The sequence below is a fragment of the Pelophylax lessonae genome (assembly GCF_965119305.1).
Source record: "Pelophylax lessonae genome assembly, chromosome: 5".
NCBI lineage: Eukaryota > Metazoa > Chordata > Amphibia > Anura > Ranidae > Pelophylax > Pelophylax lessonae.
Window position 1 is genome coordinate 402,011,987 of NC_138772.1, and position 72,089 is coordinate 402,084,075.

The following is a 72,089-nucleotide window of genomic DNA, read 5'->3' on the forward strand; positions in this document are numbered from 1 at the left end:
GATTGCCCTCCTATAAACAGAAATGGCTAAGGGAGATGTATCAGAGATGTAGAGAAAGTGATTGGGAAGAGCTCCTCTAGATGCAGGGACTCACAGTCTGAGACTCTGAGTTTCAGTTTTAAATATACTAATCTTTCTTTCACATTCAAAGACATTTGTGCTAAACAATGGTATTTAATGTCAAATTAATTTAGCTCCTAATTTTTTTCCCTGCATAACCTTAATGTGTTTTCCTGTAAACCCCAGTCTTTGTGTGATTTATTGACACATGGTGATTCCTCGTAGAGGAATCACAATTCTTTGAGAGATAATGATGGGGTATTCAGGAAGTGTGATTTTTGCTACTACATGAAAGAGGGGTGTGCTGTTTGTCCACAGGGAGGTTCCTCAGGTGCAGGGATTGTGGCACAAGGGTGTGGTCTACATGCTGACCTGTGCCTATGGAGCCTTATACTTGGTCAAAATGATTAGAACACTTGGGTAGCACCTGTATGTTCATGCCCATGACAACACCACCTTTATTCTAAGACCTCCTATAGCCAGACATTTGTTTTTGAACACATTGGGGGAACTGACATGCTAAAATGTTGAGTGGCGGAAAGGATCTATTAGAATTCAAGAGGAAGCAATTTTAACCGATTTGTCCTACAAAAAGAAGGTATCTGTATATACACCCAAAAGTTCTGGGTCCATAGACAACAGAAAAATGCACAGCAAGTGATTAAGTAATAGCAAGAAGTATATTGCAACACGGTAAACAAAAATAAATATACTGTTATTTTTAAGCATTAAGAGAAATATTTTGCAAAGATTAAGCAATAGGAGAAATATGCTCAAGAAACAATAGGTGTTACATAACACAACCCCTTCTGAACTGGGCAATCCTAACTAGGGGGTTAATATGTGTACTGTATAATATTAGCGGTTCAGCAGTCAGTAATATGCTACCATATTTCTTCTACTGGCCAGCTCATTGGGGCCCAAGGTAGTGTTCCTTTTAGAACTGATGCAGGCACTGCCACTGTGTTTCTTGCAGACAAATCTGTTCCTCTATTATCAAGGTGTAGTGCACGAATAGACAGCGGCTTCTCACCACTGTGTCAGCAGGGGGATCTTCTTCTGCTCACTGGCAAAGTGTACCTCGCCAATGTCCTCAGTGTCTGGCTTTTCAATCAGGCAGCAGGCTAAACCAGCATCCAGGGTATCCTCTGATGTTGCTGTCTTTCTTTCAAGGCGTATTCTCTATAACACATATAGGAAAAACAAGGCCTGCGGGCCTAATCTGGCCGGCCGCGCCCTGCAAACTCAGCTTTTTGCCTAGTGTAAAGGTTGCTACTATGTGGCAGCATCCCCTCATACTTGATGGCAAGGAAAACTGAGAAGAATTTTACAGCACATTCTAAAAACTTCATGCATTGCATATTGAAAAAAGCAAAAAAAAATGTATCTGTCTGAAAAGGCTATACACACTCTATAGATTCCAACCTGTATAAACTTTGAGCATGACTTTACTGGTCCTGCATTGTAATTGATGATGTCAGAGAGCTGCTGCAGGTGGTCAAAGAGGAGCAGCTTCAGGGGACCAGTCTGACAGAGAAAAAAGGCGTGCTGAAGTGAGGAATAAAGTTAATAACTCACCGTATTCCTTAACTCCTAGTTAAAATAATCATTAATCCTTACTGTGTGTGTGTGTCTGTGGGGGGGGGGGGGATGGATTAGGTAGGGGGTTCTCACTGCAAAGAGAAATGTTATAGAAATTCAGAGTTGAGCTTTAAAGATAAGACCTGTCTGGTACCCCTGCACTCTTTGGTTCCATTCACTGCCCCTGTGTACAAATCCTTGTAGGTAATACATTCAAATGGGTTTTTTTTATTCAATAGTGGAATAGAACAATAACAGTATCCAACCTGTTAGGCGTGTGGCGTGTAGCGGCCATGTAATGCAAGCTCAGTGCATATGTGTCTGCTTAATCTGGATTTAAAAAATATTTTATTTTATTATTATCTTATTTATTAATGTTTTACTGTGACTTACTGCGTTTAGACACTGCAGTTCAAATCTGCTATTCAACAAGCACCAATTAAGGGGACAATTATTTTTCAGTTTTTCATTCATACGTTACAGTGAGATACACCCTTTGCATACTGTTGTATTCAGCTTATCAATAAAAACCAATTTAGGGGGGAAACAAAAAAAAAATTCAGCCTAGTGTGCATATGGTACGGTGAGATACACCCTTTGCATACTGTTGTTTTATTCCCCTTTGCAATAAAAACCCATTTAGGGGAAAAAATAATTTGCAGCCTAGTCTGCATATGGTACAGTGAGATACACCCTTTGCATACTGTTGTTGTATTCCGCTTTGCAATAAAAACCCATTTAGAGGGAAAAAATTATTTGCAGCCTAGTCTGCATATGGTACAGTGAGATACACCCTTTGCATACTGTTGTTGTATTCCGCTTTGCAATAAAAACCCATTTAGGGGAAAAAATAATTTGCAGCCTAGTCTGCATATGGTACAGTGAGATACACCCTTTGCATACTGTTGTATTCAGCTTATCAATAAAAACCAATTTAGGGGGGAAACAAAAAAAAAATTCAGCCTAGTGTGCATATGGTACGGTGAGATACACCCTTTGCATACTGTTGTTTTATTCCCCTTTGCAATAAAAACCCATTTAGGGGAAAAAATAATTTGCAGCCTAGTCTGCATATGGTACAGTGAGATACACCCTTTGCATACTGTTGTTGTATTCCGCTTTGCAATAAAAACCCATTTAGAGGGAAAAAATTATTTGCAGCCTAGTCTGCATATGGTACAGTGAGATACACCCTTTGCATACTGTTGTTGTATTCCGCTTTGCAATAAAAACCCTTTTTTTTTTTTTAATCAGAAAAAACTTTTATTGAAAAATGGCATAAACCAGAAAAAACACTGTACAGAAGATATAGAAATCAGTGCAGATGTACATACAACCATAAAGGATCACAGAAGACAATGCTGTCCAGTACAGAGAACATAACCGTAAGGGAACAACAATGGCATGCCATATGCAGTATGGAAAAAAAAAATACCCTAAAAGAATTTATAAAAACAAACCAAACACAGTGTGCTGCAATCGTCTCAACTGCCAACAATTCACCACCATCTACATAAGCAATCGGTTTAAGATGAGTTGAGGGGGAGCCACTCCAGGAGAGGCTAACCAGGAACCCCATATGCTCTCGAATTTTAAAGGTGTTTTCCTATGGTAATAGGTGTGTTTCTCACGTGTCAAAATAGAATTAACAGAATGGATCCACTGCGCACCAGTGGGAGGGCTGGAAGACATCCATAATCTAGCAATAAGTTTCTTAGCCAAATATAACAGTCTAAGTAGAGCTACAAATATATGTGGATGATAAAGCATCTCATCCAACCCACCCAGTAGGCACACCAGCGGATCCAATTGAAGTTGAACCTGATATACTCCATTAATAGGGGATATTACAAATCCCCACATTTAGGGGAAATTTAATTGCAGCCTAGTCTGCATATGTTACAGTGAGATACACCCTTTGCATACTGTTGTATTCCGCTTATCAATAAAAACCCATTTAGGGGAAAAAAATGTAATTGCGGCCTAGTGTGCATATGGTACAGTGAGATACACCCTTTTCATACTGTTGTTGTATTCCGCTTTGCAATAAAAACCAATTTAGGGGATAAAAATGTAATTGTGGCCTATTCTGCATATATTACAGTGAGATACACCCTGTGCATACTGTTGTTGTATTCCACTTTGCAATAAAAACCCATTTAGGGGATAAAAATGTAATTGTGGCCTAGTCTGCATATGTTACAGTGAGAAACACCCTGTGCATACTGTTGTTGTATTCCGCTTTGCAATCAAAACCCTTTTAGGGGATAAAAATGTAAATGCGGCCTAGTCTGCATATGTTACAGTGAGATTCACCCTTTGGATACTGCTGTTGTATTCCGCTTATTAATAAAAACCCATTTAGGGGAAGATCCAAAATTCGATAAATATGAGGAGAAGGTCAAATAAGGGACGTGGCCTGGGTGGTGGTGGTGTTGATGGTGGAGCTCCTGTTGCAAGGAGAAGACGTGGTCGATCTGTGCCAGCTACACGCACAGGTGAAACACCATTCTCAGCTGCGAGTAGAACCTGCAGCAGTATTTAGCAGGGCCTAATGCGCCTCTACAAATGTTGAGGCCAGAATAAGTACAGGCGATAGTAGATTGGGTTGCTGACAAGGTCAGAGTTGGCACCTGCAGCCAATGTCCCTCAATCTTTCACCTCACCCCTTGCAAATCAGCCAAGCAGTCTGAGCCCCAAGTCATGCAGCAGTCTCTTCTTCTTTTTGATGACTCTGTTAGCATGGTTTCCCAGGACCATCCACCTAGCCCTGCCCCAGAAATGGAAAAGATTGAGTGCACTGATGCCCAACCACTTATGTCTCAAGATGAGTACATGGGAGGACCATCGCAGCACATGATGATGAAACACACATGCCAACTGCTGTGGAATTCTGAATTGTGGAGACCGACAAGGAGGGCAGGGGTGAAGACTGGGTGGAAGACGATGTGGAGGACGATGAGGTCCTCGACCCCACATGGAATAAACGTCATGCAGGTGACCTGAGTGGTTTGGAGGAAGAGGCGGTGGTCGCACAGAGCCACCAGCACAGCAGAAGAGGGAGCAGGGTATAAAAGCGGAGCGGCCATGCTCTAGACACTACAGCAAGGGACCGAGCACACCAAAGCCAGCTCAAAGGAGTTCCCTAGCATGGCAGTTCTTCAGACAATGTGAGGATGACAGGACACGAGTGGTTTGCACGCTGTGCAATCAGAGCCTGAAGCCAGGAATAAACCTTCTCAACCTTAGCACAACCCACATGACTAGGCATCTAAGTGCAAACATGAGCTGCAGTGGAGTGCACACCTCAAAAAACAAGAAAGGTCTCTGGCTCCTCCTGCTTCCTCTTCTGCATCCACCTCTGTAGTGACAGTGACACCTGCCACCCCGCAAACAGAGGATCCGCCAGCAACACCACCACCTGGGTCACCAACAACCATCTCCACAATGTCCAATGGAAGCGTTCAGCTTTCTATCTCCCAAACACTGGAGCGAAAGAGGAAGTACCCCCCTACCCACCCGCGATCCCTGGCCCTGAATGCCAGCATTTCAAAATTCCTGGCCTTTGAAATGCTGTCATTCCGGCTGTTGGAGATGCAGAGTTTTAATTGCCGTATGGCGGTGGCTGTCCCACAGTACGTCAAGCCCAGCCGCCACTACTTTTCCAGGCAAGCCATCCCTTCCCTGCACAACCAAGTAGGTGACAAAATCAGGTGTGCACTGCGCAACGCCATCTGTGGCAAGGTCCACCTAATTACGGATACGTGGACCAGTAAGCATGGTCAGGGACGTTATATCTCCCTAACAGCACACTGGGTAAATGCAGTGGCGGCTGGGCCTGAGGCGGATAGCAGTTTGGCGCATGTCCTTCCACCAACGAGGATTGCAGGGCTCTTCAGTTTGCCTCCTGTTCCTAACTCCTCCTACTCCGCTTCCTCATCCTCTACCGCCTCCTCTTCCGGTCAGCGTAACACCTTCAACACCAACTTCAGCACAGCCAGGGGTAAACGACAGCAGGCAGTTTTAAAATTTGCCTGTTTGGGGGGAAAAACCACACACCGCGCAGGAGTTGTGGAGGGGCATTCAACAGCAGACCAATGAGTGGTTGCTGCCAGTGAGCCTCAAGCCTGGTGGTGTGCGATAACGGGCGAAATCTCGTAGCAGCTCTTGGCCTAGCCAGTTTGACACACATCCCTTGCCTGGCGTATGTGCTGAATTTTGTGGTGCAGAGGTTCCTTAGAAATTACCCCGATATGTCAGAGCTGTCGCAGAAAGGGCGGGCCGTCTTTGCGCACTTTCGGCGTTCTCACCCTGCTGCTGCTTGGCTGTCAGCCCTGCAGTGTAACTTCAGCCTTCCCACTCACCGCCTCATATGTGACGTACCCACAAGGTGGAGCTCCACCTTGCACATGCTGGATAGACTGTGTGAGCAGCAGCAGGCCATAGTGGAGTTTCAGCTGCAGGACGCATGCGTGAGTCGCTCTGCAGAACAGAACCACTTCACCACCAATAACTGGGCCTCTATGCGAGACCTGTGTGCCTTGTTGCGCTGCTTCGAGTACTCCTCCAACATGGCCAGTGTCGATGACGCCGTTCTCAGCTTAACTATCCCACTTCTATGCCTTCTTGAAAAAACAATTTGGGCGATGATGGAAAAGGATGTGGCACAGGATGAGGAGGAGGAGGAGGAGGAAGTGGTATCATTTCCAAGGCTTTCAGGGCAGTCATTCGCAAGTGGCTCAGAGGGTGGGTTCCTGCACCCACAAACGCCAGGGACACAATTGTCCAGCAGGGGCACAGTTCTGGAGGATGATGAGGATGAGTAGGAGGAGATGGAGTAGGATATGGAACCATGTTCACAGCAGGGTGGCACCCAGGCCAGCTCATGTCCATCACTGGTGCGTGGCTGGGGGGATACGGAGGACACAGAGGATACACCTCCCTCTGGGCAGCCTGGCACACATGAGCAATACATGCTGCAGTGTCTCCGCAACGACCGCTGAGTTTCCCACATTGTAACTTGTGCTGATTACTGGGTGGCCACCCTGCTGGATCCCCGTTACAAGGACAACGTACCTTTCTTAATTCCCTTACTGGAGAGTGATCGGAAGATGCGCGAGTACAATCACACGCTGGTAGACGCGCTGCTGGTGGCATTCCCACCTGACAGCGGGGGCACAGTGGAAGCACAAGGCCAAGGAAGAGGAGGAGGAACAGGTCGCCAATGCAGCCAGGGCACCGCAAGCACCTCAGAAGGCAGGGTTAGCATGGGCGAAATGTGGAAAAGCTTTGTCAGTACGCCACAACAAGCAGTAGCACCACCAGCTGATATGGAACGTCTTAACAGGAGGCAGCATTTCACTAACATGGTGGAGCAGTATGTGTACACACGCCTAGACGTACTGAATGAGAGGTCTGTCTCCTTCAACTTCTGGGTCTCCAAGTTGGGCACATGGCCTGAGCTTGCCCTTTATGCCTTGGAGGTGCTGGCCTGCCCTGCAGCCAGTGTATTATCTGAACGGGTATTTAGCACGGCTGGGGGCGTTATCACAGACAAGCTCAGCCGCCTGTCCAGAGCCAATGTGGACAAGCTCACATTCATTAAAATGAACCAGGCATGGATCCCACAGGACTTGTCCGTACCTTGTGCAGAATAGACATGTATACCGGCCTTACCCAGCCATTGTTGTATTTGATCTTTCTTACTCTTTTGGGGTGTACCCTAATTAAAAAAAAAATGTAATTAAAAACCAAAACTAGTGTTGGCTACCTCGTCCTCCTCCTCCACCGCCACCGCCTCTTCCACCTACACCGCCATATCCACCGCCACCTCAACCTCCTACTCCATATGGGCCTCCTCCTCCTCCTACATCGTTCAAGATTATTCTTTTTTATTTTTATGTTTTTTATGTTATTTTAAGTTATTTTCCTATCCACATTTGTTTGCAGAGCACTTGCCATGCTCTTAAGATGATTTTGCTGCCATTTGCAGCCCTCTAGCCCTTTCCATGTTTGTTTTAGAGCCATTTTAGTGCTCAAAAGTTCGGGTCACTATTGACTTCAATGGGGTTCGGGATCGGGGTAAAGTTCGGGTTAAGGTCACAAACCCGGACTTTTTTTCAAGTTCGGCCGGACCCGCCGAACCCGAACATCCAGGTGTTCGATCAACTCTAATCGTCACATAATCTTGGGGGGAAAAAGGATGGATGATGATGATGTGCAGTCTATGGAAGCAAGGGAGTCCAAGGGAGAAGACAAGAGTGTGGGAGCCACAGTAAAATAAGATGATATGCAGGATCTTCATTCTCTGTTTCTTGCCTAGTAAACCTTATTTGTGGTTTATTCTGTATATTCCCTGCTCTGTCCTTGTTTCACCTTTGTACTTTTGTATAATTGTGTGTCACAACCCCTTAGTAATATTATTACATTAGAATGAGATTAAAATAGTTGAAAGACTGACTCTTTGAGGTATGAAAAATGACTAATGACATGACTGAATACCTCCAGATTTTGACAAGCCCTCCATTTTGATGTGTGGAATAACTGTACCACATTTATATGCATTATTTTTCCAGATTATGTGATTATTCTATGTTAATATTGTAACAAATAAATATGTATACTCAAAATGGTTTTGTAGTTGTAATTTTCTTTTCAATACCACTGTGTAATTGCCATAGAATAAACTAGGGACCATTAAGCCTATCCTGCAGGATAAGTCACTTGCTTGTATCTCATGAGATATTGTCCCTGGTGGAACATTATGTATATATAAACCTATATTACTGAATTTTTCAACCAGAAGATGCTCATGAATTCTGGGTGCCTAATACTGCCTGTTGCCATTCAGCTTTACATTTAAGGTAGGCACAGATGTATCTTATTACAAAACATTTACCATACTTTTGAAATGCATAGTAAGCTACAATATTTCCTACCTTACAGTGACCCTCAGGAATAAGTATTCATAATGCAAGCCTACTCCGGGAATGGCTCCTTGGCTGGACTTTCTATCTTCCATACTCTCAATATCTCCAATGAAAGGCAGGCTTCCTCTGATGATTCCAGAATAATTCAAGCTGTGTTGATGTCCTGCATGATCAGTGTAACAGGAACAGGAAATGCTCTGGTCATTCTTGGTTTTATAATAAATAAAAAACTTAGGACTCCAAGTAACTACTTTCTTTTAAACCTGGCCATTAGCGACTTCTTTACAGGTAAACATTAAATATTGCACATTTACGCTATAGTACAGTTCTTGAGGCTGAGGCTGCCATTCATTTAATTTCATGCACATGGGTCTGCTTCATGATCTTTTCCTTTGACATAAAACAGTTCCTACTATACTACTGAACTGCACAGGAATACATTGTGGTTCCAAATCTTGATTCATAATTAATTCCATACCATTGCTGGAAAGGGAGAAACAAATATCCCTGGCATTCAAAAGGACTATGAGAAGCTGAATAAACAATTCAGCTTGTGAGTTTTCTGACAGAAAGCGGTTGATTTACTAAAATTGGAGAATTCAAAATCTGGTGCAGTTGTGCATGGTAGCCACTCACCTTCTATCGTCAGCTTGTTCAATTAAGCTTTAACAAAAAAAAAAAAATGGAAGGTGATTGGTTTCTATGCACAGCTGCACCATATTTTGTACTCTCCAGTAGTGTTGAGCGAACACGGACTGTATTATTCGTGTTCGTACCGAATAATTGGATTTTTTGTACCCGAACACGGACACGGACACTTTACTGTATGTTCGGGTAAAAATCCGTGTTCGGTCGTTTTATTTCCGGGTTTTGCATGCTTTGGCGCTCTTTTCATGGCGGGCTTTCAACAGCCAATCAACAATCGTTTAACTGGTGTGCCTTAAGCCATCCCAGCCATGCCTGCAAATGTCTCAGTAGCTGTGATTGGCCGTCTGAAGCATGTGACCAAGTCTTTATAAGTTCGAGGCAGCCGCAGCGGCGTCATTATGCTGCTTAGATTCAGGGACAGAGCACACATCAACGTGCTGGCTGCTGATTAGGGAAAGATAGGCAGGAAAAAACCATTTGTGTCCGGATAGAATTGAGGGACAGGTCGGAGTGTTTAGGCAGGGCGAGTTGTAGGCATTTTAGGGATAGAGTCTGCTGAATTATAGGGTCAGTGTCTTCTACAAACTACAATCGATATTGCTGTGTGGGGGGTGGGGTGAATCTGCACTCAATCCTGATCTACGATCTCTTCTCAATCCTGTTAGGGACAGAGTCTGCTGAATTTTAGGGAAACTGTGTTCTACAAACTACAATCGATATTGCTGTGTGGTGTGGGATTGGAGATAGGCAGGTGTCAGTGATCCACATCCATTTTTCTGTGTGTGAGCTGCAGTGAACACAATCTTTTTGGGCTGCAGTGAACACAATCTTTTTGGGCTGCAGTGAACACAATCTTTTTGGGCTGCAGTGAACACAATCTTTTTGGGCTGCAGTGAACACAATCTTTTTGGGCTGCAGTGAACACAATCTTTTTGGGGTGCAGTGAACAAAATCTTTTTGGGGTGCAGTGAACACAATCCTTTTTGGTGTGCAGTGAACACAATCTTTGTGGGGTGCAGTGAACAAAATCCTTTGTGGGGTGCAGTGAACACAATCTTTTTGGGGTGCAGTGAACAAAATCCTTTTTGGGGTGCAGTGAACAACATCCTTTTTGGGGTGCAGTGAACACAATCTTTTTGGGGTGCAGTGAACAAAATCCTTTGTGGGGTGCAGTGAACACAATCTTTTTGGGGTGGAGTGAACAACATCCTTTTTGGGGTGCAGTGAACAAAATCCTTTTTGGGGTGCAGTGAACAAAATCATTTTTGGGGTGCAGTGAACACAATCTTTTTGGGGTGCAGTGAACACAATCTTTGTGGGGTGCAGTGAACACAATCTTTTTGGGGTGGAGTGAACAACATCCTTTTTGGGGTGCAGTGAACAACATCCTTTTTGGGGTGCAGTGAACACAATCTTTTTGGGGTGCAGTGAACACAATCTTTGTGGGGTACAGTGAACAGAATCTTTGTGGGGTGCAGTGAACACAATCTTTGGGGGGTACAGTGAACACAATCTTTCCAAGTTGTTGGGGTTCATCTCATACTTCTGAAGGTTTGAGGGTGCTGCCTGTTCCATACTCCCCCCTACTCCTAGCCTTTTAGGGGTACAAACAATAGTAATTGGGGCCTAGTGTGGTTGTGTACGTGTGATATACATACACTTTTTTTGGATCATATTTTCTATTCCGCTATTTAATCAAAAACCTTTGGGGATCAGTTAAATTGGGGGATAGTCTGTGTTGGTACGTGTGAGAGAGATCCACCTTTCCAAGTTGTTGGGGTTCATCTCATACTTCTGAAGGTTTGAGGGTGCTGCCTGTTCCATACTCCCCCTACTCCTCATCTAGCCTTTTAGGGGTACAAACAATAGTAATTGGGGCCCAGTGTGGTTGTGTACGTGTGATATACATACACTTTTTTGGGATCATATTTTCTATTCCGCTATTTAATCAAAAACCTTTGGGGATCAGTTAAATTGGGGGATAGTCTGTGTCGGTACGTGTGAGAGAGATCCACCTTTCCAAGTTGTTGGGGTTCATCTCATACTTCTGAAGGTTTGAGGGTGCTGCCTGTTCCATACTCCCCCTACTCCTAGCCTTTTAGGGGTACAAACAATAGTAATTGGGGCCTAGTGTGGTTGTGTACGTGTGATATACATACACTTTTTTGGGATCATATTTTCTATTCCGCTATTTAATCAAAAACCTTTGGGGATCAGTTAAATTGGGGGATAGTCTGTGTTGGTACGTGTGAGAGAGATCCACCTTTCCAAGTTGTTGGGGTTCATCTCATACTTCTGAAGGTTTGAGGGTGCTGCCTGTTCCATACTCCCCCCTACTCCTAGCCTTTTAGGGGTACAAACAATAGTAATTGGGGCCTAGTGTGGTTGTGTACGTGTGATATACATACACTTTTTTTGGATCATATTTTCTATTCCGCTATTTAATCAAAAACCTTTGGGGATCAGTTAAATTGGGGGATAGTCTGTGTTGGTACGTGTGAGAGAGATCCACCTTTCCAAGTTGTTGGGGTTCATCTCATACTTCTGAAGGTTTGAGGGTGCTGCCTGTTCCATACTCCCCCTACTCCTCATCTAGCCTTTTAGGGGTACAAACAATAGTAATTGGGGCCCAGTGTGGTTGTGTACGTGTGATATACATACACTTTTTTGGGATCATATTTTCTATTCCGCTATTTAATCAAAAACCTTTGGGGATCAGTTAAATTGGGGGATAGTCTGTGTCGGTACGTGTGAGAGAGATCCACCTTTCCAAGTTGTTGGGGTTCATCTCATACTTCTGAAGGTTTGAGGGTGCTGCCTGTTCCATACCCCCCCTACTCCTCATCTAGCCTTTTAGGGGTACAAACAATAGTAATTGGGGCCTAGTGTGGTTGTGTACGTGTGATATACATACACTTTTTTTGGATCATATTTTCTATTCCGCTATTTAATCAAAAACCTTTGGGGATCAGTTAAATTGGGGGATAGTCTGTGTTGGTACGTGTGAGAGAGATCCACCTTTCCAAGTTGTTGGGGTTCATCTCATACTTCTGAAGGTTTGAGGGTGCTGCCTGTTCCATACTCCCCCTACTCCTCATCTAGCCTTTTAGGGGTACAAACAATAGTAATTGGGGCCCAGTGTGGTTGTGTACGTGTGATATACATACACTTTTTTGGGATCATATTTTCTATTCCGCTATTTAATCAAAAACCTTTGGGGATCAGTTAAATTGGGGGATAGTCTGTGTCGGTACGTGTGAGAGAGATCCACCTTTCCAAGTTGTTGGGGTTCATCTCATACTTCTGAAGGTTTGAGGGTGCTGCCTGTTCCATACCCCCCCTACTCCTCATCTAGCCTTTTAGGGGTACAAACAATAGTAATTGGGGCCTAGTGTGGTTGTGTACGTGCGAGATACATACACTTTTTTTGATCATATTTCCTATTCCGCTATTCAATAAAAACCTTTGAGGATCAATTGAATTGCGGGATAGTCTGTGTCGGTACGTGTGAGAGAGATCCACCTTTCCAAGTTGTTGGGGTTCATCTCATACTTCTGAAGGTTTGAGGGTGCTGACTGTTCCATACTCCCCCTACTCCTCATCTAGCCTTTTAGGGGTACAAACAATAGTAATTGGGGCCCAGTGTGGTTGTGTACGTGTGATATACATACACTTTTTTTGGATCATATTTTCTATTCCGCTATTTAATCAAAAACCTTTGGGGATCAGTTAAATTGGGGGATAGTCTGTGTCGGTACGTGTGAGAGAGATCCACCTTTCCAAGTTGTTGGGGTTCATCTCATACTTCTGAAGGTTTGAGGGTGCTGCCTGTTCCATACCCCCCCTACTCCTCATCTAGCCTTTTAGGGGTACAAACAATAGTAATTGGGGCCTAGTGTGGTTGTGTACGTGCGAGATACATACACTTTTTTTGATCATATTTCCTATTCCGCTATTCAATAAAAACCTTTGAGGATCAATTGAATTGCGGGATAGTCTGTGTCGGTACGTGTGAGAGAGATCCACCTTTCCAAGTTGTTGGGGTTCATCTCATACTTCTGAAGGTTTGAGGGTGCTGCCTGTTCCATACTCCCCCTACTCCTCATCTAGCCTTTTAGGGGTACAAACAATAGTAATTGGGGCCTAGTGTGGTTGTGTACGTGTGATATACATACACTTTTTTTGGATCATATTTTCTATTCCGCTATTTAATCAAAAACCTTTGGGGATCAGTTAAATTGGGGGATAGTCTGTGTTGGTACGTGTGAGAGAGATCCACCTTTCCAAGTTGTTGGGGTTCATCTCATACTTCTGAAGGTTTGAGGGTGCTGCCTGTTCCATACTCCCCCTACTCCTCATCTAGCCTTTTAGGGGTACAAACAATAGTAATTGGGGCCCAGTGTGGTTGTGTACGTGTGATATACATACACTTTTTTGGGATCATATTTTCTATTCCGCTATTTAATCAAAAACCTTTGGGGATCAGTTAAATTGGGGGATAGTCTGTGTCGGTACGTGTGAGAGAGATCCACCTTTCCAAGTTGTTGGGGTTCATCTCATACTTCTGAAGGTTTGAGGGTGCTGCCTGTTCCATACCCCCCCTACTCCTCATCTAGCCTTTTAGGGGTACAAACAATAGTAATTGGGGCCTAGTGTGGTTGTGTACGTGTGATATACATACACTTTTTTTGGATCATATTTTCTATTCCGCTATTTAATCAAAAACCTTTGGGGATCAGTTAAATTGGGGGATAGTCTGTGTTGGTACGTGTGAGAGAGATCCACCTTTCCAAGTTGTTGGGGTTCATCTCATACTTCTGAAGGTTTGAGGGTGCTGCCTGTTCCATACTCCCCCTACTCCTCATCTAGCCTTTTAGGGGTACAAACAATAGTAATTGGGGCCCAGTGTGGTTGTGTACGTGTGATATACATACACTTTTTTGGGATCATATTTTCTATTCCGCTATTTAATCAAAAACCTTTGGGGATCAGTTAAATTGGGGGATAGTCTGTGTCGGTACGTGTGAGAGAGATCCACCTTTCCAAGTTGTTGGGGTTCATCTCATACTTCTGAAGGTTTGAGGGTGCTGCCTGTTCCATACCCCCCCTACTCCTCATCTAGCCTTTTAGGGGTACAAACAATAGTAATTGGGGCCTAGTGTGGTTGTGTACGTGTGATATACATACACTTTTTTTGGATCATATTTTCTATTCCGCTATTTAATCAAAAACCTTTGGGGATCAGTTAAATTGGGGGATAGTCTGTGTCGGTACGTGTGAGAGAGATCCACCTTTCCAAGTTGTTGGGGTTCATCTCATACTTCTGAAGGTTTGAGGGTGCTGCCTGTTCCATACCCCCCCTACTCCTCATCTAGCCTTTTAGGGGTACAAACAATAGTAATTGGGGCCTAGTGTGGTTGTGTACGTGCGAGATACATACACTTTTTTTGATCATATTTCCTATTCCGCTATTCAATAAAAACCTTTGAGGATCAATTGAATTGCGGGATAGTCTGTGTCGGTACGTGTGAGAGAGATCCACCTTTCCAAGTTGTTGGGGTTCATCTCATACTTCTGAAGGTTTGAGGGTGCTGCCTGTTCCATACTCCCCCTACTCCTCATCTAGCCTTTTAGGGGTACAAACAATAGTAATTGGGGCCCAGTGTGGTTGTGTACGTGTGATATACATACACTTTTTTTGGATCATATTTTCTATTCCGCTATTTAATTTAACTGGGCCTCCATGCGAGACCTGTGTGCCTTGTTGCGCTGTTTTGAGTACTCCACCAACATGGCCAGTGGCAATGACGCCGTTCTCAGCTTAACTATCCCACTTCTATGCCTCCTTGAAAAAACAATTCGGGCGATGATGGAAGAGGATGTGGCACAGGATGAGGAGGAGGAGGAGGATGAAGAGGTAACATTTCCAAGGCTTTCAGGGCAGTCATTCGCAAGGGGCTCCGAGGGTGGGTTCCTGCACACGCAAACGCCAGGGACGCAATTGTCCAGCAGGGGCACAGTTCTGGAGGATGAGGAGGATGAGGAGGAGGAGGAGCTGGAGGAGGAGATGGAACCATGTTCACAGCAGGGTGGCACCCAGGCCAGCTCATGGCCATCACTGGTGCGTGGCTGGGGGGATACAGAGGACACGGACGATACACCTCCCACAGAGGACAGCCTTTCGTTGCCTCTGGGCAGCCTGGCACACATGAGCGATTACATGCTGCAGTGTCTCCACAACGACCGCCGAGTTGCCCACATTCTAACTTGTGCTGATTACTGGGTGGCCACGCTGCTGGATCCCCGTTACAAGGACAACGTACCGTCCTTAATTCACTCACTGGAGCGCGATCGCAAGATGCGCGAGTACAAGCGCACGCTGGTAGACGCCATGCTGCTGGCATTCCCATCTGACAGCGGGGCCACAGTGGAAGCACAAGGCAGAGGAGGAGGAGAAGGAGGTCGCCAACGCAACCAGGGCACCGCCAGCACCTCAGAAGGCAGGGTTAGCATGGCCGAAATGTGGAAAAGCTTTGTCAGCACGCCACAACAAACAGCAGCACCAGCAGCTCAGATGGAACGTTTTAGCAGGAGGCAGCATTTTACCAACATGGTGGAGCAGTATGTGTGCACACGCCTACATGTAGTGAATGACGGGTCTGCCCCCTTCAACTTCTGGGTCTCCAAATTGGGCACATGGCTTGAGCTTGCCCTTTACGCCTTGGAGGTGCTGGCGTGCCCTGCAGCCAGTGTATTATCTGAACGGGTATTTAGCACGGCTGGGGGCGTTATAACAGACAAGCGCAGCCGCCTGTCCAGAGACAATGTGGACAAGCTCACGTTCATTAAAATGAACCAGGCATGGATCCCACGGGACTTTTCCGTACCTTATGCAGAATAGCAATGGATACCGACCTTACCCACCCATTGTTCCATTTTTGCTCTTTCTCACTCTTTTGGGGTGTACCCTCATTTAAAATTTTTGAAAAGAAGCAGTGTTGGCTACCTCGTCCTCCTCCTCAGGGCCAGATTAATGTAGGGGCTATTGGAGCTGCAGCTCCAGGCCCCTACCTTTTATATAGGCCCCGGGTTGGCCATATTCACTGTTACCGCTCTTCTGTCACTTGTAAACACAGAAGTCTGGCTTCTATGCTCGCTTCCCCAGGCAGCACCCTCAGAACCTCCCCACACAGCGTGAAGGCCGGACAAGGAGGGACAGTTGGCGATGCATGGATGTGTTTATGGGCTTCAGAGACAGCATCCCATGTTGAATTAGGCATGCATGGCTGCACCCTTCCTCCTCTGGGTGCATGGCAAGGCACGGCCCTTAAGGCCCTTCAAAATCCTCAGCACCAAGCCCATGATGCTGTTAATCCGGCCCTGGTCCTCCTCCACCGCCGCTTCCACCTACACCGCCCATAGGTGTGCGCAGCCTATTGCATTAAGGTGTGCACCCCAAAGTTGAAATACACATGCATGTGTTTGCCAGCAGGGAGAGTAATGTATCGGGGCCATGTACATGTAGGCAAGGAGAAATAGAGCAGAGCAGGTCCCAGGGAGATCTTTCCCATCTCCTCACTGGCAATGCTATGTGCCCTAGGTGATTAGGGTGTGCCCAGGCACACCCAGCACACCCTGTGCGCACGCCTATGTCACCGCCACATCCACCACCACCTCAACCTCCCTCCTACTCCATATGGGCCTCGTCCTTCAGAGATGAAGAAGAACATTGTTTTATTTTTCTGTTTTTTTTTTGTTGTTTTAAGTTATTTCCCTATCCACATTTGTTTGCAGAGCACTTGCCATGCTCTTAATTACGTTTTGCTGCCATTTGCAGCACTCTAGCCCTTTCCTTTGGTGTTTTAGAGCCATTTTAGTGCCTTAAAGTTCGGGTCCCCATTGACTTCAATGGGGTTCGGTGTCCGGGAAAAGTTCGGTAAAAGTCCGGGACACGGACCCGGACTTTTTTTTAAAGTTCGGCCGAACCCGTCGAACACGGACATCTAGGTGTTCGCTCAACCCTACTCTCCAGTTTTAGTAAATCAACCCCAAGGTGTCAATGCAATAGACAGAATATATGTGAAAGAACATAAATTGCATAGTCGTCATCTTCCATAACACACCTATTAGTTTGGATTTGTACTAGAATGATTAAGATACAAGCACCTTGAGAAAAATAGTAATTTCACAGACCTAAATCGAAAATATTATCCTCTTTTCTATAGCAGATAGGCTTGGAGGACTAATTAAAGTTGACAAAATACAGAATAATTGTTATTTATATATATATGTTGAATGACCTAATATATTATAACCTCTTCTGGAGAAGATTCTCAATAATGTTAAGAGTTTATTTAAAGCCAAACATTTTTTTTTTAATTGTATATAGCATGCAAAGGGGCTAGAACTCCTGACAAGTTTTTATTGTGGTCCGTGTCCCTGTTAGGGAGTTTCACCTCTCTATTTATTCTGGTGACCATTGTCACAGGGACTAAGAGTAAGGCGAAATCCAACGTTTTGAGTGGTCAACAGGACAGGAATAGAGTGTAAATTTTCCAATGGAGACATTTATTCTTGTTGACAACTACTGAAGAATATGGAGATGTTTCCTCTGGCTTTCTGTCTACCGGAAAGGAAGTAAAGAGAAATCTACCCAATGGTGGACAGATTGCCAAGTAACAAAAAATTTGGGCTTTAGATACACTTTAAGATTTAGTATAATATATATGATCATTGCATAAGTTATCAAATTTGTCTAGTGCAAACAATAGTTCCACTTCAAAGAGCTGACAACACTGTGCACATTATGGATAAGGTCGATTTGTTTTCTAAAGTAAAATATTGTCTATTTTTATTGAAGGATGGTTGAATGGAAGTTGTTGTTAAAGTTATTAATAAGATGGCAGAAATAGGATTTTTTTTCTGTGTACTTCAGAATGAGTGCACAAAATCTATTGTGAAAGCAGCTCATGCACTATTGGCTACTTTCTGTATGATTGACTTCTGTTCAAAGATGACAGTATCTTGCAGCCTTCTCCTTTCTCCCATAATACTATATTACATGCAGATATCAAGGAAAAAAAGAAAGCTCTGTAAATAAGGGCCGGTTCACACTGTAGCGATGTCAGACACTGCATGTGACTCGCACCGCACTGCTGTGCAAATCACATGAGATGTTTGTGCGATGCAAATTCAGCCATACAAATTGTATGGACCAAACTCGTGCAGGATCCTAGTTTGGACAGCACCAGAATCGGATCACATGGGTGTTCACACCTATGAGATCCGATTCATGTCCGAATTGACAGTTTGCACTGCGATATGCAAACTGATCTGGGGGTGTCATTAACTGTGTATTGACACTCCCAGCGGTTTTCATATTTCAGTATGAACTGCCTGTGAGTCGAGTGCGATGCGGCAGCCTGCAGAGGATTCACAGGGTTCCCGCATCGCACCAATGTGAACCGAGCCTGAAAAGCATTATGAGCTCTGTAAGCAGTGTAAAAGACACTGGATCTGCACACCTGTGGCCAATATAGGTTATCACTCTATTGGATTTCTCTTTTTTATAGGTCTATTAGGTGAATGCAGAAGAGGGTGCCCGAGCATGCAAAGTTGGCGGGAATGCCCAAAACGTACCCCACTAACTCAGCCCACTAGATTTCTCATTTTACTAAAATATCACCCTTGGGTGAACTAACCCTTTAACTGTTTAAATGGTGATAGAGGAGAGCAGAGAAAGCAGAGTGATGACCTTGTCATAGTACTAATACTTCTTCATTGTCCAATCACAGGGTGAGGGGGTAAGATCAGGTTGGTGATCAAACGGTACAGAAAAGGGAGGTCATCGACATTGCTTTGCTAAGTATCAGATGTACCTGAATCATATAACTGACCAAGCCTCATTACAAAAGATTTTTTTTTATTAGGTGAATCAATTTATGTTATATATATATATATATATATATATATATATATATATATATATATATATATATACTGCTCAAAAAAAAATAAAGGAACACTTTGAAAACACATCAGATCTCAATGGGGAAAATATGCTGTATATCTACACTGATATGGAAATGGTACTCGGTAGTTTGTATGGCCCCCACGTGACTGTATGCATGCCTGACAATGTCGGGGCATGCTCCAAATGAAATGATGAAAGGGTGTCCTGGGGAATTTCCTCCCAGATCTTGACCAGGGCATCACTGAGCTCCTGAACAGACTGAGGTGCAACCTGGTGGCGTCGGATGGACTGAAACATAATGTCCCAGAGGTGTTCTATTGCATTTAGGTCAGACGAGCGTGGGGGCCATTCAATGGGATCAATTGATTCATCCTCTAGGAACTTGCTGCATACTCTCACCACATGAACCCAGTGCCCACTGCACCAGCGTAGGATCTGACAATGGGTCCAAGGATTTCATCCCGATACCTAATGACAGTCAGGGTGCCATTGTCTAGCTTGTAGAGGTCTGTGCATCCAACCCACCACCTTACTGGTCATACTGAACAATGTTACAGGCAGCATAACATTCTCCAAGGCTTCTCCAGACCCTTTCACGTCTGGCACATGTGCTCAGGGTGAACCTGCTCTCATCTGTGAAAAGCACAGGGCGCCATTGGCAGACCCACCAATTCTGGTGTTCAATGTCAAATGCCAATTGAGCTCCACAGTGCCGGCAGTGAACACAGGGCCCACTAGAGGATATCGGGCCCTCAGGCCACCTTCATGAATTCTGTTTATGATTATTTGGTCAGACACATTCACACCAGTGGTCTGCTGGAGGTAATTTTGTAGGGCTCTGGCAGTGCTCATCCTGTTCCTCCTTGCACAAAGGAGCAAATACCGGTCCTGCTGATGGGTTAAGCCCCTCCTACGGCCCTGTCCAGTTCTCCTAGAGTAACTGCCTGTCTCCTGGAATCTCCTCCATGCTCCTGGGATTGCTGGGAGAAAAAGCAAATCTTCTGGCAATGGCACGTATTGATGTGCCATCCTGGAGGAGTTGGACTGCCTGTGCAACCACTATAGGGTCCAGGCATCACCTCATGCTACCAGTAGTGACACTGACCCTAGCCAAATGCAAAACTAGGGAAAAGATAAGTAGGGAAAAATGGCCTCCACCTGTAAAACCATTCCTGTTTTGGGGGATGTCTCATTGTTGCCCATCTAGTGCACCTGTTGTTAATTTCATTAACACTAAAGCAGCTGAAACTGATTAACAACCCCCTCTGCTACTTTACTGACCAGATCAATATCCCATGAGTTTAATTGACTTGAAGCTATACTCTGATTAAAAAGTGTTCCTTTAATTTTTTTGAGTACTATATATATATATATATATATATATATATATATATATATATATATATATATATATATATGTATACTGTTTACATAATATACACTATATTACCAAGAACTTTTAATGGCATCCCAGTCTTAGTCCGTTGGGTTCAGTATTGAGTTGGCCCACCCTTTGGAGCTATAACTAACAGCTTTATCTCTTCTGGGAAGGGTGTAAACAAGGTTTAGGAGTGTCTATGGGAATATTTGACTATTCTTCCAGAAACGTATTTGTGAGGTCAGGAACTGATGTTGGACAAGAAGGCCTGGCTCGCAATCTCTGCTCTAATTCATCCCAAAGGTGTTCTATCGGGTTGAAGTCAGGACTCTGTGCAGGCCAGTCAAGTTCTTCCACCCCATACTCGCTCATCCATGTCTTTATGGACTTTTCTTTGTGCACTGGTGCGTAGTCATGTTGGAACAGGAAGGGGCCATCCTCAAACTGTTCTCACAAAGTTGGGAGCATGAAATTGTCCAAAATGTCTTGGTATGCTGACACCTTATGGCCCTTTTCACACGAGCAATGAGATCAGATCCACCTGTCAGTTTTTTAGGCGGATATGATCGGATCCCCTATGCATCCCTATGGGGCAGCGGATGTCAGCGGAGACATGTCCGCTGACACCCGATGCCATCCGGATGGATGGAAACCCTATTTTCCATCCGTCCAGGGGATCGAATCGGATGGGATCGGATGAGAGTGGACAGGCGGTCCGCTCTCATCCGATTCCCCATAGAGATGCATGGGGCTCTGAAATCTCCCTCTCCGCACACAGAGCGGAGAGGGAGCTGTCACCTTCCTGCTCAGCGGGGATCTGTGTTTACGATCCCCTGCTGAGCAGCACGGATCCACCTAGGGAGGTGGGCCATGTGAAAGAACCTAAGAGTTCCCTTCACTGGAACTTAGGGGCCAAGTCCAACCCCTGAAAAGCAATCCTACCACAATCCCCCTTCCACTAAATGATATAGACCAGTGCACAAAGCAAGGTCCATAAAGACATAAATGAGCCCGCCGAACGCTACACATTCAAAACAATGGGGAAGCGCCGCAAACGCCCAATAACCATTTACAATGCACTCGGATATAATGCTTTTGTCTTCAAAAATGGGGTTAAAACAGGCAGAGAGGAAACATCACAATTCTTCCTCACTGCCTGTCAGTAGTCTCTGGACCGCGTTCCAAATGCATGTCTAAATCTACGCTAAAAGGAGGGGTTCAAGAATTGAAGCACTCTAAGGGTACTTTCACACTGCCCCCACTGCAGTGCAATGTATGGCTTCCATACATGTTAACTGCACTTTCCCATAGACTTGTATTATGTCCTGTGGTTTATTTTGTGCACTTTCAGTAACCACAGGACATAATAAAAGTCTTTGGGAAAGTGTAGCTATACCATGGGTACACTGCGGTCAAAGTGCAGCGGATCAGTGTGATGCCACCCTTAAGGCCCCTTTCACACTTGTGCGACTTGTCCTGTGACTTGGGACTGCAAAGTCACATGACAAGTCATACGCCATGATTTCCAATGAGTACCATTCATACCTGTGCAACCTCAAGTCGCAACGACTTCAAAGTAGTCCCTGCACTACTTTGGTCTGACTTTGATGTGTTTTGAGGTCCATAGGCCTCAAGATTACACAAGCATTGCTTGCTTTAGGTTCAGTCAAAACATTGCGGCAAAATCGCGTGAGTTTTAGATCGCACAAGTGTGAAAGGGGCCTTAAGGATAAGTCCAGTCAAAACCGCTAAGCCTGCTCTGTGACACATTCTAAGACTATTCTATCTAACCCTGTAAAGCAAAAATCACTGTAGTTACCTGATCTGGTCCAGTTCTACGCTGAGCTGTCAGCGGTGGCTTCAGCATGGAGGCGGCTGCAGGAGAAGCACTCGACAATGGAAGCCCCATAGTAAGTCTGTGGGTGATGTCACTTCCCATTCATTTCACAGCCGTTGTCGGTCCTCCCCTGCACAGAGGTTCCGTCACTGGAGACCCGATTGGATCGGGTGTAGAAAAGGTAAGTACAGTGCTTTTTGCATTACAGGGTTAGATAGACTAGTCTTAGAATGTGGCAAAGAGCAGGTTTAGCATTAGTTAGATTTTGACTGGACTTATCCTTTAAGGATGAACTTTAGCCAGCCAACTACATACTGTATACACATTAAATTATAAAATGTATGTGTGCAGTTGTAAATATAACTAAATATATATATATATAACTAAATATATATATATATATATACACTATATTACCAAAAGGGTAGGGTAATATAGGATATAGGGTAAACTTTTCTGCAGGCATTAAGGAAAACCACGCACGGGTAGCATGTAAACACCCCCATCTGCTGTTGGAGGGCAGCAAAAATACGGCTCAACCACACATTTTTGCCGCCCACCAACCACACGTCTAAATGAAGCCATAATCGAATTCTATAATCTCTTAATGCTTTCATGTGCTATAGGCAAATATTTAGAATTGTTTACTAATTGAATGTATCACGTTTAGCAGAAAATATAGTACATAATTTAATAGTGGGAATATGTTTTTTTTTTCAAAGGTACTTTCTCTCTCCCACTCTACCTGAAAAATGTCATTATCAACAAAGAATGGGTTCTTGGAAAACATATTTGCAAGCTTTGGCTTACAGTGGATTATACTTTGTGTCAGTGTACAATTTATAACATTGTTCTCATCAGTTGTGACCGTTTTCTGGCTGTCACCAGGGCTGTAAGTTAAATAAAAGTATGTTTTACACAAATATTTTTGTAAATGCAGTAAAGCATGCCAAAAGTATGAATGAACCACATTGCTGGAAAAAACGGGTCAGGCTATTCATTGTTAAAGGTCTGGTGTAGATACATGAAGTCCCTCCCCCCCCCCAGTCTAATTCTTGCCTGTCTTCGATCATCAGAGGAGATATTCCCAAGTAAGCTGCAGAGCTGCTTTGTCAAAATAGGTTTCTTTGCTTCCATTGCTGAGCATATCAAAAACCCAACACCTGATGAGGCAGAGGTAGTTGGGCAAGTGATCTGCAGTCAGATGAGCGACCCTCCACTGTCAGAACCTGTGTGCGGGCAGCTAGGCAGGAGCCTAATATTATGCACCTTTTACAAAAGATCCAACAACTCTGGGGAACTCCTCCCTGATTGCTTCCTGCACAGGAAGACCAACTCCACCTGGATGGCACATCATTACGTGCCATTGCCAGAAGGTTTGCTGTGTCTCCCAGCAAAGTCTCAAGAGTATGGAGGAGATTCCAGGAGACAGTCAGTTACTCTAGGAGAGCTGGACAATGCTGTAGAAGGTCCCATCAGCAGGATCGGTATCTGCTCCTTTGTGCATAGAGAAACAGGATGAGCACTGCCAGAGCCCTACAAAATGATCTCCAGCAGGGATGCACAGACCTCATTAGGCTAGACAATGGCAACCTGACTGTCATTAGGTATCTGGATGAAATACTTGGACCCATTTTGGGACCCTACGCTGCTGCAGTGGGTCTTGGGTTCCTCCTGGTGCACGATAATGCCCGGCCTCATGTAGCAGGAGTATGGAGCCAGTTCCTGAAGGATGAAGGAATTGATACTATTGAATGGCCTGACCTAAATCGAATAGAACACCTCTGGGATATTATGTTTTGGTCCATCTGACACCGCCAGGATGCACCTCAGTCTATTTAGGAGCTCAGTGATGCCTTTGTCCAGATCAGGGAGAAAATATCCCGGGGCACCATGGGTTTTTTTTTTTAACTAAAGCTAGAGAGTGCAAAATCAGTCCCATTTCTGCATAGAAACCAATTAGCTTCCATGTTTTATTACCAAAGCTTAATGCCCGGCCTCATGTGGCGGTGTCCTGCAGAGCTGTTTAGATGTCATGCAGTCTCGCTGGTCTCCGTTGAAAGGCCAGCTAAACGGTGGTGGTTGATCTGTCCAAAATATTTTTTTATATATAATGTTTTTTAATTCCTCTCCATCCCATTATGATGTATAAAATTGTTAGACCTTATCCTTTTGTTCTCTCCGGGTGCTGGACTTGCAACATGCCCCTGTAGCTCATTTACATGTACTTATCTAGCACCTCCACCTAGTGGCCTACTTAAGGTCCAGGCAGATAGCTATATCTATTCTTTGAAAAAGGAGCGCAGTTGACGCAACACTCGCAGTGCGCATGCTTGGAAATGCATCGCAGACCGGTGTCATCACGATCCCACGCCAGCAGCGTCTCAAGCCTCGTTTCGGACAGATCGACCACCACCGTTTAGCCGGCCTTTCAACGGAGACCAGTGAGACTGCATGACATCTAAACCACTCTGCAGGACGCCACCAGCGCCAGGGACTTGACATCCATGAGGATCTATCTTAGATGTGTCAGTTTACATTCACCTCATTGTGAGTTATATATTGCTTTTATCTACAGTAAATTAGAAAACTTAAACTTAAAGGCGCCTCTCTCTTTTATCTTCCAAAAAATATAAAATACAGTCCTTGGTATTCCATTTGTAATAAAAAATAAATAAATGTATAAAAATAAATGTAAAAAGCAAGTTTAGTTATTTTACTGACTAAGCTGTACTTTTATTTCAAGCACAATATTTTTTATATACACTGCATTTTTACGTTCCCAGTGTAACAAAATGACATTCAATTTGTAAAAAATGCACCGCACTGAATTTTTCTTTTAAATTTTTCCAAAATTTTCAGTTTTGTTCTGCAAATGACATGGCTTCAAATTTCCAAAAATGTTACATCTCTAGTTACTGGGGCTACTCTAAACTTCACTGGGAGGGACGGTGTCTATAGGGTGATCACAAGTAACCGTGTTCTGTACTGTTTTGCTGAAGTAGTGATTCTCAGATAGACTTTCGGTTATAGTCTTATAGAGGCCATACTATTAGCCACATGTTCCCCTGATTTATGCCCCATACACACGCATCGTTTAATGGCCGGGAATTTTTGGCCAACGTCAGATCGGCCGATTTTCGAGAACCGACTCTGACTTTTCAGCAGAATAAAATCTGGTGTGCAGGCTATAAAATTTTTGTTGGCCGTCAACACAACGGCCGATTTTCCGTCAGTCAGTACAGATTTCGGCAGACAAAAATCTGATGAGCAAGACTGGGCATGCTCAGAGAAGAAAAAACACACGGAAAGTAAACCAGCACATGACATCACTTCTGAAGTTGATTTTTGTTGGCCGAGAAAATTTGTGTGCAGTCTAGGCACTTTTCAACCAACACAACAACACTGGACAAAAGTCGGCCGATCGGTCGGCCGATAATCGTTGCGTGTGTACGAGGCATAAGATATAGAGACATTGCTATGAAGAGTCTATGTTTGAGCATGTTTTTTGTTATCATGAACCTGTTTTAAATGACTTTGTCTAACTTTGCACCTGTTTAGTAAACTGCAAGTTACAGGTATTCTCTGTCTGATATTTGGGCTGATTACTCATTCTGTTAAAACACTTTAAACTATGCGGAATCATTTATATTGTATTGTGACATATGATTATATATTTAACCAAGCTGGTTTGCAGCTGCTTCTTTTAAAAGGTTCTGCAAATCCTTTGTGTGCCTGTCAGCTGAAATCCAAGGGGTTTAATTACCAAAGTAGGGCCGTTCAGAAGGAAGTAGATGCTGTCTAATTCCAGATTACAGAGGTTGGAACTTCTGGGGGGCTTATAACTGTAACTGTAAACTAGTTTGACTCCTCATGCCAGCCTAAGTAACACTCAGCTGAGAGTCTTATATATTTACCATGAATACAGTTCAAACTACAACAGATGCTAGTTTGACTTAGTATTATGCATATGTCATAAAATCAGGGTCAGCAACTAAAAAAATTAGAACAACTGGCTTCTTCAAAAGTGACATCATTCTCCTATATGATAAATGAGAGGATACATCCATGTGAAGAACACTTTGGCTCCCCACCACACCACCTAACTTTATATACAAGTCCAAATACACACACCAGCCACTTTATTAGGTTTACCTGTTCATTTGCTTGGTAACACAAATTGCTAATCAGCCAATCACATGGCAGCAACTCAATTTATTTAGGCATCTAGATGTGGGGGAGACAACTTTCTGAACCGAGCATCAGATTGGAGAAGAAAGTGGATTTAAGTGACTTTGAACATGGCATGGTTGTTGGTGCCAGACAGTCTGGTCTGAGTATTTCAAAAACTGCTGATCTACTGGAATTTTCACGCACAACCATCTCTCATGTTTACAGAAAATGGTCTGAAAAAGAGAAAAAGAGAAAATATCCAGTGAGTAGTGTTGTGGGGATGATAATGCCTTGTTGATGTCAGAGGACAGAGAAGAATGGGCAGATTAATTTGAGATGATAGAAAAGCAACAGTAACTCAAATACCCACTTGTTACAACCAAGGTATGCAGAATACCATCTCTGAACACACATTTGAACACATTGAAACTTGAAGCAGATAGGCTACAGCAGCATAAGAAGACATTGGGTGCCACTCCTGTCATCTAAGAACAATAAACTGAGGCTGCACTTTGCAGCGGCTCATCAAAATTGGAAAATAGAAGATTGGAAAAACATTGTCTGGTCTGATGAGTCTTGAGTTCAGCTGCAACATTCAGCTGGTAGGGTCAGAATTTGGCGTAAACAACAAGAAAAGGATGGATCCACCCTGCCTTGTATTAGGCTGGTAATGGTGGTGTAATGGTGTGGAAGGTATTTTCTTAGAATTTAAACACACTCACCCTCCAGAAATGGATGTAAACTCTACCCCTATCCACATACTTCAAAATATCTTTTAAGCCATCTATTCTATATACCTCTTTGGGGGTGGTAAATGTGCGGCTACTACCATCTGCATACAAAAATTACCTTTATTGTAGAAAAAATATAAAAACCACATCATACACCACAAGACATCTTAAAAACAAATTCCAGCTAGCCTGCTCCTATTATATTGCTTGTATATGTCAGGCGGTGTAACTATCTTACTGGCTGTCACAACTTATACCGGCTGTGTATTCATCTCATATTCTACGACATGGCCATCCATTATTCAGATTTCCTGCAGTCCCTTGGAGGATGGAAGTTGCATCTTAAACCAAATGGATTTATCCTATAAAGTCTTTGTCATATTTATTATTCACTTTTCCAAAAGAGATCTGTCATACATGTTCATGAAAGGGGGACTTGGAGTGGGACTACATTATTCACACATTGATTGTAAGTGGTAGCACGTCCCAGAAATTCCATTACTTCATGATCAAGAGATACATAAACCGCGTTAGAGTAACACTGTTCTTAGTGGTCCAGAGGAGGTAAAGGCACACAAAACGCCCCCTCAACAACATGCATGGGGTTCTTCACCTCCCTTGCACTAGTACATTTAATATGTAGTCCTCTGCATATACACACAGGGGTTCCTGGTCCAGAGGAGGTCAGTTATGTAAAGCAACATTTCTTGTCCTTATGGACAGACTCTCCCTCTCGTGAACATTTCAATGGACTTTGGATCGAAACACTGTTGTAAGATTCCCATTTCACAATCCAGCCCACTTCAATCCTGTAACACGTGGCATATACATATACATATACATAAACCTTTCTGTGAGCTGTGCTCCACACAAACCCAGCTCCTATGTCACAGTCCTAGGCCTTAAGGGCCATACACACTATAAGATTTTCTGAAGACTTTTTCCTTCAGATTTACCTTCTCTATGTAGTGCAAGGGCCTGCCAGATTGCATACAAATTGAAAGTGTTTAGGTTTGACCTCATATTATCTGGTTTTGGTAAATCTAAAGGAAAAAGTCTTCAGAAAATCTTATAGTGTGTATGGCCCATTAGTCTTCATCCCCATTTGGGGCAGAGGACATTGCTCCATAGATATACATCATTTAGCAGTTACTGGTATAAAACAAGTCTCTATAAAAGTATATGGTACGTATCAGATAGCTGTCATTGGTAATGTATTGCTTTCACCTGATATTATTACCACCATCTGTGATTGGTTCCATGGATACCTGGATGGCCAAAGTAGCAGGTAGCTTGGTGAAAAATAAGCCTGACTAGTTTCCCTGGGTGTCCCGGCTGCTTCATAGGCTATTATACAACAACAGGTATACTTCCTGTTATTTATCTGGGCTGTGCCATCTAAAAAGGCTGAAAACGGCACCACTGCGCATGCGCAGTGCGCAATGACTTCCCTGTCCTTCTTTACCCAACACCAAGATGGCGGACGCCGATGTGCGTCAGGCTGTGACATCACTGCGCATGCGCAGTGTCACTAGTTTTGGCAGTTTTAAATGTCACAGCCCAGATAAATAAAATGATGTGTGGATATCTGTATTCCACCTCTTGAAGCCCCGATGTTAGCCACGGGCTATGTTAGCTACTGTATACAGAAATCTGGATCTAATTAGCTCTTGGAAACGTAACACCTATTTATCTCCTTACAGGTAAAATATCGTGATCAGCAAAATAAAATGAAACTGGCTTACGTGAAGATGATTTCTGTCTGGATTATAGCCTTCCTTAATTTTGGCCCAGCAATAATAATCTGGGAGTATGTGGTAGGTTACAGTGTAGTTCCAGAAGGAGAATGTAACCCAGAATTTTATTACACCAGCCGCTACTCACTTTACTCCTCCATTTTTGACTTTTTCACTCCAATGACAGCAATCGCATTTTTTAACCTCAGTATATACTTTAATATCAGAAGTAGAATGAAGAATAAAGTCCCATCTGTTGACAATAACTCAACTCTTTTATCAGAAGGTTTAAGAAATGATGACATATTTGTCATAGATTGTAAAGAAGATAATTCAAATAATCCAGGAGCTTTTAAACAACCTAACCGGGATCTTTGTAAAAATAGGCGCAACTTCTTAAGATATTTTGTAGTCATTTGTGAAAGCAATCATTCTCAACCAGCTGCAAAAACCAGTGAAATGTCAAACAGAGTTCAGACCTTGGATTCTGCCAGAAACTCAGCATTGTCCAAGGACAAGAAAATGGCAAAATCATTAGCTCTGCTTGTGTGTACGTTTTGCATCTGTTGGGCACCATATGCATTCCTTACTATTATTTCAGGGGGCTTTTGTGATGCTTGTGTGTCTACAACTGTGTTTGATGTCACCTGCTGGCTTTTCTTCTTCAACTCATCAATTAATCCCTTTCTGTATCCATTTTGCCACCCTGCATTTAAGAAAACTCTAATGCAGTTTTTCTGTGTTAAAAAACATTATGGAAAAAAAGAATACAACATGGGACCACATATGCCAACCCCTTTTTTAGCTAATCAGAAACAAACAATACCTAAACACTGATCAATGCACACTGTCAATTGTTTTCATTTCCATAGCACTTTATCTGTGTTAAGGATCCTCAAACTATGGCCCTCCAGTTGCCTCATGGGATGTGTAGTTCCACAACAGCTGGAGGGCCGTAGTTTGAGGATACCTGGGTTAAATTCATAATTAAATAATCAAATAAAACCATGAAAGAGTGCCTAGTCATGTAACTGAAGTCCCAACAATTTAAAACTTCCTGAGAGTCCATAAAGCAATTGTTTATTCACCTTGACGGTGACATTATCCCCATGAAAAATCTGCCTGTGATGATAAAGGTTACTAAACACATTCTGGCTGTCACACAGTCTGGCTATACAATCAACTTTAGATTTACCAGATCTATACAATCTCAAAAGTGTCTTGATTCTCACAGAAATTTCAGCAAAGTGAAAATGGTCAATTTTGCTGATCGCTGATGAAGGATGAATAAGAAGTTCCCACTGGTGGAGCCCCCCTCCAGAGCAGCCCACATGGATACCATGTGTCCTAAGGCCCAGGCCCAGGGGTTCAGTTGGAGACCCAGGGATGGGAATCATTAAGCAGTTACCCTGGGCCGGCCGAACACATTCAGACTTCCATCAGTGCGGGACATGCACGGGATATGAGTGCTTACCCAATTTCCGTTGTCAATTGTAAACACAGAGCTTGGCACAGAAGTCTTCCAATACTCGCTTCCTCTGTAGCTCTGACAGATGATGTGGCCTAATGTAGAGTGCAGCAGAGGAAGTGAGTAATGGAAGACTTCCTCTACCAAATTCTGTGTTTATAGATTAAAACAGGAACCAGGTGAGCTGTCATATACTGTTCCTGCACTGATGGCCTGAATAGAGCCAGGTGGCCCAGGGTAACTGTTTATTGATGAATATTGGGTATGGATATTTTTTGCATTATTCTAGCTTGGACCAATGTAACTATGCACATACCATACCTGATCAATCCCCCTGGGTGCTGGAAATCATTGTAGAAGGCATCACTACTACACTGATCTCCAATAGCTTCCGGGTCTTGTGCCAAAAAGCTGCCCTGCTGCATTGTGAATACAGGAGGTTGCCTGCTTGGCAAGGGCATCATTCAGCATTCTTTCAATTAATGCAAAGCATTCTCTTATTGGAGAAGGTAGAAAGGGTGGGCGTAATGTCACAATCTCTGCCTTGTCCAGAAACTTGTGGAGGTCACTGTAGTAGCTGGTCCTACTACAGTGATTTCTAGCTTTTAGTGGGGTTGACCAGGTATGGTGTATGCATGGTTACATTAGTCCAAGCTGAACGACGATAATTATGTAAAAATACCATATTTGCAAATAATCTTTAATGATTCTCATCCTCAGCATCTTCTATGTTTACAAATGATGGCAGAGTTTGGGTTAGCTGTCATATCCCGTGCAGGTCCTGCGCTAATGAAGGTCTGGAGAGAGTCAGCTTGAGTAGCAGTAAGCCATTTTAGGGTATGATGTACCTACCCTGCACTGTCTAACTCTGCCATGTGTTTCTTTTGACACAACAAATAATTCTGTATGAACTGCTGTAATCCCTGTATGTTACACTGTACATTCACAGTTCCACAATGCCCCATACTATATGCTTTGCATTCAATATGCCGTGTTGTATGTTCCCTATTCTGCAATGCCTGATTACATATAGTGTGCTGTACATTCCCTGTACCATCACCTCCTTCTGTATGCCTTGTCTTCTGTTTCTTTTTCTGCAAGGCGTCATTTCATATACCATACTGTACATTCCCAATACTGCACAACCTCATTCTGTATGCCATGCTGTATATTCCTTATTCTGCACTGCCTTATTCCTCGTACCATGTTCTCAATTTCCTATCCCATACCACCTCACTCCATATGTCATGCTCTACGTTACCTATCCCATACCGCCTCACTCCACATGCCATGCTGTACGTTCCCTATTCTGCACTGCATTATTTTGTATTTCATGCTATATATTGCCTATTCCACACTACCTCATTTCATATGCTTTGCTGTCCACTCCATATTCTGCACAGCCTCATCCCTTATGCCATTCCCACTTTTTGTGGCTGGGGCAGGGGCGGAATAGGTGGCAGGGATAATAGTGGCATGTGCAGCATGCTACACCAAACGTTGTGTGTGGCCAATTCTGTTAACAGAGGGAGTGGCACACCTAAGCCTACTTTGCTTTGGGTCAAGAGTGCATAACGCAAACGTTTACGAATGTAGAGTTCAAAATAGATAAAGCACAGTTTGCCTCCAAACAAAATTCTCTCCCTGGGGCTAATACAATCCCTCTTTCACCCCCCATGACAAAACCACCTTCAGTACAAATTCCCCATTATTTGAATTATATAAACCAGACCGTGACATGGCATTGCTAGTGAGTCCCCACAGTCCACCATCTGCTGTTGAGTTCTCTACCCTCATTTCCAGTTTTAGCACCTGTACAGCTGCAGAAGGCACCATGTACTTGCAGGACAGGGAGGAGTCTCTGGCATCAGAAGGAGCATGTCACCTTTCCAGAATCCCATGCCACTCTCTGCACAGGCAATGACCAACATGCTGGGAAAGGGCAAGTCCAAGGTTGCATTTAGCGTTGGCTGCCAGCAGAGGGCTCTCCAGTCACAATGCAGTTCAGTATAGTAATGTTGCAAACTGTCATTGATGTCTACTGCTAATTATTTACTTAGTCACATAGGATCACCTGCCTCCCCCACAATAAAACACTGTGCGTGGGGCAGCTGTTCCTCCTGGGTGCCCAACCACCCCCTTTTTTCAGCTCTCTTTCCTAGTGTAGTGTTGACTTAGTGACTCCAGGCCCAGAAGTGCATTGCAGGTCACCATCACAAAGAAGAGCATGATGGCAAAAAATCCATATCCCTACCTCCCACAAAAGATTCTACACCAGCCAGGAAGGGGGGAGGGATCAGGTAGATTAGGTGATATCAGCATGCAACATCATCAATCAATAAGCCCAGGATACAGCTAGGAGCAAACACACTTTCTTCCTTCCCTTCTTCTGCTCCAGGCCATCACAAAAATGTTGCTAAAATGGAATAACTTGCAGCCTCTCGGGCCAGGAACATCATTATTGAAGCTGCAAAGAGATCAGAGACACGTTCTTTTAACAAGGGACAAAACCAAGAAAACTTTTTTTTCAGGTTACAGCCCCCTAAAAATCCAGAAACTGGGGACATCTGGTTACCCTATTACCAGGAATTACCTGAACAAAAACCTTCATAGCAATGTCACCAAGTAGTATTTTAAAGAAAGCCGTAGTTTTAAAACAACTTTCAAAATGACAAAATTACCTTATTTTTAATGAGTGGGTTTTGATCTACTTAAGGCTGGGTATCTAAGAAATATATTTAGATGTCTAGCTTAAATTCCTCTGTGTCACTGACTTCATAGTCAGTGAAGAGCCAAATGTTTTTGCATCTGATTGTAGGTAGGGTAATTCACCAGCAGTGTGTTCCAACTCCCCAGTCATATTTGTTCTTGTACAACACTGACATCAAGTGGGTAAGTTTTATAATACAGTTAACTTTCTACGCGTATTAAAGGAAACGTTTTTGACTTTTAAGGCTTCATGTACACTAGCCTACACTGACAGCTCCTAAACTCGAATTTAGGAGCTCTTGGCGTTTTTTTTTGTCAGCCAGTCTGCTACCAACCAAATTAACCTCTCTAACAGTTTGCGTTAAATACAGGGGTTTAGTTAGCACACATTTGCAAATAAATGCGTAAGCTGCAGAGGCCCCAACAAAACAACCCATTATTATCCGCAGTTCTAACTCTTTACATTTTTGAGAGCCTCCATAGTAGAAGCACATGCATTATAATGGATAGGCAGAGAGCAGGTCAGCCTGGAAGAAGCCCTCCCCTCCTAAAGGCACAGAGGCACACTGGACACCCAGCATATAGCACAATGGCAGCAAAGTTGTCCAGTGCGTCCCCTAAACAGCAGTGGCGGCTGGTGCTCAAAATTTTTTGGGGGGGCACAAACAGAAAAATGTAATAGGTATTGCTTTGCGGCAAAAAACGCGGCAAAAAATTGCATGACTTTGAGGTCACAAAAGTGTGAAAAGGGCCTTCAGTATTCAAAGTATAGTGTGCCCCCTTCAATGCAGGGTGACCACAGCGTGCCCCCTTCAATGCAGAGTGATCAGCGTGCCCCCTTTAATGCAGAGTGACCACAGCGTGCCCCCTTCAATGCAGAGTGACCACAGCGTGCCCCCTTCAATCCAGAGTGACCACAGTGTGCCCCCTTCAATGCAGAGTGACCACAGCGTGCCCTCCTACAGATGGATCAGCCAGAGGCACTTACCTGTGTCCTCCAAGGTGAAATGTCCTCCTTCAGAGTTCATGATGCCCTTCTAAAGCAGCAGTGTCCATTCCACTCTAACCCGCACATGTCCAAACACCTTATACTCCCTCCTTCTACTCTGAGCCCCAGCAGTGTTTTCATGCGATATGCGCCACTGATGCAGTTGGAGACTGAAAAAAAAGTGGAGCAGATCTAGCCTCTGCCCTCTTCATGCAGGGAACGGTGCTGTGCACAGCCTCCAGCAGAGATGAGAGAGAGACAATGATGAGAGAGAGAGTGACGCCCAAGCACTGCCCCTACGACGTCGGACCAATCACAGGACGGCAATAGTGAGTGCGAGTGTTCGGGGCGCATCTCGCTGCGCCCCGAGGACACTCTAAGAGGACACCAATCCGCTTACAAGAAAGAGGCACATGATACCAAATCACCCACCCCTCTCCATAGCAGCAATGTGTCCGGCGCTTTGCTGGCATTATAGGTACACTTTTTTTTTATGCAGATGTTACGGTGACTAGCCTTGGGGGGGGGCGGTGCCCTTTGTGCCCCCTATTGACCAACCGCCACTGCTCAACAGTATTCCAACAGTACAGACAAATGGCCACTGCCCCCACCTATAACTGGCCTTCGCAGCAAGGAGCACATGGAAGGGCAACACAAAGAAAGGGTAAAACAAAACCAAAGTAAATTCCCAGCTTAACTCACCAGCCAGTCTGCTACCAACCGGATTAACCTGTCTAACAGTTTGCGGTAGAAACAGGGGTCTAGTTAGCACACATTTGCAAATATATGTGTAAGCTGTGGAGGCCGCAAGAAGGCACCCTAATATTGTGGTTGGTAGCAGCCTGGCTTGCGAGTTCAGCTGGAAATTTCCTTATGGTTTGTTTCACATATGTTGCCTTTGCATGTGCTCCTTGCTGCGAAGGCCAGTTATAGGTGGGGGCAGTGGCCATTTGTTTCAACTCCATAAAAGCCAATGTGTCAATTTACACAAGGGCTTTTAGCAGAGTTTAGGAGCTGCCGCACTTAGGTGAGCTTTAACCTCCCTCTTCTGAGCGCGTAAGAATCGCGTTCAAGATAGGAATGTTTTGACTGCCAGCCGCGGGAAAATGAGGCAAAAATATGCCCTGATTTTGCTGCATTTTGTATTTTCCTGCGGCCGCGATATATGTAGGCCAGTGTACATGAAGCCTAATAAAGGAAAAGCCCCAGGAAAAACTAGCCTTACAGTAGCTATACACATACATTAAGGATTTGTAAATTGGTATATAATCTTTTGTCAGAATCAATATCATTGATCTAAAACTAATTGAATTTGCTCATCAGCAAACATCTTTCATTAATAACCTGGTCAAAATCAATTGTTTGTCCCAGTTATTTGATCCTTGCTTGTTTATATTTTGGTCTTTCTGTCCCTCTTGGTAATGGTCTCTACTGTGTACCCTATAGGAACAATTACTTTCTATATATTTAGTTACATAGTTTGTCAGGTTGAAAAAAAGACACAAGTTCATCTAGTGATAAAAAAAAAATATGCAGCCTGTCCAGAAAGTTTTCACAGCACTTCCCTTTTTCCACATTTTGTTATGTTACAGGCTTATTCCAAAATGTAATAAATTCATTATTTTTCTCAAAATTCTACAAACAATACCCCATAATGACAATATGAAAGAAGTTTGTTTGAAATCCTTGCAAATGTATTAAAATAAAAAACAAAAAAAAAAATCACATGTACATAAGTATTTACAGGTTTTGCCATGGCCCTCACAATTGAGCTCAGGTGCATCCTGTTTCCACTGCTCATCCTTGAGATGTTTCTTTAACTTGATTGGAGTCCACCTGTGGTCAATTCAGTTGATTGAACATGATTTGGAAAGGCACACACCTGTCTATATAAGCTCCCACAGTTAACAGTGCATGTCAGAGCACAAACCAAGCCATGAAGTCCAAGGGATTGTCTGTAGGCCCCCAAGACAGGATTGTATTGAAGCACAGATCTGGGGAAGGGTACAGAAACATTTCTGCAGCATTGAAGGTCCCAATGAGCACAGTGGCCTCCATCATCTGTAAATGGAAGAAATTTGGAACCACCAGGACTCTTCCTAGAGCGGGCCAACCAGCCAAATTGAGCGACGGGGAAGAAGGTCTGAGTCAGGGAGGTGACCAAGAACAGATCTGACAGAGCTCCAGCATTTCTCTGTGAAGAGAGAAAAACTTTCCAGAAGAACAACCATCTCTGCAGCACTCCACCAATCAGGCCTGTATGGTAAAAGGCACATGACAGCCCATCTGGAGTTTGCCAAAAGGCACCTGAAGGACTCTCAGACCACGAGAAACAAAATTCTGTGGTCTGATAAAAAAAAGATTGAACTCTTTGGCTTGAATGGAAAGCATCATGTTTGAAGGAAACCAGGCATCGCTCATCACCTGGCCAATACCATTCCTACAGTGAAGCATGGTTGTGGCAGCATCATGTGTAGGGCTGTTTTTCAGAGGCAGGAAATGGGAGACTAGTCAGGATCGAGGGAAAGATGAATGCAGCAATGTACAGAGACATCTTTGATGAAAACCTGCTCTAGAGTGCTCTGGACCTCACCTTCCAACAGGACAATGACCCTAAGCACACAGCCAAGATAACAAAGGAGTGGCTATGGGACAACTCTGTGAATGTCCTTGAGTGGCTTAGCCAGAGCCCAGACTTGAACCTGATGGAGCTTGAGAAGTCCTGCTAAGAAAAATGGGAGAAACTGCCCAAAATTTGGTGTACCAAGCTTGTAGCATCATATGAAAAAAAACTTGAAGCTGTAATTGGTGCCAAAGGTGCTTCAACAAAGTATTGAGTAAAGGCTGCGATAAACATGGGATTTTTTACTTTTTTTATTTTTAATAAATTGACAAAGATTTCAAGAAAATTTCTTTCACATTGTCATTATGGGGTATAGTTTGTATAATTTTGAGGAAAATATTGAATTTATTCTATTTTGGAAAAAGGCTGTAACATAACAAAATGCGGAAAAAGTGAAGCGCTGTGAATACTTTCCGGATGCACTGTACCCACCCACAACTGATTCAGAGGAAGGCAAAAAAAAAACCCTCAATAAAGCATTATCCAATTTGTACCAGCAGGTGAGAAGAATATTCCCTCCTGATGTCCCAGGAGGCAATTGGATATTCCCTGGATCAACAATTTCTGGTATTATTACCTATAAATGTAATTTATCCAGTTATAGTTTGTGTATTTGGGAGCGCATCCAGCTCTTTTTTAAAACAACCTATTGAGCAGGCCAGAACTAGTTCTTGAGGGAGTCCAGTCCCCATTTTCACAGCTCTTACTGTAAATAAGCCTTTCTATATGTGGAGGTAAAAATGCAGCAAAGGGAAGGGGCAGGCATAGCTGCTCCATGTGCCTCTCGGCCTCTTTCACAACCCGACAGAGCCATAAAGCTGTTAGATATAAAGAATAGAGATACGTTCAGGAGATGACCTGTCCTGCATCTTCTTGGACCTACTGTAACTCATAGTGTGCCTGCACTTTTTACAAAGTAGCTGAATTCCTGGAATTCAGCTTTAAAGCATTTAAGGCATCTGAGGTGCATATTAAGAATTTTTAAGCCTGTCATCAGTGGTCTACTTGTGCCCTAGGCGCAAAAACTGTTACAATTTTAGGACACACAAGAAATGCAGTTAAAATTGTTGGTTAGCATATTACCTCCTTACATTGATTCTTGGTTGAGAAATGTACCTCCTCAGTGGTGGTCAGAACAGAAGTATTCCTTTGCATTTAAGGTTATTGTAGTGCACCCTTACATTATTAATCAGAAATGGAGCTGATCGGTGTAACCCACCTTTGGAAATGCATATATTATTTATTACAAAAAGCATTTAAATGAGAACTCCAATCCAATAAGCCTGTGTTTACCTAATTTGCATACTCAATACATCTTCCGCCTCAGCAAACATGTGGTAGGATTCACCCCTTTTTTTTTTTATAAATGCTCTTGTTTAAGCCCCATCTATCTAAAACTATTTGCTTAATGGGCATAGTCAAAAATGTAGCCCCAGTTGTGAATCCTCTACCTACAATGCACAAATTATCTCTTAAAGTGCTTTTTTACACAGGCGGTCAGTGTAGAGCCCCTTTACATTGGTGCCAATGTAGTGATACCCCTACATCAGTGGTTAGTGTAATGCAGCCCTTACACTGGTGGTCAATGAAGTGCCCCTCTTACATCAGTGGTCAGTGTGGTAATGCCCTAACATTTATGGTCAATGTAATGCTGCCCTTACTGTATATTGGTGTTCAGTAAAGAGCTTTCTTGCACTCTTACACCGCTGGTCAGTGTTGTGCCACCCTTACATTGGTGGTCAGTGTAGTGCCTTCTTATACCCTGGTGGTCAGAGGTGTGCCCCACCTACATTGTTACCCAGTAGAGTGCTGCACTTACATGTGTGGTTAGTGTAGTGTCTGCTTTAAACCAGTTGTTGTTGTAGTCCTGTGGTTAAATCAGTGGTCAATGTGGTGCTGCCATAATACTGATTGCCAAGGTAGTGCTGTTTCTAACATTGGTGGTCAGTGCAGGGCTTTCTTCTACTGTTGGTCAGAGTAGTTCTTCCATTATATTGGTGGCCAATGTAGTGCCACCCTTACAATGTTAACCTATGTAGTGCCACTATTACATTGGTAGTCAGTGTAGGGCACCTATTACATTAGTGGCAAGTGAAGTGCCACCATTACATTGGTAGTCAGTATAGTCAGTGCTAAAGTACCCCCTTGCATTAATGGTCTGTGGAGTCGTGCCACCTTACAGTGATGGAAAGTAGTGCTCACTTACAGTGGTGGGAGCTAAACATATCATTGGTGGAAGTGGTTCTTTACCTGAGATAAGAGATGGTCCATGTCCAGCACCCTGGCTCTAATGTTGGTGTAGGTGAAGAATTTGCCCAGAATTGCTTGCATATCAAACTGAGGTCACTGAGCAGTGATGACCTTGATTTTAATATTGATTGTGTTTAACATTTCCAGAGCATGTTCCTAAAAAAAAAAAAAAAAAATGCAGTGTGTAAGCTCTATTATTTTTTTTTAAGCGTCCCAACAATACAACAGCCAGGGTAGACAGCTCCCACCCAAAATTATGCTATAGGTATGACACTGGGTGGAGTTTACTGTATCTGTATTATAGTTTTGAAAGGCTGTTTGCATGTGCTGCTGGCAAAATATCAAATAGTACAGTAGAAGGAAAAAAAAAAGTTAAAGTCAGTCCAGCATACCAGAATTTCTAGATTAAAAAGCCTATTTGAACAGGTTTGGAATAACATGGACATAGCTAACTTTGTTTAAATTCCAAATAAAAGAAAAAATGTATATCCCTTGTATTATGAGCCTACATCTGCTTTTAATTTAACTTAGGTAAAGAAATATGTCCCACTTTGTTCCCCACCCATTAATGCATTTTCCTGATGTAAAATGCTGTAATGTTGCAGTCTCACTTATACTGAACTTATTATAGTGTACTTTTAAAAACTTTTTATGGATTCTTCTCTTTCGTTTTCTTCCATAATCAGCTCCCAAAGATGATTGTTAGTAACTGGTGTGCAATGTAACACCTGTACAGTGTACACCCTAACGCACATGTGGAATTTTATTTTATTTTACTACTTTAGTAAAAAATTCTTATCAGATGCAGAGGCTATAATTCAACTCTACTTTCACTGGATATCTTTCTAAACCATTGAAATTATTCTGATGATATGCCTCTGAAATTTAGCAGAATGCGGCTTAAACTTTGGCAAAGGGCTTGGAAACATCTGTAGAATTGCCTGTCTTGGCTTTGCGATATTCACTTGGGATTTATAAACAAAACAAATGAGAAACGTGGCTAAAATGCAATTGTCAGCCATTTTACCAATCACTTTAATTTGGAACATTTAGATTTAAAAATGATTACTTGCAAAATTAAATGTATTTTCACATTGTTGTTTGTAAAGTACTGTATTTGTTAGAATAATAACTGTATCATGCCATAGCTCCCATTAATCTGTTAAAGAAAACCTTTAAAGGGATAAACTTGAAGTCTGCCATTTAGAAAATGTTAGTGGCCTGCCTGTTTCCTGGTTGTACTTTGAGCCACCAATCTAGAACCCAAAAAGACAAAATTTAGGTGCCACTCAGGTAGAAAGGTAAAGTCCAACTAGACCACTGAGAGTGCCGGTAGGGAAATGGAGCTTGTCCTATATTTAAGCTGTAGCAATGTCAAAGGAAAATATCCATAAGCCGCACATCATGAAGCAGATCCATGTGCATGAAGTGAGAGAAAATTCAGCCTCAGCCCAGACTCCAACAAAGTCATACCCCCTACGAGTTTCACTTTGGTTTACATACTGTACATGCATCAGGCCAAAACCTAAATTATTGACTGTAGTGGGTCAGCATAATACCCTGGCAACTTGCATTTTTCAGAAGTTCAGCTATGACAGGCTACATGTTTCTCACAAGAAAGGTTTACTTTAAGTAGATAGTATTGCTATCATCACAATAGACCAGCCTTTTTTTAACCAGGGTCCCTTTAAACCTTAGGGATCCTCCTGATTTTGCTAGGAGTAGCAAAGAGTATGAAAAAAGGGAGAATATGGATACCTAAACAAGCAACAAGGTAGGGAAAAGATTAGGCCATAGGCTTATAGATAAAGAAAAATCTTATACTGACAAGAGAAGTTTGTAAAAAAAAGGCAAATTTGGGATACTTAGCTCTAAGCTGGGACGTCTCAAAGTGTTATAAGAGAACATTAATGACTTTTTCCAAAATAAGCTTTACATTTTATCCTATAAATTACATTTAAGAAATTGACTAGAAGGGTTTTAACACAGATTAAACATGTCACTGCTATTTAGGGACAGTTGCAATGCACACGTGACAGCATTTTAAGGCTGAGAGGGATCTCAGCTATTTATTAAGACTGGCAAGGAGGAGCATGTTGAAGCAAAAATTACGTGTATGGTACCATATAAAAGGGCTTTACACATATACTTTTGTTTAACCACTTCCCGCCCACCCTATAGGCGATTGACGGCGGAAATGTGGTTGCATTATCCTGACCGGACGTCATATGACAGCGGCAGGATAATGCACTCTGCGCGCCCTGGGGGGCACACAGAGCGGCGATCGGTGATGCGGCGTGTCACACTGACACACAGCATCTCCAATCTTGGTAAAGAGCCTACTGACGTAGGCTCTTTACCATGTGACCAGCTGTGTCCAATCACGGCTGGTCACATAGTACACAGGAAGAGCCGTTGATCGGCTTTCCTCAGTACGTGCCTGACAGGCACGAGTAAAGGAGAGCCGATCTGCAGCTCTCCTGACAGGGGGGGGGGGGTGCCACTAGAACCACCAGGGATGCCCTGTTGCAGAGTGCGACCACTGGGTGCAGCAGAGTCTATTCAGATCAGACATTGTGGAGTAACAGGAACTGGCTTCTTTATTGGAACATAACCACCACAGATAGCAAAGATGTCACTTTCTCATGGTAATAAAAACACAGACAGGAAGAGATACAGTAACCAACGAGTACAGTACACAGGAAATTACAACACATCATAGAAAATGCATAGCATATCACTGAGCATTAGCGACATCTAGTGTCCTATTTATGAACTGCAATAGGCTAAGCTTAAAGTTATTGTATCTCCAACATGCCCACCCATGACCCCAGGGATGCCCACTATGGCCACCAGGGATGGCAATCAGGGCTCAGGGAGCCCACCAGTGCCCTCCCCATCAGTGCTGCCCGCCAGTGCCCTCCCCATCAGTGCTGCCCACCAGTGCCCATCATTGCCATCTATCAGTGCCGCCCACCAGTGCCCATTATTTCCCACCAGTGCTGCCTATCAGTGCCCATCAGTGCCACCTATCAGTGCCCATCATTGCTGCCTATCAGTGCCCAGCAATGCCGCCTATCAGTGCCCACCAATGCTGCATATCAGTGCTACCTATCAGTGCCGCATATCAGTGCCGCCTATCAGTGCCGCCTATCAGTGTTTAGCAAAAAATAAAAAACCTTGCGGTGATCAAATACCACCAAAAGAAAGCTCTATTTGTGGGGGGGGGGGGGAGGGGGAGAAATGACATAAATTTGGTGTAGGTACAGTGTTGCATGTCCGCGCAATTGTCATTCAAAATGCAACAGCGCTAAAAGCTGAAAATTGGCCTGGGCAGGAAGGGGGTGAAAGTGCCCTATATTGAAGTGGTTAAAATATATATTTTTTTTAAAAATGTATTAAAATCAGCAAAATACAGCAGTAATAAATATTTTGTCTTATTTGCTCAATATAACTTGTTACATGGGATGGCCTCGGAGTCATATCCCTTGGTTAACATCATTTGAAGGCTGGACACATTTCCCATGTTTTGTGGGAAAACATTTCACCGCTTCTTCAGGAGCTTTGTATACAAAAAAGAACAAAAGTTGACATCTATTGCTGCAATACAGAATAAATAACCATAATTAATTACATAATATATACAACAAAAATAAGCAACGCAATGAAACATATATTTGAAAGGTGCTGTGAAACCCCAGTGCATGCTCTTACCGAGAACAGGACCACCCACACGGAGAACCGAGATGTACGCCTGTCATGGTGAATGACATCCGCTGGGGGAAATCCTTAGTCTGAGAAGTTGGAACACAAATAAGCCACCATCAAGAATGGTCCTAAAGAGTCCTCCATTATTAAAATGTCAGACCCGAACATTAAACTCATCAATCAATTAAAACTGCTCAAAAGAGCAAAAGGGGTAACAGGGATTGATCTTTTCAAAAACTTACTTATACCATATATAAACTTACTTATACCATATATAAGGTAGGTGGCTCTAGCTGGTAAGGGTATCTGCCTTATACAACAGGGAGAAGAACAGCAAAAGCTCTCTACTTCTTCTCAACCTCTAAGTATCTGTTCAACTCTATGACATTTCAGGATCTTGGCCAGATGGGAATGGCTTCCACCGTTTTTGGGGTCAGTGGCCATGCTTCCAGGGGAAACAATATGCCCAAGGTAAGTGATAGAAAGCTGACAGAATGAGCAGTTTTCCAGGGAAAGTTTCAGCCCTTCTTCATGAAGTCACTTTATCTCTTTCTCCAAGCATTGCCCATGTTCCTTGTAACCTCAGAATCTGGACGTGAAGTCTGTTCCTCAAATTTAGAGATTTTGGAGTGTTAGCTGGGTAGAAATGGTCCTACAGGAATATCATCTTTTACTCTCCCACTAAAACAGAATGTAAAATAGAGGTATCTGGTTTCACCTACCCAAGCAGCACTGAGGCCAGTAACATCAACAGACGGTCAGTGGTTTTGTGGAGACTGATCACTTTGGGAATCAGGTCTATATCATGTCTCTCTTTTTTAGAATTATTCTCTTCTCTAATATGACATACGGTCTCAGATGTTTCCAGCTTAACTTCATCAAGGCTCCAAGGAAATCCTCTCCTGGCTATAACACACTCTCTGTATTTTCCAGCTGCCATAATTTTCCCATTTTCTCTACTGGGCAGGGCCGGCGCTACCAGTAAGGCGACTAAGGCAGCTGCCTAGGGCGCAGCTTAACAGGGGGCGCCGCCATTCTGCACCCCGAATCAGTAGTGGACCGGCCGGTGTGGCACTCCTCATGCTGTGCCGCCTGAGCGCTACAGCAAGCGAGCCCCAGGCAGCACACACCACTTGTCTAGAGCGCACATTAGAATAGTCGGGGCGCCAGAAGTGCCCTCCATAGAATCCTGGGGATCCAGCTCGGCGCTCACTGCCCTCCGGTCTCCGCCCCTCCAGCTGATTTCTGCTTGAAGAAGATCAGGAGCCGATCTCCAATCACACTCAGGGAGCTGGGCTTGTGCCTCTCCAGACGCCCCCCCCCCTCTGCTCCGTGTTCAACTTCTGGCAGAAGCAGATTGCTGGACACCGGACAGTCTCCCATCCCCCATCACATGCCGAGGACAGCATGCAAGGTGAGATGATGTGTGTCCCGTCCTCTCCCACCCCTCACACAGACAACACAGTACACTCCCCCACCCGGACACTGGCCTCACTCTTCATACATGGGGGGCTGCATTGTATGATATTGGGGGGGGGGGCTGTATTGTATGATATGGAGGGGGCTGCCTGCATTGTATCATGGGGGGGGGGGCTGTATTGTATGATATAGAGGGGGCTGCCTGCATTGTATCATGGAGGGGGGGGGCTGTATTGTATGATATGGAGGGGGCTGCCTGCATTGTATCATGGGGGGGGCTGTATTGTATGATATGGAGGGGGCTGCCTGCATTGTATCATGGAGGGGGGGGGGCTGTATTGTATGATATGGAGGGGGCTGCCTGCATTGTATCATGGGGGGGGGCTGTATTGTATGATATAGAGGGGGCTGCCTGCATTGTATCATGGAGGGGGGGGGCTGTATTGTATGATATGGAGGGGGCTGCCTGCATTGTATCATGGGGGGGGGCTGTATTGTATGATATAGAGGGGGCTGCCTGCATTGTATCATGGAGGGGGGGGGCTGTATTGTATGATATGGAGGGGGCTGCCTGCATTGTATCATGGGGGGGGGGGCTGTATTGTATGATATAGAGGGGGCTGCCTGCATTGTATCATGGAGGGGGGGGCTGTATTGTATGATATGGAGGGGGCTGCCTGCATTGTATCATGGGGGGGGGGGGGCTGTATTGTATGATATGGAGGGGGCTGCCTGCATTGTATCATGGGGGGGGGCTGTATTGTATGATATAAAGGGGGCTGCCTGCATTGTATCATGGAGGGGGGGGGCTGTATTGTATGATATGGAGGGGGCTGCCTGCATTGTATCATGGGGGGGGGGGCTGTATTGTATGATATAGAGGGGGCTGCCTGCATTGTATCATGGGGGGGCTGTATTGTATGATATGGAGGGGCTGCCTGCATTGTATCATGGGGGGGGGGGCTGTATTGTATGATATAGAGGGGGCTGCCTGCATTGTATCATGGGGGGGCTGTATTGTATGATATGGAGGGGGCTGCCTGCATTGTATCATGGGGGGGGGGCTGTATTGTATGATATAGAGGGGGCTGCCTGCATTGTATCATGGGGGGGGGGCTGTATTGTATGATATGGAGGGGGCTGCCTGCATTGTATCATGGGGGGGGGCTGTATTGTATGATATGGAGGGGGCTGCCTGCATTGTATCATGGGGGGGGGGCTGTATTGTATGATATAGAGGGGGCTGCCTGCATTGTATCATGGGGGGGGGGCTGTATTGTATGATATGGAGGGGGCTGCCTGCATTGTATCATGGGGGGGGGCTGTATTGTATGATATGGAGGGGGCTGCCTGCATTGTATCATGGGGGGGGGGGCTGTATTGTATGATATGGAGGGGGCTGCCTGCATTGTGTCATGGGGGGGGGCTGTATTGTATGATATGGAGGGGGCTGCCTGCATTGTATCATGGGGGGGGCTGTATTGTATGATATGGAGGGGGCTGCCTGCATTGTATCATGGGGGGGCTGCATTGTATCATATGGAGGGGGCTGCATTGTATCATATGGAGGGGGCTGCATTGTATCATATGGAGGGGGCTGCATTGTATCATATGGAGGGGGCTGCATTGTATCATAGCAGCCCCCTCTATATCATACAATACAGCCCCCCCCCATGATACAATGCAGCCCCCTCCATATGATACAATGCAGCCCCTTCCATATCATACAATACAGCCCCCTCCATATGATACAATGCAGCCCCTTCCATATCATACAATGCAGCCCCCTCCATATCATACAATGCAGCCCCCTCCATATCATACAATGCAGCCCCTTCCATATATCATATGGAGGGGGCTGCATTGTATCATATTGAAGGGGCTGCATTGTATCATGGGGGGGCTGTATTGTATGATATGGAGGGGCTGTATTGTATGATATGGGGAGGTTGTTTTGTGTAGGCTGTATTGTGTGATATGGGAGGTGTGCTGTATTATATGGGGGGGGGGGCTGTATTGTGTGATATGGGGGGGCTGTGTATAATGGACAGTGTCCCCGTCTACCCAAATGCTGACCTCGTCTGACTGATGGTGATCTGTGATTGGCTGTCTCCATGACCTTATTCACATGGATGGCGGTGAAGCTGCATTATTACCAACCACCAACCGGGAGGAGAAGCTGAGGTTGGTGGGGACTGTACACAGGTCACAGCAGAAATTACCCCCCATCAGTGTTCCTTTAAACTGCTTCCCACCTCACTACATCAACCACTGCGCTCACACTTGCGTAATGCAGAGATCTTCTGGCTCTTGGCTGATGTAGTGAAGGTAGGTCATATGGGGGGGGGGGGGGGGCGGCAATTTTTATTTTGCCTAGGGCGGCAAAAATCCTTGCACCGGCCCTGCTACTGGGGCTCTCTGCTCTTGGACTAAATGACATTGGCTGCAGAATGAGGTGAACATCCTGTGATGAAGAGTCTCATTTACAGGTCATGGAAGCCAGAGGCTAAATCACCAGATTTGAATTTGTGCTTACAATGAAAAAATGATTTATGAACCCTGAAATCAGCTTTGCTGCCAGTAAAAGGCTTTGCCAGAGTGCACTGGGCAAAAGAAAATAACAACTCTTCAAACAGTAAATAACAACAATTGGTCCATTTAATAGTCTCAGTAAAAGGGGTGCTCTGACTATGGGTTTGACTACCACTTTATGATGGGGGGGCTCATGAAAACCATGAAAACATTTGTAATCCACAAAGTTAAGAGAGTGTCTTCACATAATGTTCCAACAACAGACAGAAACCTTCGCCAGAAGCAGTAGTGGCCCAGCAAGTGTATTAAAGGTCAACACATTCTTTCAGGCAATGTTTAACAACTTGAGTAACCTCTTCTGAGGTTATTACTGTGTTTAGTAACCTGTTATAAAAAAATATCTTCACCCCTGTAAAGGTTATAAAAGTTGGCAAAATAAACATTGTTAAAAAATGTCTGAATATATCATTGATAACCCCCAGTCAGAGGGGGTATGTGACATATTCTTTTTTGCATTGTAGGTAGGGCACCTGTGTTTTAAGGAAGACCTTTTTTTTGTATATTTAAAAAGGGTCAACTTCCTTCAGGAGGTAGCATATGGTAGGGTTTTTTTCCCATCAATTCTACCTTCACTGCCTCACAAAAAAAGGAATGGGTTATCAGTATGCATTACATTACTTTCTACATATTCATACTACAGCTCTTAAAGCAGAATATCAACCCAGCAAACCGCCACAATAGAAAGTCACAACCCCAATCACAAAGATAAAATAGCACTCACTAATCACTCTAAACATTATTATGAAGCTTTATTTTTTTGTGGGCCTTTTGTGCTCCACTAGTCCCAAAGCCAGTGCCATTCTGGCATTTGTTTTCCCTAAAATTGCTTTTATGCAGCATAGATGCCAGACACTCAGAGAACTGCTAACATGAAGAAATTTGTTTAAAAGTACACTCAGCAAAGTGATCACATCCATGTCACAGAATCTGCAAATGACAGGCTTTCAAAATGGTGGAGACAGAAGACTCTTGTTTTATACTGTAGCTACATCGTTTTTTAATGGGTTGATCATCTAGCACATGGGTGTCAAACTCAATTTCATTGCGGGCTGCATCAGCATTATGGTTGCCCTCAAAGGGCCGGTTGTATCTGTAAAGCTATAGAAATATAACTCCCCAGATCTCTCACCTTACTGTATCTTGGTGAGACATTATATGAGAAAGATCAGTGTCCTGGCTCCATTTTTGCTAGACGAGTTTCTAAGCATCCCCGTGTGGCCATGGGAAGCTTTGGGGCACTGAGACCATTTGATTGAAGAAACTGGAAAAAGGAGTCTGTCAGTCAGTCTCTCTTTTGAACTTAAGTTCCCTTCTTCATTCAGAGTAAAAGTAGATGAAAGAGGATCTGTCTTCTCCATTACAATACTTGGCCCAATCCACCGGAGCGCTCATAGCCCATAGGTAGGTTGTTGAATCTCAAATCTTCAAAAGCTCTCCACAACTGGAACAATGGCTTTGAGGATGAAGATTCATTGATAAACCTGTTTATTTTCTGCAGATACATGTTGTCAATAATAACACATAATAGCCAACCAGGGTATAAAGGGCAAGGCTACTACGTGGCTGCAGCCAGATACAAGAGTCCATCACCACCTCTCTGTATATGGCCAGGCCGGCTCTAATGCCTGAGGCATACACAGTTCATTCCGTCCAAATTTGTGAAGCAGGCTTGCTGGAAATGCCAGCCATGGTAAAAATTTCAATCATCTTCACTGAACCTAGCTGCCACATTTCTGTACCTCTCTCTTGAAGCACACACAGCAACGAGTAGAAAAGCTCTTCTCACTTTTCCTCTCAATCACCTAGCTCCTGGATTTTTAGCCTCCCCACCACCAGCTATCGCGGTCAGTCCTGCAGCCTTTGTTTAACCCCTTCACCACCTGGCAAAAGTGACAAAGACCAAGGTTTTTTCACACTTGGTGGTATAACAGCAATAGGAACATTGAGGCTTTGGTGTAACAGATCACAATCCCTGTGATGCCAAGCAACCCCCTCACCCCTGGAGGCATGTGAGGTACCTCCAGAGACAGGGTAGGCTAGCATTTTCCCAGAGCTGATTCCATGGATGAAGGGGGGAGGATGTGTAACAATTGGGCACCAGTCACTTTATGGACTTTTTGCAAATTGTATTCCTTACAGCAAAACATGGGAAAGAGAAGTAAGACATTCAGAATACCCTTACTCACTTGCAGACTCACAGACTCCATATGTAGACCTTAGAACATACAAAATAGTCCTTTAAGCTAAAACTGGTAACCTGTACCTTTTCCATAAAAAAAAAACAGCATCTCCATTAGAAACAACAGCCTCAATGATCCTCTTGATGCTTTCCCAGGCTTTCTTTGAGTTACATCTGGCACTCCATCCCAGGCATTAATTCTTCTTCCAGACTCCTGTCCTCTGTGATGCTCCTTGGCCTTAGGGCCACCAGCAGAAGGACCACACTGAACAGGCAGGCCTTTTCTGCTCCTAGGCATTTGCACTAAGCACATACAAAGGCCTCGTCACAGGGCTACACAATACACACCCTCCCCAGGCCAGAGCCCAGGGAAAAAAGAGAGCTTACAAGTCCCACCCCTTATTTATGTTTTCCCCCAGCATGCACCAGTTGTAAGAAATCTCCTACTGGTTGGCCAGAGGGAACAAAATAATCATAACTCAGTTTAAGTGTGAAATCTCACTCTATTGCCAGAGGTACTAGTGACACCTATTGCAGCAGAGAGAAACAACAGCAAAACTGAGTTTAGGGGTATGTAAGCAGATGCATTTAGCTAGTTTGCCACTAGGTGGTTCTGTCCCTAAATAGTGTGATAATTGGGAATTATGTAAGTGGGTGTTAGGTCCCATTTTAGACAAAGCCTTCCTGTAGTAATGTACTGGGTGAAGTCAGTGTCCATATAAATGCCAGGAAGGGTAGAGCCATAGTGAGACAAGGCATGGGAGTCAAATACCCAACAACCATGCAGATGTAGTCAGCAACTGCAAAGTCAATGCAGAGGGTAAAAGGTAAAGATGAGATAGTCTAACATCCCGAAGAACCAGCTATAGTCTTCCTGAAACATGGTCTAAGTGAACTGGGAGTGGGATAAAAAATGTCTTTTAGGCAATGCTAAATGTTTTCTGTCATTAATACTAATTGGTCCAAAGAGAATTGTACAGAATCTTGAAGTTAAAGTCCTGCAGTCCTGTTTCTGGAACAACATGAAGGGAGTCGTGCCCCAAAAAGAGGAGAGAGTAGATGCTAATGGAAGATGGCTTATTAGTTATGTGCAATGTGTTACTTTCACAATGACTGCTACAGCTTGTGCTCTTGTGTGTATGTGATAAGCTGTATCACTGCCATCTTTGAAGAACTTCAGAAAAGTGTGGAGAATAAATATTTCATGTGTGGACATTCCTTTCTTGTTAATATAAAGTCTAAAGGCAAGAAATGTAGTGGGTAGGCTTCTGGCAAGGAGTTGGGTGCAAGATGATGCAGGCTAGTAACTACCAGCAAGGGATTGTTGCCCTATCTAAAAAAAAAACAGTTGGCCAATCAGAAGCCCCCTTACAGGTAAACCAAATTAGCAAATAGATTATAAATCAACTTGGGCTGTCTACTACCCAGCCAAAATACATTTAGATAGACACCCCTGCTTAAGTCAGGGTGGCTACATACTTTAAATGCTTTTTGAAATCATCAAAATTATTATGGGCTAAAAATTTTTATCAACCCAGCACATCGAGTAGTAAATATGAATTACAACTGGGTTTGCTGTACTATAACTTTCTTTTTATAAGCAGGTATAGTTTATTTTTACAACTTGCAAATGATGCTAACTTATGATAAGTGTGTACGTATTTTTATCTGCTTTTGCACTTCTCTTTTGGTTTTGCCTCTTTATTGTTGCTGCCCGCCCTTAAAAATATTTAAGAAAAAAAAAAGGATTAACTCACCTGACATATCAGAGCCATCCACCTTGCTAAGCAAAACACAGTCACAAGCACTAGGGTAAAAAATATGCAATATCAATTACAGGGTGCCAGTTCTATCTAGTCCCAGTCTGCCTTCTAAATTACGAAAATCAATGGCATCTGCCAGTTGGATCTTTCTAGTGTGGATAGATGTTGGGGGGGGGGGGAGGTATCTTGGAACCCCATGTCGTCCTTATCTATGGCCCCAGTAGATGCTGTTGGTGTCAGGTTCCACCCTGGGCAGATTCCTTGAAGGAGACATATGTGGACTTGGTGGATTGTGTGGATTGCCAGTACAGGGTGCACTGATGGTGCCCTGGATGGCATAGGTAAGCTTACAGATTAAGACACAGGTAACCTGGATTACTATAGGAGTCACTGTTGGTAAAACAGGAAAACCCCAGTATAATGAGTGTAAGGTAAACTGCGTTCCCAGGATTTAAAAACCAGCATGGACTTATGCAAGTGTGAGTGTGCATTGCATTGCCCATACTTCTGGGTAAAAGGGCAACGCTGGAAGTATTGTGATGGGTTGGCGAAGCACATACATGGGTTTTGCGTATGCATGTAGCAATTAGTAGGCACACTTAACACCCAGAGTTCTATTTAAAAGAATGTGTCACTGTCTTTAGCTTGTTCCGGTGTTTTTTTAGGCCTGACCCGCTGCATCTGCATATCCTTGGAGGACCCAGTTTCCCCTTGAACTTAACCTCTGCCTACTGCCTTACCTCAGATCATCTGATTACCTCTGACCCTGGCCTGTTTGCTCGACCTGCCCTTGCCTCCTATTCTTGCACTACATTTCCCAACTGTTATTGACTTTGGCTTGCTTCCTGGACTTGCCCTGTCTTTTGAGTCAGTCCCACCCTACCTGGCTGTTGCTGACTTTGGCCTGCTCCGTAGTTTCCACTACTGCTTCCTACTCTGGTACTCAGTTGTTCCTGTGTCCTGTCCCAAGGGCTAAAGTTTCCAGTTCAACCCACTTACAGTGCGGACTCTGTCAGCCAGCTACCACGGCACTTGTGCCACTGCATGCCTTAACACTCTCCGTCTTCACCTTCAGTGTTGGGCAGAAGGTGCAAGAGAAGACCCCACATTGTTCCAGTCTCTTCCACGAGGTACATGATAATGAGCATGATTATTAAAGCGGAGTACCGCCCCCCCCCTCCAAAAATACATACTGTAGCGGCTGACTTATTTTTAGGACACTTACCTGTCCTGGAATCCAGCAATGTCGGCACCGCAGCCGATGTTTCCATCAGATGTTGGGTGCTGCCGCCACCATTTCCGGTAAGGGGACCCAGCAGAGAAGCCTTAGGGCTTCATGGCCGGGCACTTACTGTGAATGTGTGAAGTGCGCTGCACTCTGTAACTGGCCTGGAAGTAGAGGGAGGAAGAGGGAGGAGGAGGGAGGAGGTGGGGGGCCGTACTTCTGCCATACCTCGTCGTGGTGAGGTCCAACGGAAGTAGGGACAGGGTAACTTTCAAAAACAAGTACCTGCTCTCCCCCGAAAGGCACCAAATGTGGTACCGGAGAGGGGGAGGAGACAGATAAGCGGAAGTTCCATTTTTGAGTGAAACTCTGCTTTAAGGATGAAAACAAAGGAGTACCCACAGGTGATGTTGGTAACAGGTCCAAGCTTAATCAGACTTTGACAGAAGGCAGATGCAGGCTTGACTGTGGGTACAGGGTGCAGCAATGGTTCCTTGGATGGCATGGGTAAGCTTCAATTAGAAGGCACAGGAAGCTTGTATAGCTGCAGGAGTCACTGTAGGTAAAACTTTAAAACCTCAGCACAAAAAGTAGTGTCTTGAGTATTATTGTTAATCAGTCAGCAGCATCAGAACAGCATGTTTAATTTTCTTCCAGGCGCTCACTCTGTTAAAATTAATGCAGCGATGCAGCTTTCCCCTTCTTGTTTTCCCCCTTCTTCCCTTTCCTCTCCTTTTAGTGTCTGCAGAAATAATTCTCTGTTATGTCCTGCACAGCAGCAACCTCTTTCCCATTTAGCCAAGCTGTTCTGCTGTCAAAAACATTCAATCAAAACAGCACAACCTCAGTCATATACAGCCTCCTTTAAAATGTGTGTCCCATCCATTTATTACCTATGTAAAAGCCATACTATCCTTCTAGTCTATGCTCCTGTGCTGCCTGTTTAACAATGTTTTTCTCCTGCTGCCCTCTGTCCCCTCAGGCCCCCACCCAGTTCAGCAGCTACTTTTTTCTAGCCCTGAGCAAACTTTCAGGCAACAGCCAGCCAGGCACTAATTAACCTAACCCCCCACCACCATCACTGTGCAGCTTTACTTACACCACCATAGCCCTGGGTCCCACAGGAGTCCAGCAGAGCTATTAGTATAATAGCTTTGCCCACCGCCAACGGGCAGTCTAAAATGTATGTTCTCTGTCTGCTGTGCAGTGATATCCTGTCCAAGCCCAGCAGGGCTCAGGAAGTCGACAAGGGAGATTTACAAAATTTGGGGCACACAAAATCTGGTGCAGCTGTGCCAATCAACCAATTAGCTCTCCACAAACATCATGGAGCCTGTCCCTCTAAGAGAGTAACACTCACACACAGCAGCACAGTCCTGCTCTCACTGTCCTTCTTGACTTCAAGGCCTCCTCTGCCCAGGCACTCCCAACCACCAGTTCACATGTCCACGTCTGTTGCCATGCCTAAGATTTTTTATGCTGCTGTTTGTGTAGGGAGGTGCAGTGGCATTAAATACTCAGAGTCCAGTTGCAGTAACAGAACTGTACTGGAGTTAGAGTTCAATAAAACACAACTACCCCACAGGAAAACAACCCGGCTGGGCGCTCTCACAAAATGTTGCAGTGAACAATATAACAGTGGGTCTTGGGTGCACCATCAGCATCTGTCTTTAGGGGCAGAATGTGGCCTATCCGGTCCATACCCAAATGGGGAGGCCTCCAGGAAGGATGACATGTCCCTGTACTTTCCCTACTCATCTAGAACTTCTCCCTGCCACTAATGATTGTCCCTGACAGATGGGTGACATGTCCCTACACCACCCACACACAAAATGCAAGCCAAGCCCAGGAGTCAGGGTCTTAGATAAACCCTGCCTGATCCAAGATGACCACCAGAGTCACATGGGCTGTAAGCATCCAATCGGATTGCTGCTCCAGTGACCCAGGAAACCATAGAGGAACCATGTTCCTCTTGACTTTCTTTTCCTCTGCAATGCCGCTGCAGTTGAGCGCCACCTGCAGTGGAGAAAGTAGACTTGCAGTATACCCCTTCCTCCTCCTCTCCAACCAGTGACAGGCAGGCAGTACAGTGTGACACACAAGTCTCTGGGCCCTGCAGCAGCCCAGCAGAGCCATTAGTACAGTAGCCTTGCCCACTGGCACTGAATTTTAGATTAACAAACATACAGCAGGCCGGAGATTTTGACACAAAAACAGGAAAGGTGGTAACCCAAACAAAAGACCGGCAAGTTCCCAGGAATACACATCACTTGCCAGAACAGTCCAGGATGTTTCTAGCTTTATTCCTGGGAGAACTTTGAAAAATGAGTTACCCTCTCACTCAAACCTAACAGGTGAACAAGAAAGGCACAGCGTACAGAGAGAACGAACTACAACACTTGGCTTTTCTATTGTATCTAAGTACACCATGCTCAGTAAAGTTGCTTTTTGTTTTATGTGCTATTAAGCAATTGCCTCCTGCTATAGTTTATGTGTTTTCCATTTTGTTTAATCCTACCTCTTTGTTTACTAATTGCATTGTCATACATCCTGTAGGAGCAAAGGGAAGAGGCTCATGTCAGATGTTTTAATGCCCATTTCAGGCAGACAAGAGCCTGATCTGCTTTCTTCTGTATAGGTGTTAGTAGCATTTGATTCTTTGAAAGTCAGTGCATTTTGCTGGACCCCTTGGGGATAAGCGATTGGCTACTGGAGAAAAATACTTTTACTCTTCTGTTCTACATAATTTATGTATATTTAATTTATGTGAGTTATCACTTATGCTTGCATTTTTATATTATGTAAGCCTGAGTGTGTTCATAGTACCCTAATGAGTAAATGCCAGTAATAGACAAATGGGTTCAGATGGAATGCTGACTCTGGAAGCTAGGCAGGCTGTGAGATATGTACTATTGCTTTCTTTGGAATGCATTGGCAATGTCATTAAAGATTCATGTTTACAAATCCATAGAATTATCTGTGCTTAGATTCCTTCCACTTTACCCAGCGCTGAACATTTCCTCATTTTATGGCTGTCATGCAGGTAAATGCAACATAATATGAGCAAAATGTGTACATAATATCTAGAATGAAGATATTTATTTATTTTTTTTTACATCCAGGAAGGTTGTCTGATTTTCCTTCTTGCCCAAGGTGTAAATAACCTCCATAAGCAGCTTAAAAAAAGGAAATCTTATTTGCATGTGTTACTGCACCTGCGCTTTTTGCATTTTTATTAGATTTGGGTATTTTAGTATTTGATTTTCTTTTTTTCAATGGCAGACATTTCATGTAATTTTTTACTCAATGATTGTAATTTAACTGCTTCTTTTCTTAACTCATTGGTTATATACAGGGCCAGATTTCAATAAATTGACCATTTAGGCACCAAATGTTTAGGACAGAAGCACTGCGACTCTGCTCGAATTTCCTCTTTAATACCGGACAGCTTTTTTTTTTTTTTTACTGGTCCTATCCTAGCTTAGAATATTGTAACAATACGTTTAACCACTTTACCACCAGAGGATTTTGCTGTCTTACGTCTGGGCCACTTTTTGCGATTCAGCACTGTGCGACTTTAACTGACAATTGCGCGGTCGTGCGACGCTGTACCCAAACGAAATTGACGTCCTTTTTTTCCCACAAACAGAGCTTTCTTTTGGTGGTATTTGATCACCTGTGCGATTTTTACTTTTTGTGCTATAAAAAAAAAAGAGCGTAAATTTTGAAAAAATAACAATATTTTTCACATTTTTTTATATGAAATTCCCCCCCAAAAAATGTAAAAATCAAAATTTTTTTGAATTTTTGGCCAATTTGTTTTCTGCTACCTATGTTTGGTAAAAAAAACCCACAATAAGCGTATTTTGATTGGTTTGCGCAAAAGTTATTGCGTTTACTAACTGAGGGAAAGATTTCTGTAATTTTTGGTGTTTTTTTTTTAACGAGTAATGGCGGCGATCTACGATTTTTTTTGCGGGACCGCGACATTGCGGCGGACAGATCGGACCCTTGACTGACATTTTTGACACTTTTGGGGGTACCAGTGACATTACTACAGTAACCAGTGCTATAAATATGCACTGTTACTGTAAAAATGACACTGGCAGGGAAGGGGTTAATTTTATTGGAGAGGGAGGGGTTAATGTATGCCTGGTGCTTACTGACGTGTGTGGGGGGGGAGGTGACTGAGTGACACAGGGACAGATCGCATGTTCAGCTATGCTGAACCCTGCAATCTGTCACTGTCTGTCACTTAGGAGATCCGCCCGCTTTGTTTACACAAGCGGGCGGATCTCCAGACTCGATTCCCCGACGATCGGGGAAGAGCAGCGACGATCGCCGCTGCTCCTCCCCTGGCCCGACTCCCGCTGTGACTGAAAACAGCGGGAGCGAGCCTCCAGCTCGCGTGCCGCCCACAAGGGGAGGAGTCCAGCGATGTAGGTCTACGTCGCTGGACGGAATCAAGCCACTTTGCCGCAGTACAGTCCCTGTGACTGGTCGGCAAGTGGTTAATAAGCTTGATTGAAATGACTGTGTTGATCAGCACCTTTTTTCCCGCTTCTAATTCCCACTTTTTAGTAGCTGGGTAGTTTTAGTCAGGTAGCTAAGTAGATTAGGCTTACCTCTATTTTTGTAAGCGAATGGGAGTTCTTCCCGATCCTTTTTCCCGCCCCAAAAGCCGCTTTGACCAGCTTTTGGGGCTATATAATCAGCTGTTCATCCTGTGAGGGTCAATCTATCTCTGGAAATCTTCTTATCCAAGTTTTCCCCTCCCTCCCCTTGTTTGTCGCGGCCATAATTATTATGTGGTGAGGTCACCTGTATGTTTGAGGGGGACAATGTTATTCTCCGTTTTCATGTATGGATAAATTAATTTAAATATGTTATGTGTTCATACGGCCCGAGTTGTGATGACTGGGTTGTTTTGTTATGTGATTTAGAGCCGGTTCACACTACCACGACCAGAAAGTCGCCCCGTGACTTGAAGAGACTTGTTTAGAGACTTGTTTAGAGACTTGTTTAGAGACTTGGAAGAGACTTGGAAGAGACTTGGAAGAGACTTGGAAGAGACTTGGAAGAGACTTGTGCACTACTTTGAAGAGACAGGCGACTTTGTCTGTGGGGAATGCCTGGCTAATCTCTATCTTCTTCCTGGAAAATCTGATAACAAGTCGCTTCAATTAAGATAAGGAGGCGACTCCCATTGAAGTATATGGCCTCAAAGTAGTACAGGACCCTTTTCTGAAGTCGGAGCGACTTCAGTAGTGCCAATTTAAGACGGCACTGATTGATTAACATTGCTTTTGTTATGTCAAGCGACCTGGGGCTACACAAGTCGCCTCACAAGTCGTGCTAGTGTGAATGGGCTCTTACTGTGATATGTTTATTTATTTATATTAAACCGGTAATAAACGGCCGCGGCCTTATTTTGCCAAAGCTCAAGTGTCTGTTGTGCCTGTTTTTTATTATTTATTGATAGTTATGTTATTTAGGTTAATATTTTAAGTATAGCATCCTTCCTGCCATTCCATAGATCTCCTGTCTCTATCAGAACAATTACCAAACACACTACAGGCAGATAAAAGCATAGACTCAAAAAAGCTCTATAATTAACTGAGAATCAAGTTGCAAATGACTACTTCAGTTAAACATTTCAGAACACAAAAAAAAAAAAATAGGTATATTTTATCATTTTGGATATGAGACAGATTCCAAATAAGCAGAGACCAATATCTTCATTTAATTCTCCCACCATAAGACATTCTGTTTTTCTCAAGTGGAACTGCTGGGGGTCTGTAAACAAGCATGCTTATAGAACTCATGATAGGGACAATGTGCTTCTGATATACTCACACACCTGGGACCAAAAAACAAACTGAACAATTTTTACAAGGATGTGGAGTGTGAAGACACCTTGTATGTGTGTTCAGGTAGACTTGTGGACACAACAGATTAACAAGCTTGGTTATCCAGTGACTAGCCATCGCCTGAGCTTTGACAAAGACAAACACAGGACGACACTGTTGTACGTAAAACGATGTACCTGTACATTGCTTCGTGTAACAGATAGGGGGCGCCCAAGCCGCCGGAGGCATGTACGCGCCCTGATTGGGAGGGATTGGGAGGGAGCCAATTAGTGGGTCCAGCGGATGCGATTTCTCCGCCGGCCACCTGCGATTGCTCCCTATGGAGACAGAATGGCGATTCGTCTACGTAAACAAAGCCGAAACAGTGATGACAGAACAGTGGTCCTCCTATTATGAAACACAGGTCTCGGTGTTCATTCAGAAAGTATTACCCCCTTACAGTTAGAAAGCACTCCCTAGGAGCTCACTTAACCCTTTGTTCGCCCCTGTTGTTAACCCTTCCTTGCCAGCGTCCTTAGTACAGTAACAGTGCATATTTACAGCACTGATTACTGTAGTAATGTCACTGGTCCCCTCAAAAGTGTTGGTTAGGTGTCTGATCTGTCCGCTGCAATGTTGCAGTCCCGCTAAAAATTGCCGATCGCCGTCATTACTAGTAAAAATCAATAAATAAATAAATAAAAATGACATAAATCTTTCCCCTAGTTTGCAGACGTGATAACATTTACGCAAACCAATTAATATACACTTATTGGGATTTTATCACTAAAAATATGTGGCAGAATACATTTTGGCCTAAATTGATGAAAACATTTGATTTTTTTATTTATTTTTTTTTATTGGGAATGCTTTATAGCAGAAAGTAAAAAATATTGTCGCTCTTTTTTTGTTTATAGTGCAAAAAATAAAATCCACAGAGGTGATTAAATACCACCAAAAGAAAGCATATTTATGGGAAAACAAGGACATCAATTTTATTTGGGTACAGCGTTTCACGGCCGCATAATTGTCAGTTAAAGTAACGCAGTGCCGTATCGCAAAAAAAAAAAAAAAATGGCCTGGTCATTTCAGTTCTCAGAGAAAAATGATCTCCTCTGTTTATGAAGCATGGAACATTTGTTCTCAGAAGGAGGACAGAGGAGAAGTTTTTTTACACACATTTTGACACATTCTTTAAATTGTATTTTGGCCCCTTTTCATTGCGCGTTTTGGCATGAATTACGCGCATATTGACATTTTTTAACATGCCGCATTTCTTAAAAGCACATCTGGCTGTAGATTTTAGTTATTGTGCATTTTGGCGCTTTCCTAAACACACATTTTGGCGCTTTAATTCACATTTTGGCACAGGTTATTTTAACAAGCATTTTGGCACGGTTTGTAACACACATTTTGGTACTGGTTTTAGCATGCATTTTGGCACTTTAACGTGCATTTTTATTTGGTTTTTATGCAAATTTTGGCAAACATCCCATTTGCTACCCACTTTTGGGGTGCCATTGTTAATTAATGGCACCGCAAGCATAACATGCATTTTGCATGTTTTTCGAGAATTCACACAAAAACGCAGGTAAAAAATTAGCAAAAATACATGTTAAAAAAGCACCAAAATGCACATAACAATGTGCTAAAATTTGTTTTAAAAAACTTGCAAAAATGTGTGTCGAAAAAAGCAGCAAAAAATGCGTTATAAAAACTGTACCAAAATGCGCATAAAAAGTACAAAAAGCCAAACTGAAAATTTTTGCAGGCATGGAGAATTGTGCGTTTTTTCAGTGTGCATTTTGGCATGTTGGTAGCGTATTGTCAAATGACAAAATGCATGTCTGCTAACTGCATTTTGTGTGCCATTAACAATACATGGCACCCAAAGGAGCATTGCATATTTTGACACAATTTTAGCGCAGTTTGGAATTGTGGCAAGAAAAGTCTGCCAACAATTCTGTATTGCTCAGATGTGGATGGGTCCTAAAAGATAATACATTATAACTATATTGTGTGTGTATACTGTATATATAAAACATATATATATATACACACATAAACATATTTAGGTATTATTTATATCAATCCTTAAGCTCACTGTTGCTGATATTAGGAAGAAAGAAGCCTCCTTCCTCACATCACAGCAGCTCCTCACCTAGATTCTCCACCTCTGGGCTGGAGAATCTGGGACGGAGAAATTTTACAGAGACGACCAATGAGATCTTCAGATCTCACCTTTATAAACCGGCCATCTCAATGACAGAAGGGTGTGTCCTATGATGAGAAGTGAAGAACATATTCTCCACGCCTCATCTCAGCTTCATAAACTGGCACACCTGAGAGATCAGCTTTGATCATCAAGATCTCGGCTTTTCTCTGTTTCATAAATGGACACCACTGTGAGTACAAACTTGAGTGAAGGATCCTAGTCAGGGGCAGACTGGCAACTTTCGGCCCAGGGGGCAAGTACAAACCGGAGGCCCATGATGCAGCCACTCGCCCCCCCCCCCCCACACTCGCCTCTTCCCGTCCTCCTCCTTGACCCCACATTCTAAGCTGAAGCTCTGCTCCAGATACTCTCTACTTACCAGCTGAATCTGGGTTCCCGACCTGGCCAGCAGGGGGCGGTTGGGGGGAGCTGGGACAGCTCGGTTGGGCCTGGCCGGGGGAGAAGCTTCTCCAGTGGGGCATGGAACCGGCCTCTGCTCAGACACAGTTTACACCATCCATGCTGGGGGAGGCCTGTGCTCTGTCCTGATCTTCATCCCACACTCAGTAGATCAGTAGCGGGGACTTTTTACTTCTCTTCACCAGGAATCCTTTAGGCATGTCTGGGGCAGAAGCAGTGCAGCCTTTTTATGGGGCATCATAGTGGCCCAGGTGGCAGTTGCCCCCCTGCCCCCTGGCCCAGTCCTCCCCTGATCCTAGTAATGCTGTTAACCCCTGGTGCATTAACAATAAGGCTTGTCTGGCTTGGAACATTGCTTATGCTGCCCAATTTATGTCCTATTGCTGAAGGAACTGTTCTAAGAATTTGCTGCCAAGAGAAGAGTGCTGGATCAGCTACTTGGACTATTCCTGACTAATATGCTTTGGGTGGCACAGGCCAGAGTGCAGGGTCTTCCCCTTTCCCTTCCCTCCACCCCCCCCCCCAATCTCTCTTCTCCCCCTTCTCACTTTTCTTCCTTTTTTATGAATTATGTGCTTGAAAGGTTTTGAATATGCAATTCTGTTGATAATAGAGGGTCCTCTCTCCATGGAGGAGGGCACCTTCTCCTCCAAAATATAGGGGCGAATCCCAAGCTCCATTGTCCCACGTTGGCTACTAAGCAACTATTAAGCTATAATGAGTTGGCTGTGTACTTACGGTCTCTTTGCAAGACACCATTGTTGGTTCAACAATGTTTGTGCACAAACTCATATGTTACATAGTTACATAGTAGTTGAGGTTAAATAAAGACATCAGTCCATCCAGTTCAACCTGTTAAGGTGTGTGTGTGTGTCAGTGGCCTGATCATTTCCCATAACCCTGAATGTAGTTATCTGTGAGATGCACATCTAAGAGTCTTTTAAAAGTAGCCATATTCCCCGCAGCCATCACTAATTGTGGAAGAAAGTTCCACATTCTCACCGCCCTTACAGTGAAGAACCCCTTACGCAGCTTAAGGGTAAACCGCCTCTCCTCTAATCTCATTGTTTGGCCACGTGTCTTCTTGCACTCCTTGAGACGAAATGTTTTTTAACCTATGTTGGGATCGCCATTGAGGTATTTGTAAATCGCTATCATGTCCCCTCTCAGGCGTCTCCTCTCCAAGGAGAATAAATTAAGCGCTTGTAATCGCTCCTCATAATTAAGGTCCTCCAATCCCCTTATTAGTTTAGTTGCTATTATGTTCTCGATTAAATGCCTTGGATATGCCTGGGAGTAGCACTTGCAAGGGAAAAATCTATAGCTAACGATGGGGCCCGGGGCTACATGCCTTCCGCTTCTTTCCCTTTGACTAATAAATAAATTTAAAAAAGGCAACCCCTAGACTGCTTACTGAGCGAGAGGAGTGAATGTTGCTGTTTGCCTTGCTTCCGCTACACTGGTGGGAAAATAACCTGGGACATCACTGGCGGCCCTTGTGGGGGTTAGTGGTGACCAGAGAGCCTCAGGTACAATCCCACTGCTCTCTGATTAGCAAAAAGATTAATAACAATTAGTTTACTTTCTACCAGATACCCCTCAATTTAAACATAGTGTGCAACTTAGACTTTCAGTGCACCTCTCTGTTACAAAGCTACAGAGTGACGATTGCTGTCAGTTATTGACATACTACAATCCAACACCGTTGGACACCATAAAACAAATCTTTGTTTCTTTAAACTTAAATCTAAGGTGAACCCCTCACTGACAGCTCCACTTATGCTTTATGGCACTGGTTTGCAGTTAGACCATTGTATTGAACATGTGGCTACTTAGCATAGACTCAAAAAAGCTCTATAATTAACTGAGAATCAAGTTGCAAAACATTTCAGAACACAATAAAAAAATTGGTATATTTCATCATTTGGATACGAGACAAATTCCAAATAAGCAGAGACCAATAACTTCATTTAAGTCTTCCACCATTGGACATTCTGTTTTTCTCAAGTAGAACTGCTGGGGGTCTGTAAACAAGCATGCTTATAGAACTCATGATAGGGACAATGTGCTTCTGATATACTCACACACCTGGGACCAAAAAATAAACTGAACAATTTTTACAAGGATGTGGAGTGTGAAGACACCTTGTATGTGTGTTCAGGTAGACTTGTGGATACAACAGATTAACAAGCCTGGTTATCCAGTGACTAACCATTGTCTGAGCTTTGACAAAGACAAACACAGGACATGGCCCTCTTATAGAAAGAACTGCTTTTGTAAAAATTTCACTAGCTCAAAGCATTTGTATAATATTAGTAATTTCACAAATTAAATACTGCAAGTCATCAGAAAGCCCTTATGACCCTATGTGATTGATATATATAAGATCTGTCTTGACACAATAGCCCATTGTCAGAAAAATAATTTCTGAATAATAATCTGGGTTATTTATGTGTAATCGCCATAGTTAAAGTGGAGTTCCACCCTATTTTTATACTTACCTCCATCTTCTCGCTCCGGGTCACCTGAAAAAGAAATGGATAATCGCATATTTTTTTTTTTTTTTACTTACCTCGTAGCGAAGAAAATATACTTACCTTACTTCCTTCTTCCTCCTTCCTCGGCCGCGGCCCGTCGTCACTTCCTGGCTCTGCAATGATTCCTGGGAGCTGGACGTCATAGCTCCCAGGAATCATTGCGCCTGCACCGGCCCCGACGTCAGTTCCGGGTCGCGCGCGTCATCCCCTTCTAAACAGCTTCTGGGCATGCCCAGAAGCTGTGGAGGGGTGACGCGCGCGACCCGGAAGTGACGTCGGGGCCGGCGCAGAGCATCGTGGGACCACAGAAGGCGGAAGAAGACGCCGAAGAGGACGCGCTGGCTTCAAGCTGCCCACATCTGAGATGGCAGCGCTGGACAAGACGTTTGCAAGGTAAGTATTTCGTCTTGCAGGTAAGTGCAACCCGGGACAGATCAGAGGCTAGCCATTGTGGAATGCACTAGCCCTGACTGTCCCGGGGGTATTAAAAAAAAAAAAAAACAAATCCAGGGTGGAACTCCGCTTTAAAAACATATGTGTGCCATAGGGAAGTGATAATCCCATTAGATATCCAGTGTGTTGGATTCCATACCCATTATTGTTAAAAATATTGTCTGTGTGATACCAATAAGTAGTTTAGCTATGCAAATTATTATGTTTAGCTATATAGCTATAGGTATTTTCTTTCTTCATTGTATAACTAATTTGAATCATTATATATGAAGCTACACCTCTTTTTATAGTTAAAGCGGAGTTCCACCCTGGATTTGTTTTTTTTTTTTTTAATACCCCCGGGACAGTCAGGGCTAGTGCATTCCACAATGGCTAGCCTCTGATCTGTCCCGGGTTGCACTTACCTGCAAGACGAAATACTTACCTTGCAAACGTCTTGTCCAGCGCTGCCATCTCAGATGTGGGCAGCTTGAAGCCAGCGCGTCCTCTTCGGCGTCTTCTTCCGCCTTCTGTGGTCCCACGATGCTCTGCGCCGGCCCCGACGTCACTTCCGGGTCGCGCGCGTCACCCCTCCACAGCTTCTGGGCATGCCCAGAAGCTGTTTAGAAGGGGATGACGCGCGCGACCCGGAACTGACGTCGGGGCCGGTGCAGGCGCAATGATTCCTGGGAGCTATGACGTCCAGCTCCCAGGAATCATTGCAGAGCCAGGAAGTGACGACGGGCCGCGGCCGAGGAAGGAGGAAGAAGGAAGTAAGGTAAGTATATTTTCTTCGCTACGAGGTAAGTAAAAAAAAAAAAAATATGCGATTATCCATTTCTTTTTCAGGTGACCCGGAGCGAGAAGATGGAGGTAAGTATAAAAATAGGGTGGAACTCCACTTTAAGGTGTTACATTTAAAAGATTGCCACACCAGAAAAGTAACGACCATACATTGGCAGTTACCAGATCTTCTATATATTTTAGATAATATCACATGGTCACACTTGTTATAGTGAGAAATTAATCTAATCCTATAACAGAATATTTTATAAATTTCATTTAGAATAGCCATGCCTTATCTGAGAGTGACAACCAGTGGCCAAAGGAGATAATGCATAAGCAAGTACAGATGTTATGAATAAACAAATTCACCAATCAGTACAGCGCCCCACCTTCTGGGCTAGGCTTAGTAAAATTTTTATGAGCGTATTGTTTGAAACTGATTTAATGACAGGTCAGGTAGATAGATGGGGAGATCATTTGAACATCATGAAAAGATCATCTGAGACATCCCATCATCTGACACATCAGTGATGCCAGAACACAGCTCCAGCATAGTGAGCCGCTATTTTGGGAAGGCAACTACAACCAGTAATTAGCAGCCACTTTAGAAGTGTCTGGTAGGGACCATTTAGAGCCAGCAGCCATTTTAAAGGGTAATTATAGTATATCTGTTGATTCATTTACTTAGATTGATAAGCCCCATTCTATATTTCTTCTGGTAACCTAATCACTCTCCCCTGATGACATAACCATTCAAATTAATAATCTTTATTTATTTGTTTTTTTTAAATCATTTTCCTGTTCTTGAGTCATAGTGAAGTACTGTTTTGCGTAGTTTGACGCTTATTCCTTCTGCAGGGAATAACAGTTAAGTTTTGTAAAACACAGACTATTGTCTGATAATTCGTTATCAGTGGTTATTTTGTCTAGGGGGAGAAATTAGTTATTAAAATTGATCCATTCTATATATAGTATATGTCATCTATTGCAACAATTTCGGTACTTTTGTGCAATTATCTTAGTGTCTATGTACACCAAAATTGGGCTATTATTTATGCTAAGTATATATAGAAGTGCTGCGCATTCAAGTACTGCTGTGAAAGAATAAATATGTGATACTGTGACCAAAAATGAATGTGGAATGAATAATAAAATGAATAACAATTAAAACCTCAGTGTGTAAAAAACGGTATTAAGTGCTAAATTATTTTGATATCCAGTGAACCATTCAACTAATCTATTTAAATAAAAAAAAAATTATATTTATTTGGAATTTATTTGTATTTTATTTTATTACTTTTGGAAATATAACTGCAATACAGCTTAACTCTGTCAGCATCTAAATTAAATATTTTTAATATCAAATTATAAAGCAAAAAAGTTCCAAATGTGTATCTGAGTCCATGATTATGGTGAATTCCAATCACCAGTGTTCTATTAACACTTTGATAGATGATCCGTGGCTGCAATACCGTGGAGCGGTTTCTCTGCTGTTTTACCTTCCCTCTTATGTCTCCCCTTAAGGTTATGTGCTTACCTTGTGGGATGTTATCTCGCGTTCAGATTTAATCAATACCAGCCTAGATTTCCACTGTGAAGCACTGGATGATTCCTTCCGGAGTGTGAGTTCCCAATCAGCAGGTGATGTGCTCAGTAGGGATGCACCGAAATTAAATTCTTGGCCGAAGCCAAAGCCGAATAATAATAAAATGTTTGGCCGAAGGCCGAAGGCCGAATACCGAACGCGGTGTTTTGCATTTTTTCCATTTATTTTGCCAATTTTTTGTCCTCTCTCTTGTCCTCTCGTGTCTCTCTCTCTCTCTCTTGTCCTCTCACTCTCTCTCTCTCTTGTCCTCTCATGTCTCTCTCTCTCTCTCTCTCTCTCTCTCTTGTCCTCTCATGTCTCTCTCTCTCCCTAAATGTTACTGTAGGGAATGGGATTCAGTGCACACTGCAGCCTTGTACCATAGGGTTAATGTTAGTGACACTGTAGGGATTGGGAAGGATGCTGGGAATGGAAATCAGGAAGCATGCAGGCAGCCTTGTAAATTTTAATTGCAGATACAGGGCACTGGGCAGGTCAGGGTTAATATGGTAACATCAATTACTCAGTGACAGTCAGTCAGTGTCAGTGTGGACTCGATCAGATTATACAGTGACAGACAGTCTCTCATAGTGGTGGTAGTAGGAGGCTGGAGGTGGACTAGTAGTAGCCTGGAAAGGAGCACAGCCGCATACATACATTACTCACTGGTGCACTGCAGCCCGCCCCACACATTCAGTGAGTCTTACTCTCCTCCCTAGTTTTTTCAATGGCACATTCAGGAAGCCAATCACGCCGTGAGTAGCGGCACAGCGGAACCAATCAGGTGTGCAGGCACGCGTGATTGGTTCGCTGTGCAGCTAATCACGGCGTGATTGGCTTCCTGAATGTGCCATTGAAAAAACTAGGGAGGAGAGTAAGACTCACTGATTGTGTGGGGCGGGCTGCAGTGCACGAGTGAGTAATGTATTTATGCTCACCGCTGAAGTGTCCCGGCTTCCCCTGCCTAACACGGAAGTCTGTGAGTCCTCCTGTCCTCCTCCGAGTCCCTTCCCCCTGTAAATATCGCCTACGGCCACAGAACGATAGTCAATATCATATCGACTATCGTTCAGCCCTATGATTCGGCACAAAATTATTCGGCCTTTTGACTTATTCGGCCGAACACCGAAAGTGCTATTTTTTCTATTTTCGGCCGAATAATGTTCGGCCGCCGATTATTCGGTGCATCCCTAGTGCTCAGCCATTTACATGGGGAAAGAAATTGAAAGATCCATGGTGCAAATAACGTTTGTATAAAAATTATTTATTTAAAACATTAAAAATCACTCACATAGTGCTGGTGCTACAGCGCACCAATCTATACAAACAAATTCCAGAGTAGTGGGTTCGCAAATAATCGGATCAAAGATGCCACTGTTGCTACATGTATCAAATTTTCCCTCGCTGAATGATCCTATGTTCACCAAAAATAGCCTGGCCCCTCCCCTAAGCGTGATGGCAGCGGGACTGCGTGCCTTCCTCAGGAATATATATTGCACTGTAAGTGAGTTTATTGATTTATATGATGCACATTGTCACTTTATTTGATTTTATATAGCGCTGTATACATATTTGTCTATAGTTCATTTCTCCCATTAGTGAAGGAGGTTCTATATAGCTGCTGTATTTTCTTTATGTGTCCCAAATTATTGGGTCTTAACACTATACCACTTTATATTTAATTGCGCTGATTTACCTTTTTGCACAACTTCCTCAGGGAGATCCTGCCTTCCTCAGGGGTATCTCCCTGAGGAAAGCTCGCAGTCCCGGTGCTGTAAAAAATACAGATTTTTTTACACACTGAGGTTTTAATTGGTATTCATTTTATTATTCATTTCAAATTAATTTTTGGTCACAGTATTACATATTTATTCTTTCACAGCAGTACTTAAATGTGCAGCACTTCTATATATACTTAGCATTTCAGCACTTACCTTAAAGGGGAGTGATCATTGCAAGCAGCATTAACACATTGTCTTTATACACAGTTGCTCACGGGATCACACAAATTAAACTATTATTTATGATGTTTGTAGGTTTCTTATTGTAATAAATATTAATCTACTTTTCATGAAACTTGTTTCTTACTGTCCTCTCCTTTTCCCACTTCACTACTGTGCACGCTAGTTGCTGTCATGTTCTCTGCTCTATGCACACTACAAATGCCACAGCTCATAGTCCTATATTCCATCTTGGGAATGAACAAGAGAGGGTGGGTATGTTCCTACATACAGTGGGACCATGGAGAATGAACGAAGACACCCTCTAATGGGAAGTTAGATCACATCCACAGAGCTCAGCACGGGCCCCACTGAAGATCCCTGGGTGCTGGCCTAGTTCCTTGTACTCAGGGAAATCAGCAAGCAAAAAAATCACAACACTCAGGGCTGCAGCAAGATAAAAATAGGTAAAACAGCATTTAATGAAAAAAAAGGCAAAGTTTTATACTACATTATACTATCTGCTTTATTAAAGTGTATCATGTTTAATCAGAATCAGGTGCATAGCCATTTGTTGGGTGTTCACACAGTGACTTGAATTAATTCTGATTATAAACAGATTATCTCTGTGCTCTTCATGCTTTCCGTACTTGTCTCACTTTCTTACCTTTATGTCATTGGACATGTTTATTCTCTTTAAACAGATGGTGACATTTTTCCTTCTTTGTTTTATTGTGATTGAGAAACTAGAATAAATGCTTTAAACAAAATTCAACTGTTAGACTATTAAGGGGATATGTCACTGAGTAATACTTTTCTGTGTTATCTTACAGCAGGTACCTAAATTGCTTTAATACACAAGTGTTCCCTTAAGGCTCCTTTAACACTGTGTGTCTGTTGGACGGAGTCCGTTTTTCTCAGCAGGGGATCGATCCGCCGATCCCCCGCTGAGCAGGAGGATGACAGCTGTGTCTCCGCGCTGTGTGCGGAGACACAGCTGTCAGTTCCCCATGCATCTCTCCAGGGGAAATCGGTCGGTCCGTTCTCATCCGATCCCATCGATCCGATCCGCTGGACGGATGGAAAATAGGGTTTCCATCCGTCCAGATTTGACGGATCGGATGTCAGCGGACATGTCTCCGCTGACATCCGATGCCCCATAGGAATGCATGGGGGACTGTTCAGATTCGCCAAAAAAACTGACAGGCGGATCTAAAGCCCCGTACACACGTACTGATCGTCGGCCGAACGATCGGCCGTCTTTTGTCCAGGGCTGTCGTGTCTGTTGAAAACTGCAAAAGACTGCACACGAATTTTGTCGGCCAACAACAGCCGACTGCAGTAGTGATGTCATGTGATGGTTAACTTTCCTTGTCTTTTTTCTTTTCTGAGCTTGCCCAGTCTTGCAAATCTGCTGTCTGTCGGCCGAATTCTGTACTGACTGACGAACAATCGGCCGTTCTGGTGTTGGCCAACAAAAATTTTATTGCCTGCACACCCGATTCTGTTCGGCCGAAAATGCGCTGTCGTTTGTCGGAAGCATCATACTAACAAGCCGACAATCGGCCGATCGTTCGGCGGCTGAATATTTACGGCCGACAATCGGTACGTGTGTACGGGGCTTAAACGGTCCGCCTGTGTGAAAGGGGCCTAAAAGAAACTTGTACTGAGAGAAATATATGAGTGCCACTACTTGATCTTCTGAAAATACTCGTTGCCTGACTGTCTTTGGCTTCAATAAGGACCCTTAACAAGTATGAAGAAAGTAAAGTCAAAACTCCAAAACTGCATACTGGTTACAGGTCAAGGATTTAGAAAGTATTAGCCCTGGTTCACATTAAATGCAGCTTTGAAATTGTGCAACTTTATCCTAAATTGCACAATTTCAAAGCTGCATGTCAGTGCGACTTCAGGTGCGACTTTGAAGACATCTGTGCTGCTTCATGCAGGAGTAGTGCAGGAAGTACTTTTTCAAATGGATGTGGCACCGCAAAGTCAGCGTCGCATCGATTTGAACATGGCCATTGCCGCCGACAATAGGGTGCGGCTTGTTTTGCGATTTGAGCTGTCAAATTCCATTACAAGTCGCTCCAATGTGAATGAGGGCTCAGGGTCCATTCACACATGCATAAATGAAGCATGGTAATGCAGACTGCCATCACGCTGCAATACACTTTAAAGGGTAACTTCACCCTTTAAAATAGCAAATAAAGAAAAAATATTATAGCGTATACACAAGTCATATTGTATTTGAATGTTATTAAAAATGACCTTTCCTTTTCAATCTGCAGCGGCTGTAATTTTCTGAAAATGATATGCAATGCAATATGGCTACCTGGAGGTGTTCTGTACACAGAATGTGTACTGACCCCACCCCAGAAACATCATTTCCTGCTTGTGTGATCGACTCATTGATTTTCCCAGAAGTCTGCCTAAGATACAATCAAATTTCTGGCATCCCCTGGAACAAAAGTGTAATTTTTGGAGAGATACTCCCAAAAGGAACACGTCTAAAGGGATGCAGGCCCAGCAGCTTTCCCCATTAGTGCTCTGCAGCTGCACAGGTGATTGATAATTATGAAACCACTCCCATTAGACCCACTCAGCACAGAGGCACAGAGGAAAAAACAATGATTTCTTCAGAATAACAAAAGGTAGGAATCTGCAACAAAGGTTGTTCTAATCCTTGTAATGTACATAGATCACCCAGAGGGGCATGTTTTATTCTCAACAAAAGTGGAGTTACGCTTTAATATCAGACATACTTTTTTTTTTAAAGCAATACACAATAACACACAAATGGTGCATTATGGTGTGCTATATTGCAAGTATGTTGTGTGTTTAGATGCGGTGTGTCACACATTAAAATGCAATTTTACCACTTTTTACCACTAGTGCAAATGAGTCCTGCCTGCCCTAAGAGGAGTATAACTTCACTGTGGCAATACATATTAACATTACATTCTTAAAACTTTTTTAGAGTTAACCACAACTATGTAGTATAAAGGCCTTCCTAGACATGTTATTATGTTCTTAGGATCTGGAGTCCTGCACTTGATCTAAAGTATTTATACTAAAGTCGCATATGTGCAAGTGGGACAGTTCTGGAAGAGAACATTGTTATACATGCATACAGTAGCTTCTAACTGTTCCCTAATTCCATGAAAATGTTCAGGGTTCAAGTGTTAGTTCACGTTACAGAAAACATGTAAAGGTGAACACCAGACCCCCTTCCCATCTGCCAGGTCCCTGCTGTACTCTCCTCTGGCGATCCCAAGCTGTCATGGCTCCTCAGTGGTTTAGTGGTCCAGGGGTTTGAAATCCTCCCACTGCTCTCCCTCTTCTTCATCAGTACTTCTAGGATGGACCAGATGGACTGTAACTGGCCAGTGCCATCACATGGTAAATTTTTTTCTTTAGTGACACCACTGATGCAGGGACATTTTTCCTTTCAGTGCCACCGCCAATGCAAGGACATTTTTCCTTTCAGTGACACCGCCAATGCAAGGACATTTTTTCCTTCTCCTCTGTTAGCTCCATATTTGTGCACCAATTTTAAAGTTGTTGTACACCTTCAGACATGAAATATGAACAAAACATAGCCCTCTATGGTGTTTAAATGTCTCAATTAAGAGCACTAAGTGCCATTTCTGTCTGCTGCTTTGTTCCTCTGCTATCAGCATTAAACACTTCTGACAATTTCTCCCGACACTAAGAGATAAACGGAGACAGGGGAGAGACTAATGTATGTCTAGGGGCTAACGGACGTTAGCGGATGACTATCTGCTGACATCCGTTTTTCGTCCATTCCGTTTTTAAAATGGAAGAAAAATATAATGTAGCAGAGCTGAGCAAATCGCAAAACTGAATGGAATGAAATAAAAATTCTTTGATGGATTCACAGCTCCTACATGCGTATTTCGTCAATGTATTAAGGTGTTTTCCTGTATTTAAGTCTGCAAAAGACCTGAGACTGGGACGGAGATTTGTCTTCCAACAAGACAATGATCCAAAACATAAAGCAAAATCTACAATGGAATGGTTCACAAATAAACATATCCAGGTGTTAGAATGGCCAAGTCAAAGTCCAGACCTGAATGCAATTGAGAATCTGTGGAAAGAACTGAAAACTGCTGTTCACAAACGCTCTCCATCCAACCTCACTGAGCTCGAGCTGTTTTGCAAGGAGGAATGGGCAAAAATTTCAGTCTCGATGTGCAAAACTGATAGAGACATACCCCAAGCGACTTACAGCTGTAATCGCAGCAAAAGGTGGCGCTACAAAGTATTAACTTAAGGGGGCTGAATAATTTTGCATGCCCAATTTTTCAGTTTTTTATTTGTTAACAAAGTTT